Source organism: Prunus mume, linkage group LG1 (assembly GCF_029339155.1).
Source record: "Prunus mume cultivar Tortuosa linkage group LG1, ASM2933915v1, whole genome shotgun sequence".
In the NCBI taxonomy this organism is placed as follows: Eukaryota; Viridiplantae; Streptophyta; class Magnoliopsida; order Rosales; family Rosaceae; genus Prunus; species Prunus mume.
In genome coordinates this window covers 28345051-28414703 of record NC_142698.1, presented here as the reverse complement: position 1 = coordinate 28414703, position 69653 = coordinate 28345051, and the positions used below count along the sequence as shown (strand labels likewise).

The window sequence follows — 69653 nt, the reverse complement described above, 5'->3', positions numbered from 1 at the left end:
TTGTTCCAGTTTCACTTTCGTGCCATTTACGATCTTACTTGTATTAATTGACAGATTTGTATAGCAATCTTACAGGTTATTTCAGCATATGAAATAGTATGCAGTTTTATATGTTCTTTTACTCTCTAATATTCTACCAGAAGTTCGTATCTTTTGTGTTTCTAGCAGATTACTTGGAACCACAGCCGAATGGCTATTAGTAGCCAAAGAGCCTCTACTTCTGCTCCTTCAGCTTCTCCATGGAAATACCATGTGTTCTTGAGTTTTAGGGGCATAGACACTCGCAGGCGTTTTACGGCTCATCTATGTCACAGATTGTGGTTTCGCTCAATTACAACTTTCAGGGACGACAATGAACTTGTAAGAGGTACAGCTATTTCACCAAATCTACTGAGAGCAATCGAAGAATCACGGATTGCGATCGTTATCCTCTCACCAAACTATGCTTCTTCATCCTGGTGCCTAGATGAGGTTTCAAAGATTGTTGAGTGCAAGGACGTGGACACCATTCTACCAATTTTTTATGATGTAGATCCTACTGATGTCCGAAAACAAATGGGAGCTTTTGCGGAAGCCTTCAACAAGCACAAAAAGAACTTTAAAAAAGACAAAGCAAAGGTACAACGCTGGAGAGCTGCTCTTACAAAAGTTAGTAATATCTCTGGCTGGATTTCAAAAGATAGGTAAGCATGAACAAATGCACAGGTACTAGTTTTTTCAAATTATGCTTCATACATGTAATCTCACCAGATGGTTTTTTCTTGGTTGTAGAGATGAGAGCGAACTTATCAATGAAATTGTGGAAGAAGTGTGTAACAAAGTGCATCCTACAATATTCACATTGACAGGTTTCACAACAAAGTTGGTTCACATTGATTTTAGAGTGAAGAAAATAGAATTGCTATTAGATCGTGAGGCAAAAGATGTTCGCTTTATAGGGATATGGGGGGATGGTGGCACAGGTAAGACAACTATCGCAAGACTTGTTTATGATAGAATTTTCCATCACTTCGATGTTAGCTACTTTCTTCCTAATGTCAGAGAAGTTTATGCTACACATGGTCTTATTCATTTACAAAAACGACTTCTTTCCCCAATCTTGAAGGAAAGAGTTAATGAAGTTTGGGATGTTCATAGCGGAGCCACTATGACCAAGTACTGTTTATCTAATAAAAAAGTGCTTCTCGTTATTGATGATGCGGATCAGTTAAACCAACTGGAAGTATTGGCTGGAAACAAAGACTGGTTTGGTTTGGGGAGCAGAATCATTATTACAACCAGAAAGGAACATCTGTTGATCGAACATCACATAGAGGTAAGATATGAGCTCTTGGAATTACAAGACAGTGAAGATTTTCATCCCCACAGAAGAGATGAGCCTGAAGGAGATCTTAACTTGCAACTGCCTAAGAAGCTGCCTAATTCAATCGAAGATCGAAAAGATGAGTCTCAACGAAAATATGATGAACCCACCAAAGTTCAGTCGAAGAACGATGAACAAGTTGGCAAAGTTCCCAATGCTGTTGAAGACGTTGTGAACATGGATTCTCCTCCTAAAGTCAAGGTCTGTGTTGGGTGCAAGCAGAATATTAAGGATAGGAAATATTATAGAAATGGGAAGGGTACTCATCAGTGGCATCCACATTGTTTTCGCTGTCATGCTTGCAATCTTCCAATTACTGAATTTTTGATGCATGAGAATCATCCTTACCACAGACTCTGCCACAGGGAGCGGCATTTACGATGTGGTGTTTGTGAAAATTTAATCCCATTAAATTCAGATTGTACTGTGGTATATAGCCTACATCCTATCTCGCTACAAAGATCCTGTCCCAAACATGAGGACGACGGAACTCCTAGGTGTTGTGGCTGTGCAAGAATAAAGCCTAGGAACACCATATATCATTTACTTAATGATGGTCGGCATCAATGTCTGGAATGCCGGGACACGGCCATTACGGAAGCTGACCAATGCGAAGCCCTTTTCCTTGAAATACAAAAAGTGTTTGATTTGAAATTTCAAGAGAAAAAATTTCTAATACACTTCGTCGAGAAAACAGAATTCTTAAAAGTGAGTGAACATATTTTATTGAGCGGGAAGCCCCCTGAAGTAACAGCAATTAAGATACTGAGTGGTCTTCCTAGGCTGAGAACAGGGCTCACTATGGTTCGGACTATGATGGGAGCATGGCTAGAGGTTAAATGTTATCGAATTCGAAATATGAGCCCACAGGTTAAAATTGATATGAGCCAAGTGTTGGCCCATATGTGGCTGGAATTTGTGATGAATTCTGGGTCAGACTTTGAGAAGAAGCTTGGTAACTTTTATCAACGCCGAATTGAGTCAGATAGTGGGGAAGGGTTCAGCTTGGGTAGAAAAGCAGTACTCAAGCATGGTCTAAGACAGACACTTGACCATATTGCGATGACAGGAAGCCTTCCACTTGTGGATTGATATTCATTAAGTTAAAAAATCCTATTCATGTCAATCAACATTTATGCAGAACTAAAGTTGTTTGTGTCTTGAAATGCATGTTATTGATATGAGACATTTCCAAGGTTCGAACTAACATATATTTCTTTTATTTTTTATTTTATTTTTGTATATAGGCAATATTAGAGGCTTAAAACACATACATGACCTTAGGTACATAGGTGACTGCTCTTAACCACTTGAGCTACAAGCACCTTGCAACTAACATGTATTTCTAACATACATAAATTTGCTCCTAATTTGAAACACATGGCAAAAAAAATACACATGCTTAAACAATCAAACATGGTTTCCAAAATTACATACATGAAGCTTTTATTCACATGAAACACGCTTTTATTCACATGAAACACCAATACTAAGTGCACTATGTGAACTGTAAGCACATCAATACATTTAGTCCTCCTTATTTATTTATTTATAAGGCAACTAATCCTTATAAATAAATAAATAATCAATGCGAAAATTTCACTCAAAAATCGTAAAGTAAGCCAGGTTCGTATGAACAAGATACATACAAAATCGACATGTGGGCACACAACATGTGACATGTGTCATGTTGTATTGTACGGGCCAAAATATATAGTTCACCAACTATGGTAGAACAAACGTGAAACGGTTTAAGCAAGAAAACAATATGAAGTCAACAAAGATTGTAAAAAAATGGCTCGATACTATTTTTAAAAAGGCTTAAAAGACACTGAGTGCTATCAATCTATTTTGCCTTCTTTAGGAATTGAAAACAGTAGCTATTGTAGTATTAGGGACTATTATATATCAGTGTTTTTTAAAGGGGACCTCTATTGATAATGTTATTGAACATAAAAATCTGTGCCTAATTTTTGCAATGAGTCTCACATGTCGCAACATTTAGATATACGTACGTGTGTCGTGTTAAAATCGAGTAATTTATATTTGTCACTAGTTCATTTTTTTTAATCAGTTGAGAAGGATTGAAAATCTAGACCTCTAACAACATTAAAATGATCATGGTACTTGTGAACTTAATTCTTAGACTGTCAGATACTAGGACTAGTTGAATTTGTATGTGTAAAGAAAGAGGATGATCATGGGTTACTAGGTATGTTGTTATGCCCGTTTTGTTATCAGAAAGAGGATTATCATGTTGTATTTTGAGTTGTATGCCCGTTTTGTGTGGTAACTTCTGGTTTTAGTTTTGGAGCAGAATCAGAATTGCATAGACTGATGATGTACTATACAAACTGATAAAAACAAAATTTCAGATTATACATACGCATAATACTTTACTTTCTACAACTATGTATGCTTGAATTATGTATAGGGATCGGTGCAGTTTTTGCCTTATGGATTACTCTAGTTGTTTGGCCTTGTCGAATATTCCAGGACCTTAATTAAATAAAGCCTTTTGTTCTGTCCTCTGTGATTTAGAAAGAAAAAAAAATGGAATGACATTCCTTTCACATCCAATGCAGATATCAATTTTTATTATATTTTTGGTTTTAGTGATTCATAATTTTTGCATATGTGTCGAATAGTAATTTGTTGGAAGGAGGAATGCAAGTTATTTCAGGTCTTTATTCAATAATACACCTTAGTCAGACATGATTTCAGTAGGTAAGATAGAAATCTTCTTCTCTGTGCAGTCCTTAAGATCTTTCTCTAATGGGGTGAGATTTCTGAATGAGTAGGTAATTGACTGCTAGAAAAGGGACCTCCACTTATATGCATTTACTTAAGTTTCCTGCCCATTAAGAAACAATTAAGCAATCTTGATTTGCATTAGGATAGGGTGTTTCAATCCATATGGAATTAGGAATTCAGCCTCCACACGGAGAGACTGGAAATCATACACAAAAAATGGAAAAGAATCTACAGCCTTTTCCACTCCTTAACCAATGACGGGGAAAGAAAGGAAAAACTTGAGAGCTGAAATCTCAAAGAGCAGATAGAAAGGGTGGACACATTTTCCACTCCCTCACGAAAGTCAAAACATCATCTCTTCCTATGTCTCTTCTTTGGTTTCACCGACACAACCCTGCCGCCCTCTCATAATTTTTCTCTATGTTCTTCGATTGTTTCACCTTTCACACACGTGATGTACCTTCTCTCTCTCTCTCTCTCTCTCTCTCTCTCTCTCTCTCTCTCTCTCTCTCTGTGTCTGCGATTTCCATTCCTTGTTCCAGTTTCATTTTCGTGCCATTTACTATCTTGCTTGTATTAATTGACAGATTTGTATAGCAATCTTACAGTTTATTTCAGCATCTGAAATAGTATGCAATTTTATGTTTTTTTTTTATCTCTAATATTCTACCAAAAGTTCTTGTATCTTTTGTGTTTCTAGCAGATTTACTTGCAACCACTGCCAAATGGCTTTCAGCAGCCAAAGAGCCTCCACTTCTGCTCCTTCAGCTTCTCAATGCAAATATCAAGTGTTCTTGAGTTTTAGGGGCATAGACACTCGCAGGGGTTTTACGGCTCATCTATATGACAGGTTGTGGTTTCGCTCAATTACAACTTTTAGGGACGACAATGAACTTGAAAGAGGTACAACTATTTCACCAACTCTACTGAGAGCAGTCGAAGAATCATGGTTTGCGATCTTTATCCTCTCACCGAACTATGCTTCTTCCACCTGGTGCTTAGATGAGGTTTCAAAGATTGTTGAGTGCATGAAAATCGACACCATTCTACCAGTTTTTTATGATGTAGATCCCTCTGATGTTCGAAAGCAAATGGGAACTTTTGCGGAAGCCTTCAACAAGCATAAAAAGAAATTTAAAAAAGGAAAAAGAAAAGGTTCAACGGTGGAGAGATGCTCTTACAAAAGTTGGTAATATCGCTGGGTGGACTTCAAAAGATAGGTATGCATGCACAAATGCACAGGTATTTTTATTTTTATTTTTTTCCAAATTATGCTTCATATATGTAATCTAACCAGATGGTTTTTTCTTGGTTGTAGAGATGAGAGCGGCCTTATCAAAGAAATTGTTGAAGAAGTGTGTAATAAAGTTTATCCTACAATATTCACATTGCCACGTTCCATAACAAAGTGGGAATTGATTTTAGAGTAAAGAAAATAGAATTGCTATTAGATCGTGAGGCAAAAGATGTTCGCTTTATAGGGATATGGGGGGCTGGTGGCACAGGGAAGACAACTGCCGCAAGACTTGTTTATGATAGAATTTCCCATCACTTCGATGTTAGCTACTTTCTTCCAAATGTCAGAGAAGTTTATGCAACACATGGTCTTATTCATTTACAAAAACGACTTCTTCCCCCCATTCTTGAAGGAAAAAGTTAATGAAGTTTGGGATGTTGATAGGGGAACCAATCTGACCGAGCACTGTTTATGTAATAAAAAAGTGCTTCTGGTTATTGATGATGTGGATCAATTAAACCAGCTGCAAATATTGGCTGGGAAGAAAGACTGGTTTGGTTTGGGGAGCAGAATTATTGTTACAACCAGAAAGGAACCTCTGTTGATCGAACACAACATAGAGGAACGACATCAGCTCTTGGGATTACAAGACAATGAAGATTTTCATCCCTATGATGGGAATGAAAATCATCCACTTATGTGTTGGAGCAGAAATTCTTACAATAAGAATGTCTTCCACAAGTTCTTGGCTTTACTCCGCACACGAGATGAACAAATCTCCAAGCGACACTTCTCCCAAATCAGATGAGAGAGGGATGGGTACCTGCAAAAGATACTCCGACGCTCAAGTTAATTTTGGTGTGTATTTGAGTGCACCAATTAATCTTAATTCACCTCCCTTTCTCTGGTTGTGGAACTCCACATTTATACATGGTGACAGACTTGGGATGCAAGCCTCACTTTGCACGTCTTATGTCTACTTCCGCCACTTCCGGTTAGCGTGAGTTGCACGTTGTCGACTCTGAACTGTGTTCACGTTGTCCCTTGATTCATGCGGATAGGGGAGTGCGGGCGTTTGAATATACCCACGAACCCATGTCGGGCCACTTGTACACACGAGTCAACATGGGGTAATGCGCTTGTGAACCCACGTTGAGTGGTGCATATCCGAACCCGTGTTGGGCGGTGCGCATCCGGAATCACATTAGGTTTACGCGCATGCGAACCCGTATCGGGCCAATGTCAATACGAACTCACGTTGGGCTTATGCGTATGCGAACCCATATTGGATCGACCCCAATTTGAGCTCGTGTTGGGCTTTCGCACAAGAGAACCTGCATTGGGCCAATGCCCATATAAACCTATGTTGGGTTGTGCCTAAATCTGATCCTGTGGTGTGGCGGATCGGTAGCGAATTATTTTGCTCCCACATTATGAAATTTACGAAGCTTGAGAATCATCCTTCCCACATTTCCTGCTACATGAAGCTTCGTCATTCACTATGTGTTGTTCGTGAAAAAGTAATCCGATCAAATTCAGATGGTGGTTTTAATAATAAGTTTCTGGTACATCATTTCTGGCCACAAAGATCCTGTCCTTCTCATGAGGAGGACGGAACTCCTAAATGTTGCAGCTGTGAAAGATTACAGCCAAGGAACACCAGATATTATTTTCTTAATGATGGCCGGTCACTATGTCTGGAGTGCCGTGATTCGGCCATTAAAGAAGCTAATGACTGCGAAGCCCTTTTCCTTCAAGTACAAGATATTTTTTATTTGAAAATTCCAAAGAAAAATATTCGAATATACTTGGTGGACAAAGAAGAACTCTTCAAAGCCATGAATAAGGGAGAAAAGAAGGGCCGCGTGACTCGTCAATTCCTAGCAGGTGGGGCTACCCAGGGCTGTGTCGTATGGAAGAAAAAATGGAAGTTGAATCCTTTCCATGAAGTAACATCAATTCTGATACTAACTGGTCTTCCTAGGCTATTGGCATGGTCGATTATGGCTTGCAGTATAATGGACGCATGGCTACAGCTCAACTTTTTTGGAACAGTACATATGAGCTCACTGGTTAGAAAGGCTAGCCAAGTGTTAGCCCATATGTGGCTGGAGTTTGAGATGAACTCTGGGTGTGACATTGAGAAGAAGCTTGGTGAATTTTTCCAACACCAAATTGAGGAACCGGTGTTCTATGAGGACGTAATTCAGAATCTAAATTATATAAAAGGGTTCAGCTTATGTAGAAAAGCAGTGCTCAGGCATGGTCTAGGACAGACCCTTGACCATATTCGAAGGACAGGAAGCTTTCCACCTGTAGACTGATACAAACAAGTACTTACTAGATAAATCCACTTGCTGAATGATCTTAACTAGTAATGGCCATGGCCTTACTTGTTAAGAGATTTTTGTTTGAATCTGTAGATGGCGTGGAAGTAATTCTCTGAGGTCGAGTTTGTGTTTGTGTTTTTTTGTTTTTATTACTTAAATCATCTTACACACTTTTGAAAAATATAGTACAAACCGAGGTTGACAGAAGCGGCTTGAGTGAAACTGCAGAGCTATGTAGCTTGAGTGATCTCGTGCTTAAAAACTCAAATTTGCAGGGCATGATATTGTTTGTACCAAAAATCGTATTTTTGCCTAAAATGGAAGATAATGATCCATGAACATCAAATGGCCAAAATATGGCTAGACATGCATTGCTGCAGTCAGATGGAGAGTGAGCCCAAAATTCAACTTCCATTGCTCAAATCAAGTTTCGTTCTTCATGAAAGTTGTTCATCTCTATGTCTACTGCAACATATCCAAATTTGAGATCATTTGGACAAATGTGGAATCCTAAGAGCTGAAAATACCGGATGCACAGCGTCAGTAAAAGGCTTATAGCAGCAATTCGGGCCTAATTCCAATGCTCTAATGAATTGTCTTTCTTCATGAAAGTTTTTCATTAGAATGTCTACTGTAACATATTCAAATTTGAGATCATTTGGATAAATGTGGAATCCTTGCGATATCAAACATCAGAAGCATACCAGCAACAGCGAAAGCTGATAAAAGTGGCAATTCGTTCCTAATTATGGCCCAATTCGGACCAGCTTCCAGTTCTCAGATGAACATTCGTTCTTCATGAAAGTTGTTCATTTGGATATCTACTACGACATATCTGAATTTGGCGTCATTTTAACAAGTATTGAATCTTCAGGGCATTAAGCATGATTTCTGTTTGTGACAGCAGTCCGTGACGACCAGTCAGTTGCAACCATGCTAAATCAGATTTTCCATTGCTCAAATGGAATTAAGTTCTTCATGAATGTTGTTCCTACTTATGTGGAGAACAACATATCCAAAATTTGCAGCAATTGGATCAATATAGCATTCCCAGTTTATTATGCATCAAGGCATGTTCGGAGGAGAAACTCAGGGGCTGCAAATCAAGTTTCACTTTATCAATGGAGGGACTTCATCACAAGTGAGTTGATTCAAAGAAGAATAAAATGAAGATGTGGTTGATGGAAACAATTTAATATTCTTTGTGATGAAGAATATTAAAACAAAGCCAAAGCTCAACATACACGTTAAAATTCTACATCAATGTTGAAAGAAAAATAAAATAATATGCAAGTGGACTTAAAGAATAAATATGAAAAAAGAAGTAGAGATGGTGGTCATTATCTCTCCATTTCTTTTTGTTTTTTAGTCAGCTACTTTTGGCTGTCACTCCCCAATCAATGGCAAGTGGACTAATACTTTGGATTTCTTTAAGTCTAATAGTGACAACTTCTGTCAAATCACATCAAAGCCTCTTAGCAACTTTTTTGAATTTACTTATATTTTCAACAACACACTCACCAAAACCAATGGCAAGTGGGTACTTCAAATTGGCTGCTGGTCCACTCAACCGACCTCATCATTTTCTATAAATTGAAGGAGAAATCATCAACAAAGACACAAACAACTCAACCAACAAAAAATAAGACTCAACGTCTATAAACCCAACTCAAAAGCTTGAAACAGCCTTCCTTTTTCAATCTCTGAATTTCCTAGTTGACAACTCCTAAGGAATTTTCTTTATTTTGCTCTGCCAACTCTTGGTATGATTTTTTCTTGTACAAGATTGAAAGAGAAATCTTCAATCTCCATTTTAATTTTATGTGCCAGGTCTGAATAGAGAAATCTTTGGGCTATATTGTTTATGTACTTCCTTTTTATTTCAAGTTGTCTGAATAGAGAAATATTCCGATAAACTTCTGTCATTTCTATCACTGTTCAATTTCAGCTTCTGTCAGTTACCATTTTCGCACTAGATGAATATTGAAGTCCTCTTAATTGAGGCATAGAAAAGAACCTTATATTGGGTCAATTCCCCGCCCAATCCACAATTGATTGATTAAAGTCAATATCGGTGTGCATTTTCCAGCGCCTTCACAATCGCAACAAGCAAACTCCACGGCTAAACCCCTCGCGAATGGCCGGCGGGTCCTTTTTGGGGTAAACAGATATGAAGAAAGGAGAGCGAGACTCCGAGATGAGAGAGAGACTGCCAGTGCAAACAAGAAACACACGCTCTCATCTTCCTTTCATTAAAGAAACATACATGGGGTGACATTTCTTTCACATCCAATGCAGAGATCAATTTTTGTAGGGGATTCTTTAACTCCGGTGCAATATTAATATCTAGCATAATCTCAACACTCAATAAATACTTAGATTATACTCTTCCCTGAATAAAAAAATGTTGGCAGAATCACATTAAGTTCGTGCAAATTATGTAAAATTTGGAAGTTTACTCACAGCATCACATTAAGTTTACCATTTTTTTATTTTTATTTTTTGCAAAATTGGGTACTATATCGATCGTTTGGGCATAGAACCATAGAAAATAGAAGAAAAACTCCTCTTCGATTTTATTAAAATGCCATATAGAAAGTCAAACAACATCTCGACGTCTCTTCTTTGGTTTCACCAACACAAGGTATATGCCCGTTTTGTGTTGTAACTTCTGGTTATAAACAGATAAAAAAAAAATTAAGATTATACATACATATAATACGTTCTACAATTATATATATGTAGAGGGATCGGTGCCTTTTTGCCTTATGGATTACACTAGTTGTTTGGCCTTGCTGAATATTCCAGGACATTTAATTAAAGCCTTTGCTTTGTCTTCTGTAATTCAGAACCACCAAAAGAAAATGATCTTGCATTTAACTCATCATTAACAGAAACATATTTTCTATCAAGTTCATAACATATAAAAGAATATGGAATGATTCCTTTCACATCCAATGCAGATATCAATTTTGGTAGGGGATTTTTAGCTCATCTATCAGTAATCTCACCTAGAAAAGTACTTATGGCAACAGCATTATGAAAAAAAAATAAAAAAAAATAAAAAATCTAAGCAAAGCTAGGCTCTAACTATTGTCGGAGCTAAGATTTCATGTGTGGGGCCTCTTTCTCACAAAGTATAAACAATAAAAAATTCGAACTCACAGCATCATATATATCACATACATACAAAAAATCATATTGTCTATTCATTACAGTCATAATTGTTCTTGATGAGTTTTCATACTTTGAAATCGTTGCATAATAGCTTTGTCATCTATACTATTTCTCAATAAATGCAGCAAAACAATCATTCATCTACTAATTCAAGCTTTGATTTTGTTTTGAAGAATCTTTGCATAATTGAAAAAACATATATTGACTAAATTTAAATTGAAAAAAGTACGAACATCTTCTCAAACTTATAACCAATAGAGAATCATATATAACCAAAAGTGGGTATTAGAGTTTATGGCGCTCGTATCTAGCATGCCATTACTAACAGAAAAACATAGTGTGCCCTAAAACATAGTGCAACATATGCACGTCGTATATGGCGCGCTGTAAATACTTAGTTTTCTTGTAGTGTAATAAAATTAAATAAAAAATTCACCAATACAAGTTCACAATTGCAACAAAAAGATAGACAAATACATATTAAGCAAGAAAAATTGCAAGAATAGTGACACAATGTGACAAAATAATGAGGCAATCAAACGATTATCTAAGATATCAAACTTGGAATCCACTGGAGATGAGAATACCTAAATCTTATTAACTCCATAATGATAACATAATGCCTTTACCACAAGCTAAAATTGATTTAAATACTCCTATAGAAACCTTAGGAAACAATAGGGAATTAAAAAGGGAAATTAACAAAAGTTTCTAAAAACTTGCAAAGTATTAAAAGGCCCATTTCAGCTGCTAAATGATCTCGAACACCTGAAAGAGCTCATGCCTCATAGCAAAGCTATGAGTTTTATACGTGGCGCCGTTCCCTTCGAAACGGTGGGTCATGCTCATGGGCACAAAATCGGAGGTTGGGGCCCAAACTTGTAACTTGCCAGTCTTGACTTTGCACACTCGACGCTCTCCAACTCCTCTTCTATCGCATGAGCCATCTGTTCTACATCAGATAGACAAATAAATACTATGTTGTCATAGAATATATTAAAATGCCTAACGTTGTCATAGTACTTTTTTTATATAAATACTGAGTGGATAGACAAATACATACTATGTTCCACTCCCTCACGAAAGTCAAACAACATCTATCACTTCCTATGTCTCTTCTTTGGTTTCACCAACACACCCCTAGGCCTGCCCTCTCATAATTACTCTATGTTCATCGACTGTTTCACCTTTCACACTGGGGCGTACTCTCTCTCTCTCTCTCTCTCTCTGATGTCCGTTCCTTTTGAAACAATCCCTCTCTGGTATGATTTCAAGTTTCATTTGAGTCAACTTTGTAATATTTTGTACCAAAGTTAATGTATCCTTTTCTAGCAGATTACCTGGAACCACTGTCGAATGGCTTTCAGCAGCCGAAGAGAATCCAAGCCTGCTCCTTCAGCTTCTCCATGGAAATACCACGTGTTCTTGAGCTTTAGGGGCATAGACACTCGCAAGGGTTTTACGGATCATCTATATGACAGATTGTGGTGGCGGTCAATTACAACTTTTAGGGACAACAATGAACTTGAAAGAGGTACAACCATTTCTCCGAATCTACTGAGAGCAATCGAAGAATCAAGGTTTGCCATCATTATCCTCTCACAAAACTATGCTTCTTCCACCTGGTGCTTAGATGAGGTTTCAAAGATTGTTGAGTGCAAAGACGTAGACAAAATTCTACCAATTTTTTATGACGTAGATCCTTCTGATGTCCGAAAACAAATGGGAACGTTTGCAAAAGCCTTCAACAAGCACAAAAAGAACTTTAAACAAGACAAAGCAAAGGTACAACGCTGGAGAGCTGCTCTTACAAAAGTTGGTAATATCTCTGGCTGGATTTCGAAAGATAGGTATGCATGTACAAATGAAACAAGTATTATTATTTAATTTACTCTTCATATATAATATCACCGGAGGGTTATTTATTTTTCTTTCCTTGGTCTGTAGATATGAGGCAGAGCTTATCAAAGAAATTGTTGAAGAAGTGTGTAACAAAGTGTATCCTACAATAGTCACATTGCTAGGTTCCACAACAAAGTTAGTAGGAATTGATTTTAGACTGAAGAAAATAGAATTGCTATTAGATCGTGAGGCAAAAGATGTTCGCTTCATAGGGATATGGGGGGCTGGTGGCACAGGCAAGACAACTATTGCTAGACTTGTTTATGAGAGAATGTTCCATCACTTCGATGTTAGCTACTTTCTTGCTAATGTCAGAGAGGTTTGTGCAACCCACGGGATTGTTCATTTACAAAAACAGCTTCTTTCCCCAATCTTGAGGCAAAAAGTGAATGAAGTTTGGGATGTTCATAGCGGAGCCACTATGACCAAGTATTGTTTATGTAATAAAAAAGTGCTTCTCGTTATTGATGATGCGAATCAGTTAAACCAACTGAAAGTATTGGCCGGAAACAAAGACTGGTTTGGCTTGGGGAGCAGAATCATTATTACAACCAGAAAGGAACATCTGTTGATCGAACATCATATAGAGGAACGATATGAGCTCTTGGGATTACAAGACATGCCTGAAGATTTTCATCCCCACAGAAGAGACGAGCCTCAAGGAGATCTTAACTTGGAACTGCATAATGACGAGTCTCAACAAAAAGATGATGGACCCGCTAAAGTTCAGTCGAAGAGCCACAATAAACAACTTGGAAAAGTTCCCAAGGCTGTTGAAGAAGGTGGTGTGGACATGGATTCTCCTCCTCAATTCAAGGTGTGTGTTGGCTGCAAACGGAATATTGATGGGGAATATAAAAATTGGAAGGGTGCTCTTCAGTGGCATCCACTTTGTTTTTGCTGTCATGCTTGTGATCTTCCAATTACTGATTCGAAATTTAAGAAGCATGAGAATCATCCTTACCACCCGTCCTGCTACATGGAGCTTCGTCATTCAAAATGTGTTGTTTGTGAAAATTTAATCCCACCAAATTCAGATGGTCGTGTTGAGTCTAGCGTAAATCATTTCTGGCGACAACAATCTTGTCCCTCTCATCAGGACGATGGAACTCCTAGATGTTGTAGCTGTGGGAGATTACAGCCAGGAGGGGACACCAGATATCATTTACTTAATGATGGCCGGTCACTATGTCTGAACTGCCGGGATTCAGCTATTACAGAAGCTGACGAATGTGAAGCCCTTTTCCTTGAAGTACAAGAAATGTTTGATTTGAAAATTCAAGAGAAAAATATTCGAATATACTTGATCGATAAAGGAGAACTCTTAAAAGCCAGGAAGGCCATTGTGGAAAAGAAGGGTCGCGTGAGTGACCAATTGCTAGCAGCTGAAACTACCGATGGCTTTATTATATGGACGTCGGGGCCTTTCCCTCAAGTAACAGCAATGGGGATACTGAGTGATCTTCCTCGGCTGGTGACAGGGTCAACTATGGCTTTCAATTTAATGCAAGCATGGCTAAAGGTTAAATGTTATAAAATTCGAAATATGAGCCCACAGGTTAAAAAGGGTTTCAGCCAAGTGTTAGCCCATATGTGGCTGGACTTTGAGATGAATTCTGGGTCTGACTTTGAGAAGAAGCTTGGTGAATATTTACAATACCGAATTGAGAAATCGTCAGAATGTGGAGAAGGGTTCAGCTTAGGTAAAAAGGCAGTGCTCAAACATGGTCTAAGAAAGACCCTTCACCATATTCGAAAGACAGGAAGCTTTCCATCTGTAGAGTGATACAAACAAATACACTTGCAGAATGATATTCATTAAGCTGTTAATTTTGTTCTTCCTCTCTTAACCAGTAATGGCCTTACTTTGTAAGAGATTTTTGTATCCGTGGATTGCATGGAAGTAATGCTCTCTTTCTGAGTTGGAGTTTTTTTTTTTTTCGGGTGCTTTTTTTCACTTGAATCGTCTTACACGCTTTTGAAAATATAGAAATACAAACCAATTAAGGTTGACAGCAGCAGGCTTGAGTTGCACAGCTGTGTAGCTTGAGTGATACTTGTGCTCAAAAACGGAAATTCGTAGGTGATGATATGAAGAAAGGAGCGAGACTGCGAGAGACACATGGTTGGTCACATTTGTTTTAGGGATTGTTTGGTACACAGGCTTGGTTTGGTCTGGCTTGGACTAAATTTAGTACCATATTTGTTTAATTTAATTCTAGTCTTAGATGAGATTGCTAATACCGGACCCACCAAAAACGCCTCCTTTTGAGCGGACTACTAAGTCCATGTAGAAAGGGATGATTAACTAGTCATATGTTCTTTTTTTTATATCAGAAATTAACTAATCATATGTTCACCAATGTATAAGATCCATATATTATATTGTAATACTAATAACATATATTACTATTATTATTATTATTATTATTATTATTATTATTATTATTATTATTGCATACACATATACTATAATGTACATATATATATATGTATATACACATATACATGTATATATATAAACACATATATACATATATAATATATAAAAATACATATAGATATATACACATATATTATTATAATATATCCATATACACATATACATACTAATATTATAATAATAGCATATATGTATATATGTAATATATATTATTATACATATATATACGTATGTATACATATATGTGTATATATATTATACCCATGTATGTATTATAATGTACATATATACACGCATATACACATATACATGTATATATATATAAACACATATAATATATATATATAAATACATATAGATATATACACGTATATTATTATAATATATCCGTATACGCATATACATATTAACATTATAATAATAGCATACATGTATATATGTAATATATATTATAATATGTATATATATACGTATATATACATATATGTGTATATATATTTGACCCGTGTATGTATTATAATATATATATACACACACGCATATACACATATACATTATATATTTATACACACATATATACATGTATATTATTATTATTATAACATACCCATATATATTATATATTATAATATACATACATATATATAAATATATGTATATGTATTATACCCATGTATATTATAATATACATATATACACCTAGATATACACACACACACACACACACATATATATATATACGTTTATATTATTTATAATATATAATATTATTATAATATACATATATACATGTATATACATATACAGAGAGCTTCCATTGAGGGATCCCTCAAATAAGCTTATTTGAGGGACACCCCTTGTAGGGCCATTATGGATTGTATTTCACTAATTCAAACCGTCTATTTTATAGATACTCATTCAAAGATCATCTCTACAAAAAATCACTTGAATCCAAAATATCATTTGACCACTCAATTGAGTTATTGAAATTTTAATACTTTCTTGAAGCACCGTGTTCATTGATTTTGTAAGACACAATTGGATGTCGAAACGATTTCCGATTTGTCTAATTTTTGTAAGGATGATCTATGAATGAAGACCTAAAAAATAGATTGTTTGAATCACTGGAAAAAAAATTATAGGGTACCCTAAAGGGCATCCCTCAAATAAAATTATTTGAGGGATCCCTCAATAGAAGGGGACTGTATACATATATATATTTTATATATTATAATATACATATATATTATAAATATTATAAAATACATATATGCATTTTTTTTTTTAAAGAAAAAAAATATAGTCCTAATCCAAGCATACACCAAACGCAGGATATGTGTTATCCAACTTAGACTAAGCCAAGCCAAGCTAAGACAGTCCCGTGTAACAAACGAGCCCATAGAGTATTAGACTCGACTAGGGGTCATTAACTTCGTATTAGCTAGTCCAATCTAATCCTCCATAACAAATGTGTGGTTATAGGAAGGGATAGAATGAAATAATAAAAGTTTTAGGTTCGAACCTCATAGTACCTTTGTAGTGTGTGTGTGAGAAATTCACCCTCTTCCTTCCTAACTTTGGCCAAAAAAATAAAAGTATACCAACATCGTTGAGTTACAACTGAAAACAACTCTAGCCGCACTCTCTTTTAGCCCCAAAGAAAGAGATGGGCGAGGATAAGATCACTGCTCCTCCTTTACTCTCCATTATCAAGTTATTAATTTTGCCACCAACTCAATTCTTTTTATCAATATAGAAGGAGATTTGAAATCAAGGCCTTTTTGAATTTTGGGAAGAGAAGTATCATCGAACTAAGAGATAGTTGGTCAACCCAACCCCAGCTTGTTTTTTATTCATCAAACTTGTCTCATATGGTCGTTTGGTACGGCGGACTATCATGAACTAGACTAAATCCTGGGACTATTTTGGATTAGCTTGGATTGGCCTAAGCTGGATGAAGTACTGACGTATGGTGTTGCATTGGACTAAGAAGCTGGACTGTAAAAATAGTGAAGACCTATGTTTGGTGCAGTGTCGGACTAAAAAATAATTCTTGTAATAATTAGATTTAAAACAATAATATATAAAATAAAGAACAACTAAAATTTTGATATTTTTAAAGGCTAAAATTATGTTAAACAAAAAAAAAAAAAAAATCATCAGATTCAGACCCAACCCAACCTCCTCATTCTTTTTATCTTCTTTTTTTTTCTCTCTATTTCTTTTTCTTTAATCAGCATCTCCCCATTCTTTTTATCTTTTTTTTTCTTGGCGAATATGCTGGTTTAATCACATTTCAGAAATGGTGTGCTGAAATGATCAGGCTACAAATTGTGTTATGATATAATCACTTGGAGACGTGAAATGACCAAAGTGCCCTCCATATAAAAGCATATCTATTGTGGAGCTATTGGCCATTGATTGCGGACCGAAAACTTCTGACCTAGCTCTCTGTGTTCTCTCTTCCTCTCTCAGCATTTTATGTAACACCCCGACTCCAAATTTATTGCATATTTTAATTTATTTAAGTGAAATTGTGAATTTATCCTTGGGATAGGGGTAATTTGGTCATTTCTTATCCGAAAGGAATTTGGGAATTCCAGCTGTACCGTTGCGTAGAGCACGACAAGATGAGTCCGTAGACACGTAGTGAGCTCGAATCGGAGTTGTAACGAGAGAGTTACGATCGAATGAAACTTAGTGGCACGATTGTAAATATTTCAAAAAGGGATTTTTGATAAAAAGACAGAATTGCTCTCTCTCTCTCTCTCTCTCTCTCTCTCTCTCTCTCTCTCTCTCTCTCTCTCTCTCTCTCTCTCGCTTTCTCGGGTTCACGATTGCCACCACACCACCACGTTTTGGTCGGCCGTTCATTCATCCGCCACCACTCGGGTCGGACCGGTCCCAAAATGACCGGCCTGACTCCATCGTCTGCCCTACCCGTTCTCCGACATCGACGGCAGCGATACCGCCAAAATTGCGAGAAAAACGGCCGATTTTTACCAGATTTTCCGGAGCTCGTTCTGGCGATTCCGGCCACCAAATCTTGCGATCAAGGTATGCTTTCTCATCTATTTTCCAAGCTCTAGCTGCCTGTTGGGTAGGAATTGATCAATTTGTAGCGTAGGCAGTTTGATTTATGAATTGGATTTCGGCGGATTTCGGGATGAGATTCCAGCCACTTTCGGTCAGTTTTTGGGGTACAGCCAAGAACAAAAGTGACTCCAAATTAGGTGTATTACCTAGGATAGGAGTCTTGGCTCTTGATTTGGAAGTTTTCCGGACGATGCGATATCGCTTTGGACACCCACGAGCTGCCGGCGCTTGTGGCTGCGCGTGGGCACTGTTGCTGAGGGCATTTTTGTCCCAATGCGATCCTCTCGTTGTCACGAGCGCGTAGGTATGCTCGGATTTCATTTTGGATACCGTTAGAGTCTCGAACGGATATCGCATATCGCGTATTTTTTGGGTTCACTAGGTTTGGACCGTTGGATGGTCCTGAGGTTATAATATGTTGATCTAGGTATTACCAGGATCATATAGGATTGTCGGATCGTAAAACGGAGTCCTAGATACTCCAGAAATGCCAACCCTATGGTTAAAATTTTAGTAACCGTCCGATCATGCGATCAGGAGCTATCCGACCGTCAGATCTGGGTTGGGTAGTTTGACCTTGGGTTGACCGCAAGACTTCCTAGGTATCATTACCTTCCTAGGAAGATTGAAATGACCGTAGAGATAGGTCTTGATCGTTAGTTTAGTATGTGAATAAGGTGGTTCAAGTTATTAATTGATGAGTTTAAATGGTAGAGCCTATGGGATGCTATATTGGTTGAGGTTTATATAAGATGAGAAAATATATTTTATATATTTAATTGTGTGGATGTATAAAGGTATATAAAGGGATCGAATGTTAGTTTACAGTGCTATACGCACTACCCCACGTACCCCCCTATATTGTTATTGTGTTGAGGTTGCACGTGCCGTAGGAGTAGCCGGCGTGTTGATAGACCCCATACGAGGCGGGTGCGTCTCGTCGTATGGGGAGTTATATGTGATTGTGTTGAGGTCACACGTGTCGTACGAGCAGCCGACTGTTGATGACCCCATACGAGGCCGGGTGCGTCCCGTCGTATGAGGGTGATATTGATATTGTGTTGAGGTCACACGTGTCGTAGGAGTAGCCGGCGTGTTGACAGACCTCATATGAGACCGGATGCGTCTCGTCGTATGAGGGGTGATATTGAAATTGTGTTGAGGTTGCACGTGTCGTAGGAGTAGCCGGCGTGTTGATGCACCTCATACGAGTCGGGTGCGTCCCGTCGTATGAGGGGTGATATTGTGATTGTTGTGAGGTCGCACCTTTGTCGTAGAAGTAGCCGGCGTGTTGCGGACCTCATATAAGGCCGAGTCGTCCGTCGTATGAGGGGTGATATTGATATTGTGTTGAGGTCGCACGTGTCGTAGGAATAGCGGCGTGTTGCGGACCGATCGAGGTTGGGTGCGTCCCGTCGTATGAGCGGTGATGTGATATTATGTTGAGGTCGCACGTCTTTGTAGGAGTAGCCGGGTGTTGGACCCATATGTGGCCGGGTGCGTCCCGACGATGGGGTGAGATATGTGATATTGTGTTGAGGTCGCATGTGTCGTAAGAGTACCGGCGTCTTGATGCACCCCATACGTGGGTGCGTCTCGACGTATAAGGGGAGATATGAGATTTGTGTTTGGTGAGTTGTGATGGATAAGTCCTAGAATGTATGAATTTGTATGGTTGTAATTGTTTGTTTGTTATTGGAGCCAGGATTGATGCGAAAGAACTACGTGTGGCTTGATCCCTTAGTGGGGTATGTAGGCAGCCTGAAGTTACTAGGTGCAGCCGCGGGTTAAACCTCACTTAGGTTGAGGCTTGTCCGGTGGACAAAGTGAACGGATTAGATTCAATTAGGTACTTTGTTGAGTTTAGGCAGCCTGAAGTTACTAGGTGCAGCCGCGGGTTAAACCTCACTTAGGTTGTGTTAGTGAGGTTGGTTCGGACCTTGTTGTTGGTCCTGGAACTTGGTTGAATTGAGGCTTGTCCGGTGGACTAAGTGAACGGATTAGATTCAGTTAGGTACTTTGTTGAGTTTGGTTCGGACCCTGACGTTGGTCCCGAAATTTGGGAAAGTTAGTGGTGAGATTTGTTTTCGGCATTTTTAAGTGTTTGAACTTATTTTTGGCCTGTTTAAGGTAATTTTCGTTTAAGGACTTTGTCGGCAGCTCTATTTCGAAATATTTGAAGGCCGGAGGCCAATTAGATGAATTGCATGTTGTTATCTTGTGCGTGCTGCCGGTTGGGATATATAAATTGTGATTTTATGCAGGTTGAATATTTGGGGAATGTTCAATTTATAGGGGAGACTCACGAATTTTGTGAAAGTCCGTGCCCTACTCCTTTTGAAAAAGGAGGTTACAGTCTAGTGAGTAGGCCCGACATTGGGCTGATGTCTGGGTTTCCACAGGATTCATCTCGGGTTCGGGGAAATTCGGGGTGGGTCTTGTCATTTTATCTCTCCACCGTCGCTCCATGACCACCACCACTCTGTTTCTCCCACTCTCGCGAAACCCATCCCTGTGTCAATTTCTCAACAAAAAAACTCAATCTTTATCCCCTATGTAGGGTTATCTGGTCTTACAAGTTCAACCCAGAAAAATAAAAGCTTAGCCAAAGCCTTGAATACATGTCCTTTAAGTTTTAATCCTTTATATTTTCTTTCCTGAGAAGAAATAATGGACACAATGGACAAATCAGAGTCGATTTGCTGCCTTCTGATAGCATTTACTTCATTGTGGGAATCATTAACAAGAAGCTCGATGTGAATCAGTTCCAAAATGTCCATTCTTGCCGCAGTGGGCTATCGGATTCTTCTCTCGAATCGTTGAAACGGGGCATCCAGGTATTTATTTATAACCTTTCTATTCTGATTACATTTGGACCTTTACGTTTCTATTTTTATTGAAATCGTTTTGTGAGCTTTTCAATATGTGTGTTTCTTTTGGGATTCTTTCAATTGTCTGTTTCTGGGTTGTTGTTCTATTGGTCCTGCTCTCACGTAGATGAGCAATTGCATATGGATTTATAGTGCTGGAGCTAAATAAGATATATTAAAGTATATTTTAAATCTTGGAGTGGTCTTCTTTACTAAAAAAGGATCAGTTTTCTTTGTAATGATTCCCCCTTTGTTTATGTGTATGTATATGCATACATACAGCTCTTGATATTTATCAGAGGTTTATTTCATAGGTGATTTACTTAGACAGACTCTGCTTTTGAATACTTATCTAATATAATAGTATAGTGCTCATTTGTGCGGTGATTGCAGGACTAGTTCCCTGTGCAGTGACCATTTGTGTGGTGATTATAGGACTAGTTCCTTATGCAGCACAAGAGATTGAAAGGTTTTTTGAATATACGAGAAACAAGGTTTGTATGCCAAAAAATTGGGGCACAAAGTTCGGATCTTGGCCGAGTTTCAGCTAGATTTTTGGTAGCTATTTCTCCTATTTGGTCAAAGACACTACTTGTGCAAAGACTTTTGCATTTATACGGAAGAGCTTATTTTATTAGGGCTTGATATATTATGCTTGAGGATTAAAAGAAGGAAATTTTTGGATATGCTTCAAAAGCCCGCATTTAAAACATTAATGAATCATCAGAAAGGCTTCAGCTTTAGATATTAATAAGGGATTGAATATGTATTAAGCAGAGTCTAGTGTATGGATCCCTGGTGGTGCTTTCCTCTTAGTCATTTACCTGTCAAATTCTGTGACTCATCTTTGATGTTCCCTAGAAAAAATCTTTCTTCTTTCATTGTTCTTTTGAGTTATTCCCATCTGTAACTTATCCTTGATGGATGCTTCTTCTTGCAGTTAACTTCATAGCTGTAATAACATACCACATTTTCCCTAACAGTAGGATTTTCGGGTTGCTTATTGCCTAAGTTTTGTGCAAAAGAGCTTTTTTCTTTTTCTTTTTTTTAATTCAAAAAGGGCTTTAATCTCTTTTCTTGGTTACTCAAAAAAAGTGTTTGTTTCTTCGTCTTTCTCATTCATCTTACTCCTTTTAAATTTTGGAATGCAGTGATCTCAACACCCTGATAGTGAAAATGGCAAAATCACAAGGCATCACAGTTTCTCCTCCTGCGCAACAGCAAGGAAGCAAAAATGTTCAGACTGGATGTCCCCAGAATATTCCAATAAGTGGTGGGAAAGCAATAGCCCTGATGGTTACGAGAGCATCCATGGAGAAGGAGCTGAGACTGATGAAGACAAGAAACATCAGTCGAAAAAATTGGTAGTTGATGGTGAAAGTTCAACTGTAGTGGACAAAGAGAAATGTGAAAGTGGGAAAGAAGAGAACATTAGTTCCCAAGGAACAGATTTACTGATGGCTGTGAGAAAAAGAACTCTGGAAGAAGGGCAAAAAGCACTTAAGCTTGGTGTTTTCTGGGGTTATGGTGGAAAGAAACTAGGCAGAAGGGAGAGGGCATTGCTTCTCCGAATATTCTCTCTTGAATCGTAGTTGGACTACTCTAGACATTATAGATCATATATAATTCATGTTAGGTTACATAGTTTTTTCTTTAGACATGATTGACCATCATATTGAACTCTCAATCTGAATGGCATTTTCTTTTTTTATTTGGCCTCAGTCGGAATGGTATTGTTTTGTTTTTCTTTTATGATGACCATGAGTTTCATAGACCCCATTGGTTGATGGAATCTTGAGAGAGGTTTCCAAACCACAAAAATATTGTACTGCTACTGTTTATCCCACAAAATCATTGTCCCTACTTCCTTTTCATTTGTTGCAATGACTGTTTGGTATTGATTGGTTTATTTATTTTGCTTTTGTTTTTGCCTCTAGTACTGTATTCATGTCCTTGCTTGCTGGTTCCCTTTTTGGAGTTTTCAAAGGTGTAGCTTTGGTGGTTTTCAATGCCACTGCTAGTGCATCTTCTTCTTATTTCTTGTCAAAGTTGATAGGGAGGCACATCACATTGTCTTCTCTATTAGGCCTGACAAGCTGCAGTTTTTCCAAAACCAGGTAAATTCAAATGTCTCAATATCTCTCATTGATAGGGCTCTCTCTCTCTCTCACAAACAAGCTACTTAAGTAGCTATCAAACGGTCAACAACGAACGTTAAATACTGCACCATCATCACCCTCTTCACCAACCCACTTTGCTCGCTGCATTTTTTGTACAAGAGCTCCACGGTTTGTGTAAGTTCTCATTGCTTCTTTGATCAATTTGCTTCGAGTTAGCTCAAAAAACTTAAACTACAATACTTCAAATTCTACTTTGAAAGATTGGAATGAAATGAGCAAGTTTCTTGGCAATTGGCACCCAATTTTGGAACTAATTATCTGGGATTAGTTCACTGCTCAAAAACAATATGGTAGCAATAAACGAGCAATAAAGTGACAATAGACGAGCAATAAACATGCAAAACAAAAACAATACGGTAGCAATAAACGAGCAATATAGTGACAATAGACGAGCAATAAAGTGACAATAGACGGGCAATAAACATACAATACAAAAACAATACAGTAGCAATAAACGAGCAATAAAGTGACAATAGACGAGCAATAAAAAAGCAATAAAAATACAATAAACAAATTGTGGGCTTTTCTTTTTCTTGTGCAATTTGAAAAGAAAAGGGAAAAGAAACAGAAATTGTCAAGATAAAACCGCAGAAAGAAACATAAAGTGATTATATCAGACATTTCCCCTTACAAAATTTGATACTGATAATGATAGCCACCCCAAGCTAAGGACGGCTCGGCATAAATTAATACAACTTTAGTCAGACTATGGTATTATACATATCCCTTGAAATACAATTTACAAATTGCTGGCTCAAAGAAGAGTAACAAAATTTTGATTCCAAATCCAGCATTTTAGTACAAATTGATGACTATAATGTCTGCGTCCATCTTGAAGATGAAATTCTTTTCACCATCTTGGAGGCCTGACATAATGCTCTTTGATAGTCACCCACCCTTCTTTAAAAAAGTTTGTCTTTCCTCTGCAGGAAAAAAAGAAAACAGAAAAACCAAGATCAAGATCAATTGTCCTCCAAAAATATAGCTTAATTCTGCAGAAGATACTAGAGATGATTTGAGGCCATTAATACTCGAGGGTTGTCCTTCAAGCTTAAGTAATTCATCATGCATCTTATCCATAATGAAGCTAAGGGAACTCCTGAGCATCTTCTTGTCTGAAAAAACAAAAATAGTTTCAATAGGCAAAAATAGTATCAAATTTTGGACAAGCTAGGTAAATACATCTCAGATATTAAAGATTGTAAGAATAAAAGAATCCTGTACACATACACCCATACCTTGAATTAACAATGCTGGACTTCCATCCCTTGGATTTGAGGTTTTATCTACAATGACAAAAGTGGCCCCATTTTGGATCTATCCAAATTAACAATGAAGAAAAGTGAAATGCAAAACATGATATGATTCGTCAAACTCTCAAAACTAGGTTAAAACATAATCAGGGTAAACGCCATAAGAAAGGCCATGACTGAAAAGGCACTGACCCAATATCCTTTTTCTTTTTCTTGATGTACCAATAGTACTTTTATAAGGAAATAAATAAAACATATTCTTCCACTAACATATATATACATGCCCACTAGTTTTTATTTGGCCAAGGAATCCAGGTTCTTACACCCTACAAATAGCTTAGGTAAAGATCAACCTATTTATTAAATGTCCATAGCCTCAAATTCACTGAGCTTCACATGGATATACAATGCCTCTTCTATAGATTACTATTTTCCAATGACTTGACAACTTTTGCTCATCTTGGATCTTCTTTAATTACGAGGAAACTAAACCAAAAAAAGGTGAGAAAATATCATGAAAAGAAAGTTATTAGATACTCAGAAACCATTAAAGATTCTACTCAAATATAAAATCTCTATAACACGTTTATCCAAAAATCTCTATGACTCTTGTTTAATTCAATTGCAAGACCAAGCAGATTGTTATTACTCTTCACCACCACAGGAAAAAAAAAAGGAAAGGTAAAATATAAACATTCACAAATTACCTCATCAACTGCATTGTCAAGTAGATCTGCTTTGGCTGAAAACAAGAATAAAAAAAGGAATGTACTGTCCTTGTCAAAAAGGAAAAAAGCACAACATACATAAAGTTGAATTCATTAATATATACATAAAGAAGAATGAAGTAAGATTGAATTTACCACAAAAGGCCCATTTATGTGAAGTGGCATTTGAATGAAGGAACATTGGGTGGACATGTAGATAGTTTTTGCCATCTGTGATCCAGAAAGAGGAATGTCATAGAACATACCATGCATAAACAATATTAGATGCAGAAGATTGCAAATATTGCATTGTATATGAAAAACCATATCATCGAAACAAAAGTCATCACCAGAAAAATCATGAAAACTCGTGAAAGAGCCTCAACAGAATTAGTTGGCCTACTAATCAGACAATATATGCTTTAACCACCAATATTAGTAAAATTCCAGATGCACTACACTCAAGTACAAAATATAACAGTAGATAGTAGAATACTTTGAATTGTGACTTTAGAACCAATGCCATCATTGTAGTTCCCAGCTTTCCAAAATTCCCGACAAAGTGGTGCTAGAGATAAAGGCGATGTATAACCTGGCTCCAACTTAACAGGTTTCACATCAACCTCTCCAAGTTCATTATCGCTAGATAAATCTACAATGTCTGTTAAGGTCATCCTGCACACTAAAACAGAAATTAAACATGCATGCAACTAGGTAAGCATTTTAAATAAACAATGGGCACAACTCCTACAACACCATTACATCAAAAAGCAAGCAGGACATGAAAATTCAAATTCAAAAACCCAAGACATTGATAGATCAACAAAGACTAAATGAAGTCTTTTTCATAAGGTGTTTTACTCAATGGAGAAGCAACAAGTCAAAATTACACTAAACTCAATCATGTAACCTGATCTTTTTTGGTAAGAAAATGAAAATTTATTAAAGAAAGAAAAAAAACGATTACAAAAAAAAATGGACAATAGATCCTTCGGAAACAAATTTAATCTAATAACATCCCAAGAGAAACAAGAAAACAGGCACAAGAAGCCTACAAGGCCAAACATAACCACACCCTTAAATACCACTTTATACAATGTGAATTTGCTATTAAGCAATTCAAGCGAATAAAAGGTTAGGGAATTTTTGTTGAAAAGCAAAAGACTGTTTCATGAAATCAGCTACACAAAGGTCCTACGAAAATAATCAGACAAATTCATAGGTCTCACCAGATTAGGTTTTCGCGACAGAGGGAGAAAGAGAGTGGTGGTGGTCGATGGAGAGAAAGCGCTAAGAGAGGAAGAGAGAACCGTGAGAGAGAGAGAGAGAGAGAGAGAGAGAGAGAAGTCAGAAGTGTTAGGGTTGATACATCTGCTTTTATATGGAGGGCACTTTGGTCATTTCACATCCCCAAGTGATTATATCAGAACACAATTTGTAGCCTGATCATTTCAGCACACCATTTCTGAAATGTGATTACACCAGCATATTTCCCTTTTTTCTTTAACAAGAAACTCTCTCTCTCTCTCTCTCTCTCTCTCTCTCTCTCTCATCGCAACCCAACCTCCCCATTCTTTTTATCATTTTTTTTTTCTCTCTATTTGTTATCTTTATTCAACAGACTCCCTCACTCTCTCTCTCCCCCATCGCAACTCACTTCAACATCCCTTTTTTCTCTCTGGTTTTTTTCTTTAATCATAAACCTCCCTGATTCTCTCTCTCATTCCCATCGGAACCCACCCACATCCCCTTTTTCCCCAATTCTTCTTCTCCCCCTTTGACTCCTTTTTATTCAATTGAGAAAGCCTTAGGCAAAGGCTTCAGCAAATGCGTTTTCCACACACATCCTCTTCGATCTTGTCCAGACAGGATTTGAGTTTGTTTGGTTGCAGAAATTAGGTAAACTCATGGTGGTGGTCTGACAAGTTAATTGTGGTAGGGGGGTTTTGATTCAAGCCAAAGATCTGACTTCAGTGAATATGGTTGACTTCAGTGAAGATTTGACCTCGCTAAATTAGAGGAGCGAACGAGGGGTTTTGTTTATTGTTGGACAATAGTCTCATTTAAGTTAGTCATTTATCTTACCAAACATGGTTTTCAAATGCTATTTAAGCTAGTTCAGTCCAGTCCAATCTAGTGAAGAAATATAATTTAGTCGAGTAAGACAAAAGAATTGCTCACAAATAGGTTGAGGGACCAAAATACAACTCGGGTATAAGTTTTAAGGGCCATTTGAATAATAACCCTTTAATTACAAACAAAACCTTGAGTATAAAACTTGATTCTTTCTTTGGGTTTTCGGAACTTCCCTTTTGGGCCGTAATGTTTTTAATTATTTTCTGCAAATTGGGCTTGGAAGCTAAACCCAAACCAAATTTTCTTTTCTTTCTTTTTTGGTTTTTTGGAATAATTTTAAATTTGTCATCGTCCTCCCTGGTAAAAAAGCGCAGGCAAGCAACGAAGATTTGGTTCCTCATCAAAGACCCCAACTTTTCAAAAAATAAAAATAAAACAAAAATAAAATAAAAAGATGGAGAAGATGATGAATATGATAAAGCCAAAGCCAAATCCACAGCAGCAATTGAGAGATTGGCAGCGTAAACTTCGCCAAGAGTGCCGCAACATCGAACGCCAAATTCGAGGTAATATTTTCTTTATAATCTTCTTCCTCTTATTTAAGTTACCCAACTCAAATTTTCGTCATAATTTTCATTTTTGTTTTAAAATTTGTATTCTGGAGTAATTTTTGTGATGGTTTAGATTCATGGATCATGCAATTGGATTGGTGGGTTTGTTTAATTTTGGGTTTTCTGTAATGAGTTTGCTTCAGATATACAGAGGGAAGAGAAGAGTGTGCAAAAAGCAATTAAAGATGCTGCCAAGAGAAACGACATGGGTTCTGCAAAGGTACTCTTTTTGTTCAATTAAAATTTGGTTCTGAGCCAAAGTTTCTACTTCCAGTTTTCCCAATTTATGCAATTTTTTTAGCTCTATTGGTTTCAGTGACTTTGTTGTTTATAAACTTTCACTTGCTTCACACCAAATTCTATTGATTGCAATAAATACATGTTGTGGTTATATTGAACAGAAACGAAATAGAATATTAAAATGTTCACTCATCATGTTATTGCTATTTTTTTTTCCAGGAGAAAGAAACTAACCCAGCATTTACGTGAATTATTATTAGCGTTTTTTCTTTTTTAAAGTTACGAAGGTCTGATACCTTTTCTGCCTAGAAGGAACTTTAATCAGGAAATGTGTCATCAATAAACGATGTGGTTTGGAAACTGAGATTTTATAGGAAACTGAGGGGAGGGGCCACCTGTGTGATTTTGATCACTTCCATTTGGTTCTGTTTTGTATCATAATCTATATGTTTGACAGAACATAATTCTGATTAGTATATCTATTTAATTTCTGACTGTTGTCTTATTTGCTGCAGTCGTGCTTCTTCCCTTGTTTTTATTCAATTTCTCTTTTGTGTTAATTATTTCAGTCACTTGCTAAAGAAATTGTGAGATCTAGAAGGACTGTGAACCGTCTTCATGAAAATAAGGCACAACTGAATTCGATATCGATGCACCTTGGGGAGAGTGTTGGTATGATGTTTCTAATACCTAAGCTTGTGGCTCACTTTGACTGTATTCCATCACCAGTGGAAGCTCTCATTAACTAATTGACATTTGTCTCAGATTCCTGTTATTGCTTGTTTATGCATTTAAGTAGAATAGTTCTTGTATATTTCGAATCTAGAATCTAATTTTAAAAATTTAACTTAAGTAGCTATTTGTTTTGTTAAAGACTAATGTCATTGTCTGTCTTAAAATGAGAAATTTTTGTAGGCTGTTACTTGTAAATTTACAGTAACATTGATGATGAAGGAAACTTTCTATTAGGTTGAATGACAACATAGGCCTCCTTTTAGAAGATGATTCTTAGATTAGCCACATTGCAACACAATGGGAAGTTAACTTAGAACAACTGCCCAGTTTTTTATAGTGCAACAAATAGAAAATTTCATATGTTCTAATAGGATGTTGGAGTTCGTGTAAATAGTTAGTTAAGAACAAGGTTTAGATTCAGGGAATGGCAAGGGAGAACTTTGTTTGTTGGGTTATGTTATTATGATTCTTCTTTTCTTGTTATGGCTGCCCATTCTTTATAGCCCAATAAGACAGAGAACTTATATCTTCTAGGATGTTGATTTGGACAAATTGGTAAGTTAAAAATAAGGTTTAGGTTGAGTCGGTGGCAAGGAAAAACTAAGTTTGATGTGGGAACTTTGGTTTGTTTAACATCAGTATCGTGTGTTGGTTTAATATCTTTCATGCTCGTGTTTAATTTTTCCAGCTATTGCCCGTACCGTGGGGCATTTATCCAAGAGTTCTGAGGTTATGAAGCTTGTCAATAACCTTATGAAGGCTCCAGAAGTGGCTGTTACAATGCAAGAATTTAGCAAGGAGATGACCAAGGTACTCTTGTCATCGCTCTTTCACTTACAAAGAAGCTAAACGTCTCGTCTTTCATTTCCGTCGTTTCTGAGATATCATATTCATGGATTATGATTTTTGCAGCAATAATTATCTTTACCAATGTGTAGATAAAAATTGCATTGGAAGAGTCATTATTTACCCAAAATTCTTCCTCTTCCCTTTTTTCTTTCAGATGAAGTATTTTTGGAAAACAGGGAATTATTTATCCTACATTATGGCCTTTTAATCAATTAGTTTGCCATCTGTAAATAGATGTTTCCTCCCAGAATAATCAGATGTTATTTTCACTTATGTTTGTTGCTTTAACTAGCTTTTCATTTAGATCTTATCAAACTTAATCAGGTCCTCTGGTGAATAAACAATGGTTATATTCGTGATTTGTAGGCAGGGGTAATTGAAGAGATGGTGAATGATAGTCTTGACACAGCACTAGACTCGGAGGATATAGAAGACGAGATAGAAGAAGAGGTTGATAAGGTTTTGACTTCTATAGCTGGTGAGACTGCTGCAGAGCTTCCAGAAGCAGTCAGGAAGGAGAGGTTGAAGCAACCTGCTACTGCAGAAGCTGCACAGGAGGTACGTGTGACATGGTCATGAAATAAAGTCCCATTTCAGCGATAATTTTCTGCCTTTCAAAAAGCATGAGAATTGATACATTAGTTTACTTCTGCAGGAAGAAGCAATAGCTGAGGGTGCTGATGACGAGGAAGAGTTGGAAGAAATAAGGGCCCGACTTGCAAAAGTTAGGTCATAAGATGAGTTTAAGCCTTTCAGCCTCTCTCCTTTGTCTTCCCTCAGCATTATAGCATGAGGTGGTGAGCGTGTGCGACTTGGATGTAGCATCTGACTGGATTGAGATTGCAGCAGTGAGGCCCCCATTTACCGCTGACAGAGAACACCAGAGATGTGTTATCTTCTGTATATTATTTAAAAGCAGCTTCTTAAAGAGTTTACAAGTAAGCTGTTGTTGTGCAATATTCAAGTGCCAATATATGCTGGTGTGTAAATCTCAAACTTATAATTCCTGTATGGAGATCCGTGTTGCATTTAATGGTCTTGTAGCTGGCATTTGCTCCATATTATATCCAGAATATTTTTGCTCACCACCCTTAAATGGTGGTGAGCATTACCACCACTAATTTCGGTTGGATGAGTCTGATTTAATCTACCTGCTACACAGTCGCAAAAATTCAACGCATCCAACGGCATAAAAGTGAAACAACTCATTTCATGAAACTGCCATAAAATTAGTATCACGATATCTTGCGTTTGCTTTTCTGTTGTGTCACTCATGCATAATGGCATGATCTCTCTGGTATGCAATTGTTTTAAGAGATAGATGACCCTGTAATTCCAAAGTTATACAAGTATGGCGTGCATCAGATTTAACCTTCTCATAGTCACATTCTCTCTTTTCTGAGACTGCTTTATAGCCAGTTTAGGCTTGCGGCAGATGGTCTTAAAAGCAATTAAGTTACAAATTTTGGTCGGAAAAGTGTTTGATAAATAGATTAAAACTGCTTAAAAGTTGTGGGCCAACGAGGTCTAGACTAGACTAGTGGAAAAGGGAATTGACTTGCCGACCAGAAGTCTTAGGTTCGAATCCCGACAACATCTTGGTTGTGTGTGAGAAACTTCACCCTTGTAATTTAGAATATCGCTTGTACTAAAAAAAATTAAAGTTGTGGGGTTCTTAACTGCTTCTTCTCAAAAAGTCTGCTCTACAAGAAGCATCCGGTTCAGTCAAACCAAGTAAAACAAAACTGAAAACCTCTATCTTCGTCACAGACGTTTGACTTTTTACTGACATAGCTGGAAATGAACCTTCATAATCAAAGCATCATGTTAGGCAATCATGCATCAAAACAAAGTCATTGCCTTTTTGTACCAACTCAAACCTATAATAAAATTCTTGTTTAAATTTTGGTTGGTGGGTGATCTGATTCTGATCTCCATTATTTTATATTCGCCTTGCTTTAAGCTAGGAGATGGCTAGGAGATAAGAAGCAAACCAAGGGTTAGGAAAAAAAAAAATGTTGTCTTAAAACTTTCTCCTTCTATTTTGGGCTCTGAGAGAATTTCCTTATCTTCATTTTTTATCACAAGATTTGCGTGTGCGCTTTATCGAAGGCAATGATGCCTTACACGCAACAATTTTCCATGCTTCTGCTTATTCACTTCAAAAAAAAAAAAAATCTCCAACAGAAAAAAGCTAATAACTTGTTCCTTAAATCCGTACTCAAAAGCTATTTGGTAAAGAGCAAAGATTATGTAGCCCAAAATAAATAATTATTTGAAAAATTAAATAAACCGCGTATAATGTATTTTAATTATCCAAAGAACATTATTTCATTACTTTTTTCCCCTCATATCCCTGTTTTTTATTTCTTTTGGGTGGGGTGTTGAAGATTGCTCAAATCTCATATATTAAAATCCTATTTAAGGAGAGACGGGGTGAATATTTTTCAAAGGAAAATGTTAGAGAGACCACATTTACGTATCTCTCTAATAAATAATTGTGATTTCCCTAACATTACTCTTTTTTCAAATCACATTTAAATCATAATAAAAGGGATTTTTTTAAAAGAGTCCAAACCATGATTATAATGTTGTTCTTTGTTTTAATTGAGAGGATTACTTTTCTTTTTCTTTTTTACTAATGAGAGGATTAGAATTTCTTTCCTTTTAAGCAATACTAGCCTCTTCGCGGGTGGAGGGCCTATCTTCTATAGAGATTTTTGTTGAACATAATTTTTATTTATTTTTTATTTATTAATTATTTTCACTTTAAGGGTCTTTTGATTTAATAGGTTTTTCTTTTTAATTAATTTTTATTTATCTTATCTTTATCTATAGAGAAATGTTTGTTGTGTCTCGACATTTTGTTTTTCTTAAACGAGGGCAATTTTGGATTATTGGAAAATTTAACCCTCTGTTACTTTATCTATATGGTTTTATTCTTCATATTATTGTAAAATAAAATAAAAATAAATCCTGGATTATATTTGACAAAAACTGCTGGATTCTCTCTGAATGAAATTAAATGGCTAAGATTGTGTTAGGAGAAAATATGGATTTTAAAAAATAAAAAAAAAGAGGAATTCGAGGAAGAAAAAAAAAGAAGGAAAGTTTGCCGCAAAAATAAAAATGAAAAGAAAATAAATTTGAAAAATAACAAAAACAACGACCGTTACTTCAACTCTCTCTCACCTCATGCGGTTAGACATTTCATACTCCAATTCTTTTAGCCTTATTAGCCAAGACTAGTTTGTTCACATTGGAACACTATATATTCCCTCCAAACCCACCACTGTTTTTTCCACACAAAAACAACAAAACAACAATGGCATCTACTTTTTCTCACATTTCCCTTTCTCTTCTTTCCCTCCTCCTCCTGCCATTTTTCTCTGCAGCATTTCCCAACAATGGCCCCCTTCAATTATCTTCAACCCCGAAACTACAAGCCGAAAAATTCATAAGAGACCTTAACTTGTTCCCCATTGATGAGATCAACACTGTCCCCCACAAGACTTCATTGGATGAGGCTTTTGCTGGTCCTATGCTGGTTGAAAAGCAGTTTAAAATGCCTTTTCTTGGTGCTACTTCCGGACCTTCTGTTCAAGAGCTTGGCCACCATGCCGGCTACTATCGCCTTCCCAATTCTAAAGCTGCAAGGTAAGGGTAAAGGGTTGATGTTCAATTGCCTTCGGAATCTGAGTAGTGCTTCAATGGCTTCAAAATTTGATTTGGGAAAGTGAAAAGTTTTGTACTAGTGTATGTCATGTAGTACAAAACCCTCATACCATTTCCAAATTTTGATTCTTCATCACATTAAGACAAAATTGCAGACAACTATCAATCTTTGCATCTTCAATTTTTCAATGAACATGTGTTCCTCTGTTTTAACTTTCAAGTTTCAATATCAGATATAAACCTGTGAAAAAAAAAAAACAAACAAAACAAAAACCAAAAACCAAATGCTAACATAAGCATCTGGAATTTAGTTGCATTGTTACATTGAATACAGACACAAAACGACACTCTGAACAGGGATGATGGTTACATGCCTCGTGTCCGCATCTTTTGCTTGTATCTTTGTCTGAACTTGTCCTCACATGATCAATAGAAAGATGATGTGGCTTATTTTAATCTATTTTCTAGAAAATTATTGTGCTGATTTTGATTTCAATCCATTTTGTTTTCGCAGGATGTTCTACTTGTTCTTTGAATCCAGGACTGACAAGAATAACCCTGTTGTGATGTGGTTGACTGGAGGGCCAGGGTGTGGCAGCGAAATAGCTGTGTTTTATGAAAATGGTCCTTTTCAAATTGCAAACAACTTGTCTCTTGCCTGGAATGACTACGGCTGGGACAAGGTATTTCTTATTTTGCAGTTCTTTACCGACCAGTCCACATTAAAGTTTCCCTTTGGATTGTGACCAAGGTTTTGTTTGTTTTGTTTGGCAGGCATCCAACCTTCTTTTCGTGGATCAACCCATTGGAACCGGTTTCAGCTATACTTCAGATGAGGGTGACATCCGCCACGACGAAGAAGGCATCAGCAATGACTTGTACGACTTTCTGCAGGTCCTAGCAATTCCTTTATGTTATATCGAGATTTGCTTTCAACAAATTATAACCCCTCACACACACATGGACAACTATCCTTAACGTTTCTCTTCCTGATCACAGGCATTTTTTGCTCAGCATCCTCAATTTGCTAAAAATGACTTTTACATTACTGGAGAATCATATGCTGGGCACTACATTCCTGCATTTGGTTCTCGGATTCACAAAGGAAACAAAGCAAAGGAAGGAATGTACATAAACTTCAAGGTATCTTAATACTTACACTGGATTGACTGCATTGGCTGCTTCATCATGATCATACTGATCCAATAGTTGTATCTGCTATCGTTGAACAGGGATTCGCCATAGGTAATGGACTAACCAATCCTGAAATTCAGTACAAGGCCTACCCTGATTTTGCACTGCAGACGGGGTTGATTAAAAAAGCTGACTACGATAGGATTTCTAAGACGATTCCAGACTGTGAGCAGGCAATTAAGACTTGCGGTATTTCCTCTTCATTTCCTTTGTTCTTCACATACCTGTTAGTTACAATCTCATACGAGATTTGATGGTTGTCTTACAACATTATCTAACTCATGACTTTTCTGATATCTGAAACTGTCAGGCTCTGAGGGTGGAGAAGCTTGTGCATCGTCATATGAAGTTTGCAATAGCATATTCGAAAAGATCATTAATATAATTGGTGGTACAAACGTAAGCAAGCGCAAAAATCTTTTTATCATCGTCAGAGAAATAAGTTCTAAACAAACCCACATACAAATTCAAGTATGCTGAGAGTTTACTCTATTATGGTATATGCAGTACTATGATATTAGAAAGCAATGTGAAGGGGACATGTGCTATGACTTCTCAAACATGGAGACATTCTTGAAGAAGAAACAGGTTAGGGATGCCCTAGGAGTTGGGGACATAGACTTTGTTTCATGCAGCTCTACGGTATATGACGCTATGCTTATGGACTGGATGAGAAATCTGGAAGTGGGTATTCCTGCCCTTCTTGAAGATGGAATTAAGGTGCTTTTGTATGCTGGGGAGTATGATCTCATCTGCAATTGGCTTGGTGAGCCTCTTTGTTCTAGCAAAAAAGCTCATGTTTCATGTATTAGAGAGGATATAGTACTTTTGGAACTCTTATATTATTATGCCTATTTATTTTGCAGGAAATTCAAAGTGGGTTCATGCCATGGAATGGTCCGGTCAGAAAGCATTCGGAGCATCATCAACTGTTCCATTCAAGGTTGGTGCTACAGAAGCAGGACTGCTAAAAAGCCATGGACCTCTAACTTTCCTCAAGGTCTCTCTCTCTCTCTCTCTCTCTCTCTCTCTCTCTCTCTCTGTGATTACACATTGTAACTTCGGCAAATTTGATTGCATGTAACCAAAAACAGGTCCATAATGCCGGTCACATGGTTCCAATGGATCAACCAGAAGCCGCATTACAGATGCTGACAAGTTGGATGCAAGGAAAACTGGCCATAGCTGAGTCAGTCGAAAGAATTGCTCCCAAATGATAGCCTCGGATCCTAGCCTGCCAACATGTGGTTTTCAAAGTGGTGTCTGTTCAGCAGGAATAATTACGATCTGCTTGTCCATAACGGTAGTTACCAAGCTTGCTTTGACAGACCTAAAAGTTTCTAATCTAGAATCCAGGTTTCTGCCAAAATGGCTGGCTATACAATTTCACATTTTTCAATGGCATTTCTTGTCTTTCGTAAGTTCCACTGATTTGGTATTTAAAAACTTGCATATTCTTTTAAAAATTAGCAACCATATACAGCACAATTGGATGGATTATTCTTTGAAGAACTATGAAAAAGGCCATGAGTTTCAGCATCATTTTAGACAAAAACAGCTAAACTGTTACTAACGGCTTAAATTTTCCTAGTATAAATGCAGGCAACCAAAATACCATCACGGAAATGTGGGCATTAACGCGCAGTATACTTGAAGTGTTAAAAAAGCCAAGTGCTTTGAGAAACCAGTGCAATTCAGTAGTGAAGAAATTAAAAAAAAGCAGATCAATAGCATTTGCAAGTCCATAGCATGCAGTAGATGAAAACAACAGTAGTCAAGAGCTTCTTACTCCATACAATTCCCTCAACGTCACAATTGCTGGCTGAAAACCAGACCTCAATGGAATAACTTGAACCGCTCGCAGATGTTGTGCATTCCCATTCTTTGGTTTGGATAGTGTCATTTTAAACATCTCTCCCTCCAGAATTCTACTCACATTAACAGCTGCATAAAACACCCCAAAACAAGGCATCACATATTGCATTCATCAGGAAAGCACCAGAAAATAAGTCAGAAATGAGAACATTAAGATTGGGTAGTTACAGTAACACAAACAAAAATCACATTTTTAATGCAATTGGGTTGGAGGTTTACCAGCAAACGGGTGAAACTTGGCAAAGTCAAAAAACTCATCAGCAGAACAACCAAACAGAACCTTGGCAGCCCTATCAAAGCATATCACAGTAAACACCTTTGTATCTGAGGCTATTGACATCTGCAAAACAACCCAAAAAAACAACCAAAAAGAATTACTAAAAAGTACCTCAAAAGGGAAGTCTTGAAAAACCCAATTGGAAAGCAAGCAACTTTTTTTGGTAAAGCAAGCAGCTTTTCAAAAATAGGGTAAAGGGAAATGAGAAAGATTGAAGAAGAAGAAGAAGAAAGAGAAGTTACAAGAAGGCGGAAGAGGCGTTTTGAGCGAGGAAAACGGGGGTTGAAGGCATTGACGCTGCAGAATTTGCAAAGAGAAGTTGGATTGTCAGGGAGGGTCCTCTCGCAGACGGAGCACACTCTGTAAGAGAAGTCGGTGTGGTCTACTGCTAGTAATGTGCACAGCATGGTTGTTGGCTTATCGGCTTCCATGACCCCTCTATCACGGCAACGAATTTTTGGAAAACTCAGCAAAATTTATACCCTTTTCAATGAGTCAATAAGCTTTTTTTAGTATTTGTTTTCCATAAAAAATTCATTTAACTTTCTTTTTAGCAGAATTATTTTTCTTTAATCTTACAAAAAATTACAACCATTATTCCCAAAAAAAAATTACCATTGTTAAGTATAAAGTTACACGCAGAATAAACTAAATGAAAAAAATCAAGCACACAGGAAAAAATTTCAAGCGCCAAACAATTGTGCATTATCAAATCTATCATATATTTAAGACTATTTTTAAAAAAAAAAAAAAAACCAATCTTCAATGGAAAAATCACAACCCTTTTACCTAAGAAAATAAAGGATTTGAAACTGAAGTAGTTAAGAGCAATGATGAATGGAGCTAAGGCCCATGGTGGACATGTGCCCCCTCTCAAATGTTTTTTGAGGCAATGGTCTTACTAATTTTTTTTTTCCCCAGCAAATGGTCTTACTAATACAATCGTATGTTTTTAATCAAATTTTAAGGTGGCCCTTCCTTTCTTTATATTTTTCTTCTTTTCCTTTCTCACTATCATTACTATCCCTTTCACATCTCTCATTGTCATACTTTGACTCTAGCTTTTGTAGTGATAAATTACTGTTTGAATGTGGATCTTTAATAAAGCACATTGCATTAGATTTTATGCTATTATCGACGATGAGTAGATAGTTAATGTAACATGTGAAATAATGGAGTATATAAATTAAAATTATGGATTTTGTATCAAGTAAAAAGTTAATTGATTGTTACCCTAATGAAAAATATATTGCAATATACAAGGTGCTCCCTATTTGAAAATTTTCTGGCTCTGCCACTAGAGAATTTATAGAATAGTGATATCACCGCATCATTAGTGATATTCCCATTCAAAATCTGCCATTTGTCTATTTTTATTTTTTTAATTTAAAATTAATTACAGCTGGATATGAAATTATACTTTTACCCTTTCAAATAAAATCTTTAAAATGGGGAAAAAAAAAAGAAAAAAAAAAGAACGAGTTACCCAATCTATCTCCCTCCGCCGCCGCACCCTACTCTTTCACTCTCTCTCTCTTCTTCCCTACATCTCTCTGTCCTCTCTCGATAACATATGAGAAAACTTTAGACTTTTTAATTGAATATGCAGACCTCATTCAATTGAATATGACTTGCCCAAAATCTAAAATTTGGAATATGCAGATCTCATTCTTCAAAATGAGAGAGAGAAACTGAGAGAGCAGGGCCGATGGGCAGGGCAAAGCTGAGTGCTGTGGTTGGTGTATAATATTCTAGTTTTTTCAATTTTTTATTCTTTTTATTTTGAGGGAGATGAATAAATGGGCAGAATTTCAATGTGGAAATAAACAATAAATGTAATATAAAGTAGTTGCTGGTACAGTAGAGAGAAATGGAAGGAGGATTAGAAACTCATAGAGAGGGGGCGGCGAACGGGAACTGGTAATTTCAGTCGGGTGGGAGTCTGGTGCAATTTTCTTCTTTGTGGTTTTTCTTTTATTAATTTTATTGTAAAGGTTAAAATTGGATGTGAAAGTGCTGAAAGTCTGTAACAGTATCACTATCTGATATGATTAATTTTAAAAGCAATTTATATTTGCACTCAAAATTTTAGATTCGATTCCCCTCATTATGGCTTATTGAAAAACAAACAACAACCAAAAACCGCTCCAACCCCATCATGGGCCTGAAAAATGTCACCCCAAATTTGTCAAACTTGGGCCTTTTGCCCAGTCAGTACACCTCTCTAGTAAGCTAGTCGTCTCGTCACTTCCGTAACATTGTCTTGGTAATATCAATTCGGTGCATTTCCTTTCGGCCTTTCTTTTCTACAGAGTTTCGAAGACAACAGTGCACACTGCAAACGGTAAAGCTCGCCCATTTCATTTTCAGGTAAGCTACCTTCTCCGTCAATCTTTCTTTTTCTTCACTTCGACTTTGAGTTTGATCTTCTCTTTGTGACTCTTGAGGTGCAAAATAAAAAGATTTTATAGAATATTCAAGTATGGCATTAATGAATTTTTGCTTATGTATATGCATTTTGATTAATATACCACACTTCCTAATTCTGACTAAAAGTGATTAACTTTTTTGTTTCTAATTTGAGCTAAAGTTTCTTGCTGCTTGGGCTCACTTAATTATAGTTGAAGCTGAACTTTTTTTTGTTTTTCTTAAATATTTTGGTAAGGTGGCACTTCAGTTGGCTTATTGAGTTGGGTTTTCAGCAGTGGATTGTCAATTTCTTGTGGAATATTATAGCAATCAAAATGGAGCCTGACAGGTATTATGGGCAATCTTTTCTTTCTGATTCTTTTACTTGTAACATTTTTTTATAGAATTTTGAAAATGTAGGGTTTATTATTAGAAAAAAGATATGCTTATGCAATTTGAAGAATGAATTACTTGGGAAGTCTCATATCAGTTCTTTATCCTTTTTCCAATATTATGTATATTATGTATTTATGTATGTTAAAATAAAACTGTTCAAATTTGCTGTTGCAGGTTAAACTCCCCCACTACATTTACCATGAACTTAGAAGTTTTGGGCCATGACTTACAGTTCGCTCAGGTTTTTTATTTTCTCCTCTTTTTGTTTTTGGGATTAATATTATCGTGTTAAGAAAGATCTTCAGAATCAGAAAATATTAAGTTTAGTGCTTTTTGAAGAAGACATTCTCCTAATACTTAGAAATCAACGAGAGCTAACCAATTTAGAGTATGGTAATAGGAAGGGGCCTAATATACTTTCCTGCATATGAACTGTTTTTGCTCTATACTTTTTCTGTATGACTATTTTCACCAATCCTATGTCTGTTGCATGAGTTACCCATTATCAACTTTAATAATGGCTTTGTGATCATATATATGTCCTAATAACTTCTTGCCTGACCATGGAATGGCTTTATCTTTTCCATAGGATCCAAATTCAAAGCATTTAGGAACTACGGTTTGGGATGCATCACTGGTGTTTGTGAAGTTTCTGGTAATGATTGCTGTCCCCCCTAGAACTTTTGTAAAGTTCCAATCATTTTAGTTTCCACATGTTTCTAACTCTAAACTTCGAAATGATGCATGTAAGTGACCTTTTATCGTTGAGCTTAACTTTGTTAAAGTTTGGGCCCAGTTGAATGCAATATTTGGATATGGAAGGAACAGCAAGGCTATATTCATCCTTAAAATAGATGTAATGCATTGATGATTTTGAAGTTCATCCAAGGAACCAAAAAAAAAGAATGCTTAGAAATTGATCTTCGTATGTTTAGAAATTGATCTTCGTATTAAACAATCTGCTATTATTTTTAAATAAAATTCCGTAAACCTGAAATGATGCAGTGGTAAAAAAGAACTGCAACAGATATATTATCGGTCAGTTGCCATTTAACTTGATTTGGTTCATAGGAATAACAAAGGACATTCGATTCATTCATTCGGGGCCAAAGGGACTAACAATTACATATTACATTTTTGAATTGGAAGGGGCTTAGATGCCGAACCTATTGCTTCATTTACTAAGAAGGGGGTCTGACCAAAAAAAATTACTAAGAAAGGGGTGGGTGCAGCAGCTATATGGACCCCTTCCTTTATGTTGTCTGCGGTTTCCTCTGCCGAGCCAAAAAGTTCTTATCTTTTAAAGAGCAGGCAAAGCCCAAACTCTGCAACCTTTCCCACCGAGGGCAGTGACTCAGCCTGCAGCAAATTTTGTTAATCTTGAGAAAATAATTTTTCTGCTCTAGGTATATATTTGCATACTGTAGCTGGAGTTGGGCTTTCCTTTCAGTTCAGTATTGGTTATGTTTTGGTTCCAGAGCTGATCATATGTCAATATGTACTTTAACTTCATGGCATAGTTTTTTGTTTATAAATCTACATCTGGCTTTATTGGCTTTTCCAGGAAAAGAATTGCAGAAAGGGAAGGTTCTCCCCAGCTAAACTTAAAGGAAAACGTGTCATTGAACTTGGAGCAGGCTGCGGAGTAGCTGGGTTTGGTGAGTTTTCTTTTTCCTCTTAAATTCATGTTGAAGTTAATCTATACAGCTTTTTATTCTTTTCCTGCTAGTATACTTTGCTTTCTCAGGTGTTTTGCTCCTAGTCTTATCTCATTTTGCTCTTTCAGGCATGGCATTACTGGGTTGCGATGTCGTTACAACAGATCAAGTGGAGGTTTTGCCATTGCTAATGAGAAATGTTGAACGGAATACTTCAAGGATCGCACAAATGAATTCTGGTCTGGTTTGGTTTGAATGTTTTGAACAATATTCAATACCATGTGCATGTAGTAGTTCCCATATCCTCAATGGCAGAACCAATAATGTTTGTCACTTGCAACTGTATATTTTATATATGGCCATTCGGTTTGTGTAGCCGTATTTAAACCCGCTAACTGCAACAATTGTTTCTGTTCATTGAATGTTTTGAACAATATTCAATACCATGTGCGTGTATTAGTTCCCATATCCTCAATGGCAAAACCAATAATGTCTTGTCACTTGCAACTGTATATTTTATATATGGCTACTCAGTTCGTGTAGCCCGTATTTAAACCCGCCAACTGCAACAATTGTTTCTGTTCTTTGAGTTTAAGAAACTGAACTCAACAAGAACAAATTTCAATTACAAAACAAAACTGGTCTTTTTTATTGGTTTGGTCAATTTAATTGCCATTTCTAGATTTTTGCTCACAACTCATGAAAGTTATGTTCTTTGTAGACTCGTTTGGTTCAATCGAGGCAGCGGAGTTGAGCTGGGGAGATAAGGATCATATAAGAGCTGTTGGTCCACCATTTGACTACATTATTGGCACTGATGTTGTAAGTTCACTGAGTTTCAGCTGAAAATTGAAAACTTTAGTTTTTGCAGTTTTCTTGACCTACATTGACAAATGATTACAACTATGGTATGGGCCGTATGGCACAAACAAATATGTAAACTTAGGATTCCTTTCAATCAAATTTCTAAAGGTTTCTTACTTGCGTTGTGTTTATAATTTATTTCGCCCTGATGTCCTAGCCTTTTTATGTCGTTATAACTGATCAATTTTCAACTTACTTGGCTTTAAGGTGTATAAAGAAAATCTCTTGGAACCACTGTTGCAGACAATATTTGCATTATCAGGGCCTAAAACTACAATTTTGGTATGCTACTTCCTAGGTTTTAGCTTTAATTATTTTTTCCTAAAAATTGTTATTGATGCACTGGTTGTTTCAATTGGGAAGATTGGGTATGAGATTCGGTCTACAAGTGTCCATGAGCAAATGCTTCAAATGTGGAGAAGAAACTTCGATGTGAAAACTGTTCCAAATTCTAAGGTACAGTTTAGTTTTTGTAATGCAAATCCAAATACTTGTCCATGTGGTTTGCAAGTGAAATTCCTGGTTCCTGTGACGTGTAGATTGCATGGATTGAATTGTTGATATTCTTGGGGGCTAACTTATTGCAGGGTCTTGCGTCATTCATAATGCACCACATATAAGATGAATGCTTTTCTGGCATCCACACTTTGCCTTGAGCTTCGGAGAATATTCACTCTTACCCTTGTTTAATTTTCTTCAATACAAGATTTATTTATTTATTTATTTATTTTCCGAACTCCTGCAGATGGACAGTACCTACCAGCATCCAGATATTCAACTTTACATTATGACATTAAAGCCTCCGGAGGGGTATGCAGACAGCGCAGTTGAGGTGATTGATGAGAAAGACAATGAAGTGGAGACTGGAGAGGAAGAAGCAGCTAAGGTGATTGATCAGAAAGTTGATGAAGTTGGGACAAGTGCAGAAAACACAGTTAAGGTGATCGGTGAGAAAGATGATCAAGTCGAAAGCAGCAAGGAAAAAGGTGAAAACGGTTCTCTTGATGAAGAGGTTGAAGAAGATTGTGAGCCAGTGACAAGACCTCAGAGTGGTAAACTTACTGATTGGGAAGCTAGAAGATATGGCTCAATGGCTGCAAGACTTCTGCACGATATCAAAATTACTTAGGTTATAGGTTTATATTTAATGTATCTTGTGCTGTCGTGTTGCTTGCGTTGTTGGGTTTCAAATACTATGCTAGTTTCTTGCTTTAATGTTCGTTATTAAGATATCAAGACATAATGCTTGTTAGAAACACAATGGCTTTCCTTCAATTTTTTTTTGGAGTGCCATTCTCTGAAAAGAATCTTTGATGTATAAATCTTGTTTTATATATAAGGCGATCACTATAATCTTGATGGTTTCCTTGCAAACATCTCAAAGGAGATGTAGATTAAAGTTTGAAAAACCAAAGTGACGAATTCATAATAGAAGTAATTCTTTAATTAATTTTATGGTCATCAAAATAATGTCTCTAGAATATTTCCATATTTCCACGCAATGGAAATATACAAAAAAACACTATATGGCAGCAATTTGAGAATGGTTGGATTCAATATACACGCACAAAAAGAAAAGGTTAAGACACAAGCCAATTAGAAAGGAGAAAAAAATGAAGATGGTAGTACATTTACATTCAATGGAAATATACAAACACTATATGGCAGAAATTTGAGAATGATTGGATTCAATATGGCCATGAAGAACTTGACTGCCATTGATGCCTGCTTGTGAGGTTGTATTAGATAAGTTGCTCAAAATGGAAAATTCATCTATATATATACCCAAGTAGGAAATAAGTGGGTCTGCCCGGGCCTTGTCGATAACAAACCTCAAGTACTGCGATTTTACCGTCGGAAATTGCAGAAGCCTTTGATATCCAATTGTGGTGCCATTAATTACTTCATTCCACTCCCCATCTTCATTCAGGACCTCAAGATGGAACTCAATAACCCGCTGTCCCATTTGAATTGGCTCTTGAACTTGCAGAATGTTGAATGATACTATTTCTTGAAGGTTTAAGTATAGAATCCAATTAGACTGATTTACCTCAGGGGCCCAATAGGACTGAATACCTTCTTTGACGACATTGTAGGGGTTGAACCAAGAATGGCTACTACCTCCTCGCGTACAGCTTGCGTTGATAAGGGCATTTATGGCCAGATTATGTGAGAATATTGACCTCCGGAGCTCACTGAATTCTTGAAGCACTTGGATATCTTCTGCTGATATGAGACCTGAAGAGTTTGGGGGTACATTGAGTAACAAGAGACAATTTCTGCCAGCTGATTTGTAGTATAGGTCAAGAAGAGTCCTTGCAGATTTTGGAAGTTCCGACAAATGCCAAAACCAACCAGGCCTGATTGAGACATCACACTCAGCTGGTACCCAATCATGACCATATGGGTCTCCTCCACTTGAATATCTGTTAGATATGCCCATCATATTAACTCATAGCTCTTGGAGAAGAAAAGATGGTGCATAAAAAGATAGGTGCTGATTACAGCCTCACAGGTTCTCTCAATAGGATCTTTTAAGCATATAGAAACAGTGCAGATAAATAGATGTCTGTGTATCTGAATGCACGCATATGTATACATACATACATATATCTCCAACTACTAGAGAAACACAGAAAAGCTAATGGAAGTTAGAAGAGTGAACTCACTGGTAATCAGTGTCGCCGATCTTTGCATCACTCCGATTGAAAAGAGACCAACAAGTAGACCCGGCAACACCAGCTTCATCCCCAACCCACCTGGTGTCAGGACCAGCATCGGAAAAAATGACAGCCCCTGGCTGGAGTTGATGAATGAGACTAAACCAAGAATCAAAAAAATATTCCATGTCTTTCTCCCCCTTCCCCTTTGCACCATCCAACCACACCTCCTTGATCTCTCCATACCTGTTTATAATTAAAAAAACCACCACAAGTCATTGAACATCTATCCAAGAAATTCATCAAAAATCAAAGAAGCAAAAGTTCAAACAAATTCTCCAATCAGCCAACTTGAAGCAACACAGATGAATTAAAACATAAACCTTGATAATCCGTTAAAACAAACATCACAAATATTGTGACAAAATACATATCAACTCAATTCAAGAGAGCACATAAAAGACTGAATTGTACAGAACATGAAATGCTAAAACAAAACCATCAAGCAGAGGTCTAGGAATTTAATTTACATAAGCATAGAACACTTTGAAATCCATAACATCGATTCCAAAAATGCAAAACACAATTCCAGTTCCACACAATAAGAAAAGAGCTAACGTTCCTTGATAATAAAAAAAAACTCAACCAAATTAACAAAATTGCAGAGAATGCAAATTGATCATACTTAAAGAAAACCGCTTAGAGAACTCATCAATAAAATCAAACAACCCCAATTCACAAAAACACTAAAACATCCAAAATTCAACAGAAAAATGTACCTTGTCAGCAATTCTGTCATTTGCCCCATGTAGAACTCGTTATACTCCAAAGTCTTCCCATAGAACGGTTCATGCCGATCCCACGGAGAAAGGTAAAGCCCCAATCCAATACCTGCGTCCCTAGCAGCCATAGCAAGCTCACCAACAACATCACCACCACCATTCCTCCAGGGGCTGGAGCTCACCGAGTAGTTGGTGTACTCAGTGGGCCACAAGCAGAACCCATCGTGGTGCTTTGCAGTGAGAATTACGCGGGAAAAGCCCGAGTCTTTGGCCACTTTGACCCACTGAGTGGCATTGAGCTTGGTGGGGTTGAAGGCTGAAGGGTCAACGTGGCCTGTGCCCCATTCTGAGTCTGTGAAGGTGTTGGGTCCAAAATGGAGAAACATGGCCATGTGCCCAAGTTGCCATTGGAGCTGGGGAGCTGAGGGGAGGGGCAGAATGGGAAGAGGAGGTGGCTTTTTGGGTAGTGAGGATGAAGAAGGAGAAGAGAGAGATAAGGGTATGAGTGAGAGTGAGAGAAAGATGAAAAGGGTGAGTTGTGAAATTGAATTTGTGAAAATTGGTGTTTGGGTTATTGGGTTGTGCAGGTGAGAGGTGGCCTTGTGGATGCTCTGCCTCTTCTTCTTCATGATGCTTGGGAGGCAGGCAGATATTATGCACAGTATTTGACTTCCAGTCTTAAAGAGTTGTCTTTCTTTTTCTTTTTCTTTTTCTTTTTCTATTTCTATTTCTTTATTTGGATGAATTAAATAGAACTACTAGTGGGTCTTGTGGTCTGATATAGGTTGATCGCAAAGCAAAGCAAGGAGGTATGGTTGTTAACTTGTTACGTCGTTTGTTTATTTTGTAACGACATTTGATGAGGAGCATCTTCAAGGGGCTGCTGAGGTTTTTGTTGTTTGTTGGGGGGGTGTGCTCCCAGTTTACCGAAACAGCAAGCACATTCAAGGGTGAGTAGGCGGAGGAAGTAGGTAAAATTGTACTCTTAACAATTTAAAGTGGCATGTTTTCTACTCATTTGCCGAATTTAAAAAGTTATCGCTGCTGATGGAAGGGTCCAATATACTTAAAGTGTTTATGATTAAATGTCATACTTTCAAATATGCGATCATGTAACTTGCCTACTCCTTTATAAGGTCTCGTTTGTTACGGAGGATTAGACTATATCATCAAATGAGGCCCTAGCCATTTCAAATCAACCCCACTTGAGGGCATCAATCCGGACTTCGCTTTCCAGTTTGTTCTTTTGTTTTATGTTTTTGGGTTGAATAGAAAGGCCTAAACTTTCAGGTTATATATGCTCTCGTGTGGGTTTTAGGAGGCCCAGTTTTAAATCCATCAGATTCTGAATTAGACTGTTGAGAGAGTCATGTATTTAAAAAAGGTTGAAGGATGAATTATATTACTTGCAGGTGGGCCTAAAGCAAGCATGTTTTACATAAATAAAGCAAGTCATTCAAGACTGATCAAAGATCTTGGATACTGCCATGGACATTGACCTTTCGCCGGATGGAGACAAATACCTCTGCTAAAGTGTCATTGCCATTCTTAAACCAAAACGCATGTGTGTTTGTCACAAGGGTTTGCATAACGCTCCTTTTTAAATAGGGCCAATTTCATTTTATCCTAAAGGTTAAGAATGGACCATAAGGTTTGAATTTTTCAACATTAAGGTTTTGAAGTCGCATCACTTTCGTTAAATTAGTGACGTGACAAGTGCATTATCAATATTTTATTATAAAGAAAAATAAAAAATGAGAAAACAAACAAACCTTTGTATCATTTGAACAAGTTATTTCCTCTCAATCACGATTAACAAATTTAATCTCACTCACGAGAAGTTTTTAGAAAAAAAAATACACTGATTGAAGACATGCTATGTTTTTTTTTTCCCTTAAAATAACATGTTATTGTTGATCAAATTAATAGGGAGACTGGGAACACATGCATTATACATAATTAGAAGAAAAAAAAATCAATAAACTGTGAATAATCTATAACGATAGTAGAGGATGATAAAATTATCAATCTAACGGCTACAATCCCGTTCACTTTAAGTCAAACAACTCCATAACTATATATATACCAACCTCAACCACCCAACTAAAAGGGGTATAGAAAAATGGTTAAACTAGTTTCAAAACTCATTAGCTCCCAAAATACATGAGAGATTGACTGATTGATTGCTTTCCTTCCTCCCAAAACTGTCCGAAAATCTGAATCAGAAGCCAACAAACCCCAAATACTTCCCATATAATTCAACTACCAAATCCCACTACGATGGCATGTCAAAGAGCCCGAAATATAGACCACAGTGCAATGCCAGAAAATTCCAAGGGAACCCGAAACCCGAGAAGCTACAGGGACACATTTCGTGCGGTGAGCCTAAGTGCGAATCTTGAAAACGATACTTCCCGCCATGCGTATGCAATTTGTGACGTCGTCTCCCAACAAGACAGCGAGGCTATCTTTAGCGTTATCTTGGGATCCCAGTTAGGAGAGAATTGCTTTGACTTTTTTTATTATTTATATTTTATTAGAATAACATATCACATCTTGCCTTAACTGGAAAATTACCTACTACCCATTTTGTATTGGATTTAGATATATGTCTAAATTAAGGACATGAGAATTATAGAGTTTGTAAGAAAAGAGAGTGGAAGATTTGTTATGTTTGCGTTAAGGAAAGTGATCTTGTTCTTAATATCTGTATGTGTTTATCTTGCACAATTTACATACATGAGTGGCATATTTAGAGCTCTAGATATATGTTTTTCACCTATAATACATCGTTTTGAAGAACTTGGCATGCTGAAGAAAACTCACGGATATGCTGTGATACGAGTGATTTTAGCCAAATAAGGCTGGGAATAAACAGTTTGATAAGTTTTTAGTCAATTTGGTCAATTTCGTATTTTTTGCCATTTATTTTATATTTTCAGACAACATTTCGAATTTACCTCTTCCATATGTATAAAAGTTATCTTATGGCTTGGTCTAGACAGTCTTTGGATGTTGAACAAAATCAAGGAGATTTTCCTATAGTTTCTATCATCAATTTGGTATTTTGTAGGAATTAACAAGGTATAGATCCTTTTTGTTTATGGCTATTCTTACGCTTGGGAATCAAGAAGGATTAAAGGATTAAATCAAGCTAAATTAAAAATTATAAGGAACTTGGAGCTCAGATGATTAAGAACATTTATTCCCACACTCGATGTTTTGTGTTCGATGTATGTACATGTGGCAATCCCATGTCAGCAAAGCTAACTCAGCAGAATTAGTTGAGGAGACAAAAATTGTTAAGAGTAAGTTATGCTAAGTTGAGACAATTAAGCTAGTATAAAAGCTGAAATGTATTGTGCAATCATTTGACAATTCTAAAATACAAAGCTCATTTCTCTAAATGAGGGCCAGCATGTTGCATTATCAAAGGCATACTTTACAAGTTTGAAGGCGAGGATTTAGATTATTGTTCATTGGGGGAATCACGTACGTCTGCAATGACACAATATCAGACTCATTCAAGAATCTTATAATCCATGCATGCATCGGACACCCAATGATGTTTAGATGATGCAGAAGGCAATTAATTGATTAATTATATGTGGACAATGATAAAGATTTAGATTGTTGAAACGTATTAACATATATTATCTTATCATTTAGAAGATGCAAGCTTACGTTTTATAGGCCCTGCTGCCTTCAGTGTGACAACTCCTGAAGTTGTTTAATGTAATTAAGCAAAAGGATCATCAGTTGCCATGCATCCTTCTTGTGAGTACAAGTCATGGATTGAGTTTCTTTCTTTCTTTCTTTTTCTTCTTGTAAATCATACAAGTCATAGATGTATGTGTGTGTATATATATATATATATATCTCTCTCTCTCTCTCTCTCTTTCTCAATTTTCGCAAAAATAAAAAATAAAAAATTATATATACACACATAAAGCTTCATTAGTTGATGAATCCTCAAATTTGAGGGACACTCGTGTAGACCCACTCCACATTGTACTTCAAATCTGAACCATCTATGTTTAGGATATTTATTCAAAGATCATTTCTACAAAAAATTAATTGAATTTGAAATTATTTGACCACTCAGTTAATAGTTGTAATGTTAGTGCTTTTAATTTATTTAATTTATTGCAAGGATGACCCATGAATAAAGACTTGAAAAATAGACGATTTGGATAGTTAAAAAATAAAAATTTCCCAGTAACCCTAAAAAGTGTCCCTCAAATAAAATTATTGGAAGAATCTCTTAATAGAAAAGGTATACGCCAAGGCTTTTAGCACTGCATCCTTGAACTTAAACCTTCAGGAGAGACACATACTTATACTATACAAATTTCAAAGGGAGTATGATCAAACCATATTTAATTAGTAATTTATATTAATTGTATAAACACACACCAAAGAGGATATATAGCACAAGATGAATTTTTTTTTTTTTAAGTTTATTTATACTTTTTGATTTGGTACATACTAGAACGATGAAGCCATGTGCAATGAGGTATAACATTAGAGTAGGAATAAAGAATGTTGAGCACATGCCAATGAGGTTTAGCCCAATTGAAAAGGTTCTTGACTTGCAGATCAATGATCTTAAGTTTGAACCTTCACGGTACATTGGTAGTGTATGTGTGTGTGAGAAACTCTCATCCTTCATGTAATTAAAATATCGCTTGTATTCCAAAAACAAAAAATTTGTTGAACATCTCGAGATGAGAGTGACTAATTGATTCGAAGGAGAATACAATTTACCAATTAGAGTATTTTAATAAGACATTTATAATCTTTTGAATAAAAATCCAATGGTTAATACTTGTTCGATTAACCATTTAGATTTTCAACCATGATAACTAACTTAATAGAACATAACTTATAAAATTATACATGAATTCTCTACATATGTATAAGTATTCATATGGTTGCAGGAAGTCCTAAGTTCTTGTTAAATAGAAAATATGTACAAATAATTTCTGATTTGGTTTACTTAATATTCCTTATAGTGGTGGATCCAGGATTGGAAAGCCAATTGGGCGGAACTTACATACTAAACTCAACGATACGAGTGAATTTTATTAATAATAAAAAAAGATATACTTAGTCAGGATGACGTAATAAGCCTTACCCTCTAATATATCTGTACATAAATAAAAGCTTAACAACAAAAACAAAAATCACAAGTAAATGTAATAAAAAATATCACTAATTAAATCTAAAATTTTACCCTGCGAGACTTAGAAGTCTTAAATTCCTCAATTATCGATGCATTAGTGATACTATTAGCAAACTCTTTTTCAATGTGGAGGGTCATCCAATTAGCAAGAAACTCATCAGCTATAGTGCTTCGAAGATCATTCTTAATAATTCTCATATATGAAAAAGTTCGTTCCGTTATTGTTGTAGAAACGAGAAGAGTCAACACCAACCGAATCAACCTGTTGATCCTCTACCAAACTTGTTTCCGCTAATTGTTGACATAAATGAGGAAGAGTGTTGGTTTCCTTAAAGCAAGGAATGCGGTGTACATCATTTTGAAAATACCTCATTCTATTTCCAAATCTTTCAACTCATTTGGAAGGAAATTAGCAGGATAGAATTTCTCAGCAAGTTTACATATATGCTCAATATTGAATGACTTGAATGAATTACGAGGATCCAATGTTGAGCTAAGAATAAGAAGTTCAACTGTTTGCTCTGAAAATCTGTCATTTAACTCCCTTAACATGCAATCTATAACATCATTGAATACACCAACGCGATAATGCTCAAATGTAATAAAATCTTTTTGTTGACAAGAATGATGTGTGCCCATCAAATAACGAGCACCCATAATAGGAACATCAATGCCATGTAGTTCACAAAATGATACCACACTACATAATAAATCATCCCAGCCATGTACCCTCATATCTTGAAGCAATATTTTTGTGTTTTCAACAAAATTTAAAGCACTTACAATGTCTTGAGTTTTGGTATGAAATACTTGACAAAGAAAATTGGTCAATCCCATAATTTTATCCATCAAAACCAATGAAAACACAAACTCAATAGCAATATAGTTACTCTCAGCATCGCCACGAAATTGTTGATTAAGTCCATGATCACTGATTTCTTGAAGAAGTAATTTAGTCTCTTTAAATAAACACATTAAACTTGTAATAGAGGCATAATGAGAGCCCCAACGAGTGGCTCCAGCTCGGTTCAAACTACGAGCTTGATTAAGTCATCTACTTGTCTCAAGTTCTCTAGAATCCAACAACCCATTGAGTTCAACTTTTCGAATTAAGTTTAACTCACTATGGCGCTTAGCAGAAGCACTAACAAAATTCACAATGTTAGTCAACATTAAAAAAAATCTCCATAAAACTTTCACATCTTTAGCTGCACCATTTAATGCCAATTGCAAGCGATGAGCAAAGCAATGCACTATAATATGCATATGGACAATCTTGAAGAAACAATGCTTGTAAGCCATTCTATGAACCACACATATTACTAGCACCATCATACCCTTAACCACATGTTTTCCACTAGAATGGTGTTATTACCAAGCACTTTGCATATCTCTTTTTTAAGAGTCAAGGCATTAGTGTCTACAACACTCACAATATCGAAAAAGCGCTCATGAATAAATCCATCACAATCAACAAATCTTAGAATAATGGCCATTTGTTACTTATTGGATTCATCAAGTGATTCATCAACTAGAATACAAAATTTGTTATTCCTAAGTTCCTTACAAATTGCTTCCTCACCTTGTTAGCAAAAATATGTAAGATTTGCTTTTGTATGTCATGCGCAATGTATTGAGTATTTTGAGAAGCCTTATCAACGACAACTTTCTCAACTTCTATATTCATTATTGCAAAAGACTTTATGATTTCAATGAAATTACCTCAATTAGATGGGTCAACGGATTCATCTTGGCCTCGAAAAGCCAATGCTTGATTTGCTAGATACCTAATGCCCTTTATTATGGTCGTAAGTCGCAATCGATTTTCCATCACTTGTTGCTATAATTGCTTCTCTACCACTTTTTCAATTTGAAGAGATGGAGTTTTTAAGCTAATCCACTTTTGCATAGCAAAATGATGTGGTGAATTTAACTAGCCTACATGATGTTGAAATGCACATTGATTCCCACCAATTCTTTTCCATTTTTGATACCCATCAACAATAAAGGTTGGGTGTGACTAATTCATGTCAAAAATGAAACAAGGAAAACAAAATATCTTATTCTTAACAACTGAATACTCAAGCCAAGTGAATTGGCCAAACCACTTTTTATTAAATCTCGACGAAAGTCCTGCCCTTCTAAGTGGCTTGAATAATTTTCTAATTCAGGTTGACATGATCCTAAAAGAATATATGCTCTTCGCACATTATCTTGTTCATTCACCGGATATTTGCATATTAAACGACGTAATCTTGGATCACGCTCAAGATAATTGATATTAAAATCATGATAAGCATCGACTCTTTGAGATTCAATTCTTTCAACTCGAGGCTTGATAATGGGAGACTCGGGAAGATTTTGCTCATCACATATTGGAATAGATAAAGAAGAGGTAGAAGGCAATGTACTAGATGATGACCCATCAGTCTTTTTCTTAAAAGAAGAGAATACAAGGTTTTTGTTCCGATTGTGATCCGACATAATCAAAGATAACCTATGAATAACATGTAAAATAAATAATTTAAATCAAACATACCAACAAAAAATCAAACAAATTCTCATAATAATAGCATCTCAACAAACAACAAATCAAACATTGAAATATCTCAACAAAATTCCTAAAATCAAAGCCCTAATTAATTTCAACAAAATCACAAAATTATAATTCAATCTCTAAATAAACCCTAAAATATTGAATTTTAAATTAAAACTATAATTCAAGATATATAGAAAATGAGAGAATTAGAAAATACTTCTTGTTGATGAAAGGAGAGGAGAAGATTTTGCCACATTGCCCACTGCCCAACCAATATAATAGGAAGATGCAGCAAATAGAGAGGGAAAAAGGATGCTGTCGGCGGGTCTGTAGAATAAAAGAGAGAAGCTGGTGTGCTAAAAGAGGAAGGGACCACTTCCTCTTGGAAGTTGGATGGGCAACATGTGTATATTGGGTTAGCTTTTAAGTTTTTAAATTTGGGCTTTCCTTATAACATATATGGGTTTTTTTTTGGAAAAAAAAAAAAACTTTGGATGGGCGGGCACCCACTCTCTTCTTTACACATATCCGCCACATGAGTATTTAAAACTTGATGGTTTTATCAACAATTCCTAGCTTAGTGATAAAGGGTCTTAATTTGTAACCAGTGATCTTTGACTTCCCATGGCACTTTGACAGTGTGTGTGAGAAAAAACTCCCTCCCACAATATCACTTGTATAAAATATTTATAAAAAGAAATTGACGGTTTTAATATATGTTTTAAGATGAGTCACAATAATGAGATTATTATTTTTCTTAAAATGAGGACATCCTTCATGCTACTCGTCCGAAGCCTCCACTAAGTCATGCCATCAAAATTGACTGAAATGTAGTAAACATTGTTTTACTGTGAATTATGATGGTTAAGCTAAAATTCTGAATGTCCCAATCAAAACATTTTTGGCACCTTGCATGTAGTAACATCTTTTGACGCAGGGGATTTTAACCCCCATAGCCTGCACTGCACGGTTGCACCACAAAGTTTCTTGCCTTTTTACTGTGCCATGCATGTTTTTACTGTGGAAACAATATTGATGATATCATCCATGTGAATGAAGAAGGTTCGTGAAAATGCCCCTTTGACGGTCTTTGGGTTTTATACATCTATACGTGGAAAAGGTCAGTTTAACCGTGTGGTACACAGTTTTTACTCTATTGGAGCAGATCTTGAATTGGGAACGAGGATTATTGAATGAAAAAATAAATAAAAACTGAACATTTTTTTACCTATACTAAGAATAAGAAGAAAGCAGTCAGACACAAGGCCATTTCACAGGGGGAAGTGCTCTCTTGTTTAGGGCACAAGCCCAAGTGCTTGTAAATGAGATATTAAGTCTACACTAGAAAAACATATATTATCACTCATACCTACGTATAATTTGTCTGAACGACATGCTTGTCATATTGTGCAATGTACCACCTCTTTAATATATGGAATCCACCAATATAATGATTCTCTCTCACCGCTATCGAAAATGTGGTACACAATATGGTCTATAAATGTGGCATCTGTAACATTTCCCTTTTGAATAATATGTTTGTACTTCAAGCAATCAAGTTATGATCACGAGTAAATTGTTTAATAATACATTTATTTTCCATCATGAAAGAAGTTCCAAATTTGAATGTCCTCTTCCTTAGAAATAAATAACTTGTGGCCCTAGCAGATATGTAGAGAGTGGACATGAATCCTGTAGCTAGCAGCATTGATTTCATGGCCTGCAAAATCATTTAGATATATAGGGCCCCTCCAAGTGCTCCTAAATATATAGGCCTCTATTTCCTATTGGTTACTCAGAAGCCTAAATAGTGAATTTAAATTTACCAAAAGTATGTGATGTCTCCCAGTGAGGAAATGCTATGATGTACCTCAACCATCTCTGAAGATATTGTTTGCCTATTTTAACAAGTTGTGACAATAGCTTATGATGCATCATCATCCAGGAAGTGTGGCATCGATTAGTCTACGGTCCCAGTAGCACCTGATCAGATGAATTTAAGGGCAAAGAATCTGATTGATGGGTCCAAACTACATGATCACTCTCATCACTCACTCACTCTGTGCATCTCATGGACGGTCAGGATTACTGTGTGATGATTATTGATTAGGATACAATTAATAATGATGTGATCTGGCCATTAACCAATGAACTAATTCAATAAGAATTGCCAAAAACATTAAAGAGGCATAGATGTGTGTGTGGAGAGTGATATTAAGGGTGGCAATTTCCGACTCAATGAATGGTTCCAAATCATGAAGGGAGAAGCTAAAGGTGCATTAAGTTAGGACAAACATATCATCTCTGTTTGTTTTTGTTTTTGTTTTTTTGGTCCGAAGTTATGAGATAGATATGGGCGATGATGCATCTTATCCACTCTTACCTAGTCACTTCAAAAAATTTATAGCAATATAATTAAGCTACTCCATATAGATGTATCTCATAATTCTGTATTGATCATGATTTTTTTTAATAAATATTGGTGAATATTTTTTATTGAAAAATTTGACTAGTTAATGCAAAGAGAAATATCTTTAAATTTTTTAGGATAAAGGGCACGTAATGAGTTAGAATTATAATAAATTTAGAGAGTTCAAACCCCTTCATGTTACGATAACCAGAGATAGAAAATTGGAAAAACATCCCTTATTGTTTTTCAAATACTAAAAAGGACTTGTTCATCATGCCTTTTGGAAAAGATAATAATATTGAAAAGATAATAATATAAATATATATATATTTTTTGATCAATTTTCAATTCAAACCAAGTTATATTTAGGGAGTTTCACTAAAACACCCAAAATGGAGGTTGAAATTATAAAAAAACCCAACACCCAAAACACTTTATAAACATACCCAAAATCCATCATTACACACACTCAAAACCCATTTATAAACACACCCAAAAAAGTTGACTTTGAGGTTGATTTTGAGTGTGTTTCTATGTTTAAATAGTGCTTGGATTTTTTTATAAATACATGTCTAGGATTGGGTTTATTTATAAATTTGTATTATATTTATGTAGCTATTACTTGGGGAAGGGGCTCTGGCCATCACTTCAATTGCCTCCTGTTTTGTATCTACTCACTAGCAAAAAGACTTTGGATGCTTTTAAGAGAGAAGAGACGTATGAGTGAGGTTAATGATGAAATAGGGATGCCAACCTATATGAGATAGAAAGTTAGAAAGTTCGATTTTTTTCTAAGCAGCTAGCTAATTGACATTTATAGGAGTTAGAAAGACTGATGATTGAACGTTGTCTCTCATTTTGACTAAAAATCATCACTCAATAATAAAATAATTTTTTTTTCTAGTGTACTGTCCAAACCCTCAACACCATTATTAAGGCATAAGCACCTCCCCAACCAAAGTCCATTTTAAAAGGTGAGACCTTTGGTTCTCAAAAGAGCTTTAGGGATATCCAAGAGATAAAAAGCTAGACGTCTCTCTCTGTGTGTTTGAGTGAGAGAGAGAGAGAGATATGGGTAGGGCTCCTTGTTGTGACAAGGCAAATGTGAAGAAGGGGCCATGGTCACCAGAAGAAGACTCAAAGCTGAAGGAGTACATAGAGAAGCAAGGGACTGGTGGGAATTGGATTGCTCTCCCACAGAAAGCTGGTAAGGTTACTTAATTCAAGCTCAAAATTATCTAATAATGGAAACATGTGTTTCCATTTCTCTCTCTCTCTCTCTCTCTCTCTCTCTCTCTCTCTCTCTCTCTCTCTCTCCTGTTTATATGTATCTGCTTGTTTGTTTATGTTTGGGTTGATTTGAGTGTGGATCAGGTCTGAAGAGATGTGGGAAAAGCTGCAGATTGAGGTGGCTTAACTACCTGAGGCCAAACATCAAACATGGAGAATTCTCTGATGAGGAAGACAGAATAATATGCAGCCTCTTTGCTAGCATTGGAAGCAGGTACTACTCTAGCTCTATGCAATTATATTTCCTTTTCTTCTTTATTACCTAATTTCCATAGGTATAATAGAGTCTACCTCTTTTTCCTTATTTATCATCTCCTATCATGAAAATTGCTGATGAAATCTATCCAAAAATGAGTAACAAAGAACAGAAAAGAGGAAAGAGAAAAGACAATCATGAACTCATGTTTTTTTGTTTTCCTTATTTTATGTTGTGAAAAAAAAAACCTTCATTTATCAAGAATCTGCTATATTTGGATAATTTCCCTGCATGCATGCCAAGTTTTGGATCTAACATCCACACCCACTTACAGCTGTTAAGGGAAAGCCAGAACAGGTTTCTGCTTCTTCTGGAACTTAATCATAATTTATGTGTAATTAACAATTAATTATATGCAGGTGGTCAATTATAGCTGCTCAGCTGCCAGGCAGGACTGACAATGATATCAAGAACTATTGGAACACCAAGCTCAAGAAGAAGCTCATGGGGATGCATATGGCTCCTCCATCTCATCATCATCACCATCATCAGAGAAATTCATTAAAACCTCCCCCATTTCCGTCTTCCTCTCATCACAATTATCAAAACCAACCACTAATCCCATCTCAACCTCTCTCATCACTGTTCAAAGACCTTAGCAGTACTTATAATAGATCTTTCTCATCAGGCTTTGAAATTCCACATCTTTCCATGACATCTAATAATTTTTCAAACTCTACCACCAACTCCTCTCTTTTCCCAACCCAAGAGTGCCTGGTGGGTTCCATGCAGTATAATAATTACCCTGTGAAGAAAAATAGTAATCAAAATAACCTCCTCATGTTTGGAAGTGAAGGAAGTTGCAGCACTTCATCTGATGGGAGCTGTAATCAGATCAGCTATGACAGAGAGAGCAACATCAAACAAGAAGAAATGGTTTTCCAGAGTTTTGATCAAGATCAGAATAATCAGCGGTTCATGATGCTCAACTATGGTAATAACAATAGTGGTTGTAGTACTGGATCAGCAGGTCATGATCATCACCATGTGATCAACCAATGGTGTGAGAGGCCAGATGGGTTTGATCATCTTGGAGCAGAAAACACATTAGGGTACTGTGATCTTGAAGATGTTAAACAGTTGATTAGTGGTGGGAATAATCTTAATATTAGTGTTAATGGGTCTAAGTCTAACAGCCTCTTTTCCAATGTTGATGAAAACAAGACAGAAGAGAAGGTCATGTATTTCTACTGAGAACTGAAATGCTAGTAATTGAGTACTGACTGACTGCTGTTAAGTAAAATGATCAGAAAGATTTGATGGGGTATGGGGTGGTAGGGGAGATTCAGAAAAAAAAAAAAAAAAAAAAAAAGAAAGAAAGATTGACTCAGTTTCTTTCCTAGGGGTCTGGTCTATATGTGTTCTGAACTTTGAAAACGTACTACTTCTGATGATATCTGAAATGAAACATTTCTTTTTTTGACAGTACATGGTAAAAGCCTCTTTTAATTTTGTGCATTTCTTTTTGGGAGGTGATTGATGATGATGATGATGATGGTGGTGGTGATGATGTTATGTTGTTGTTGTACGGTCCTTCACTGCAACTTCATTTCTGAAAGTTTATTTTTTAATTTTTTAAGTGTAATGAAAACTAGAGGGAACTTGTTCTCATCAAGATAAGAACAAGAATCTTTATGTAAAAATAAACCAAGCATGCAACGTTTGCTTTGTTAATATTTTAATAGTTTCCATTTTTATAATTGGTTAGCGGTACCCTAAAGCCAATAGGTCTAGTACGCCTACTTTAAATGACAAAACTACCCTACTTGCCACTAGTTTTTCACATGCTTACCATCCTTGAAACTACTAGTCAAATCATTCGTCTTCGAAAGTCAAGATGACCCACTTTACTCTATTGAGTAATATTTTGCGTCTCACTTATCCTCTTTAATCTTTCATCACGTCGACATTGGATACTTGTTCTTGACGTGGCCTCTAATTTTATGCCATGTAGGAGTGGTTTACCAAAGTTTTTAAGAGATTCGACAGTGGGAGAAAATTAAGTCGCCAAACATCGGTCAAGATGAGTTATATATTATAGGTTCGAGAGCGCAATGTGAGATTCAAATGCAATAAGGGGTAATTTTGGTATTTGGAGTATGTGCATTACTGTTGCTTGGTAGTAAGGTTAATCAGTCGGAATCTTTTATATATAAATGAAGCAGGTCAGACTCAAGATGGGAACTTGCTTACCAGAAAATGAAAGACAAAAACATAATGCTGGAAATTTTGGAGTCTTGCAAAGGCTTCAACTTTAAAATATAGGTTTTCATTTTTAATACATGATCTCAGTACACTCTCGATAAACGACATGTCTCATATTAAATTTAGCAAGATAGTTAGAAACCCAAAGGCCATGGAAGTATTTATATATAAAAATTATTATGTGTTGATCAGTGCACAACCGATTGTCTGTATACAAAACGTTGAAAAGAAAAATGCAAATTTAATTAAATCGGTGAGGCGGGCAATGGCATGCCATGATGATAACAAGGGGGGTGCCTGCAGGAACAGTATAATTATTTGATTAGACTACTCATTTGGGGAGGCAATATTTGTTCATGAGGTTCATTGAAATAAAATTGTTTTTTTTCCTTTCTTTCCATTGAAATAATTAAATAATTAAATCTTTAATCCTCAAATCTTACTCTAAATTCGAAAATAATCAATCACGTTATTTTTCTTTTAGAAATTCATATTATTATTATTATTATTATTTTATATATAAGTGATATTGAGAGAGGTGAAAATTGAACTTAGGACTTCTGTTGCATAAGTCATAAATGTTTTAAACCTATTTAAGCTACAAATCTCTTGCATTATTGTTAATTCTCTTTCATAATCCATATTATGCTTATGTTCAAGGGCAACACATTTCAAGGACGTCCACACTTCCATCAACTCACTACAGACCATATAAGTTGAGGTTAATTTCTTGTAAGATAATGGAATTGAAATTAGAGGTGACAAATCATGTTGATGAGTCGCATTTGAATTATGTCGTCAAACTGGACGCGAATATGCATATGAATATGATATGAATCTACGAGCAAGTATGCATTTATGGCATGTTTATCCAACGGTAGCAAACAAAACATAAGCAAGTCACCTTACTCAGCCAATGTAATGAAGTAGTTGCCTTGATAATGTGACACCACCTATAGTTGCCTTGAATTGCCTTGATGAAAGTTGCCTTAATTAACCCTTAGAAACATCCGTTAGAAACATCATACGTTATAAAGAGTGTCTAACTCAAACAATTAAAAATATTTATCTGTACATTCGAAATTCTGTATTCAAAATGCAGAAACTCACGGTTGAAAATCAAAATATTTTTTATGATAATGAAAATTGTAGTGATTGTATGGTGGAGAAACAAAATCGTAGCCAGCAGCACAGTTATGTAGACAATGTATTTTATTGAAGTGACAGGGAATCCCTATCGGGAAGCAGTCCAAAGCACCTCCAAATTACATGATATGCTGCACAATATCTCTGTCAGTGCATATGCCCAGATTTTTATTAGAGTGGGGGCAGTTGACGTGTGGCCAATTTGTCTCTGCATCCTTGAAATTTTGTTTCATTTTAATTATATATTCAACCATTTTGTCAATTTTTTTTCCAGTAAAATATTAACAATCCAACAAAATCTCACCACTTAGAAACTACATTATTTGGAAATCTGCATCTACTTCAGTTTTAAATTAAATAATTGTGGTTGAATTTGCTAGTTACAGTGTGTTTGTATGAGAAAATTTAAAAGTACAAAGGATTTCATAAATGACGGAAATTAATGTTTTTGAATTTGTAAAGTTCCTTTTTTGGGTGATGGATTTAAAACACGGAATTTAACCTTTATTTGTAAAGTTATCTTTTTAAAAACTCTCAATCTCTTTTAAGATTTTAGAAATGATGACTTTTAGATAGAATTTAAATTTGAGATTTATGATTTCCAAATTCCATGTTTTATTCCAGCGGAATTTCTAAGTTTCTATATTTTTTATATTATCAAAACATGGGAATTATTTCATGTCAATTTAGAAATTCTAACTTTTGTCAAAATCCCAAGTTTATTTCCTCATCCAAACATATCGTTAGGGTGTTTTTTTATAATTTTTTTTAATAATAATTTTCCAACTTGATTTTATTTTAAAAATAATCAGGGAAAAGGTTTTCTAGGAATGTCTTTTCTATTGAAGTGTAAAGGTCAAAATGTGTGGAACCTACTGACAGTCTGACATCCAAATATTTTAAGTTCAAACCTTTTTTTTTTAAAATTAAAAAACTTGTGTTTAATTATTTAGAGGATGATCTGTTGTCAACAAACTGAGGTTTCAACAGATAGGGCTTTGAAGTTTGTACACAATAGGTTGCAGCAAGTATAATATAATTAGAAAGAGCCCAACACAATACAGATATTTTCTTGTTATTTATAATGTAATTGTCCAATGAGTGGAATTTGCTTGACCATTGTCCGTGACCTTGTTGATTTTAGGTGGTCTTCGACTTTAGCTATTTGTGTCACATTTTTCCAAAGAAGCTGTAAAAGTTGATCTTTGAGTACAAACATACCTACTCTAAGGATAAACCCTTAAATATCATCATAGCCGTTGGGATAAAGATTAATTCATACTTATTCGGAAACAATTTGCTTTAATCACAAAGGATAAACCCTTAAATATCATCATAACAGTTGTGCCCCAACAGACTTTTCAGCTCAATTAATACTGTGTTTATTACTTTAGCATTGTTAATGTAGGTTTCTCTGAAAACAGGTGAAGAAAGTCTGTATTTGTTATCTGAATGGGGGAAAAAAGAGAGCATGTTTTTAGCATTTTCAATGCAGGTTTTGTTCTTCTAAAATAAAATAAATGGTTACAAGAGCCACGATCAACTTGTTAATTCTAAAGAGAGAGAAATAAGTTGCAACTTTGGTAACTGAGTTTGACAAGTCTGTTAGAGAGAACTTTGCTTTTGAAACTCACCTATTTTAACATTCCAAAACTATTGAAGAGATTGTTAGAGATGCTTTTATCACTTTCATCCTATTGTTTCTATATAACATATCCGTCTGTTTTTACTTGTTTTGCATCAAGCAAATCCAATATATTTACTATGTAAGAAAACGGTACCTTGACTTTTGATAGAGTTGCAATGATTCAGGGCACCGAGAGCGCTTCATGAAGTTTTCCTTTAATGTCACATTTAGTGTTTTGGATTGAATTGGATAACTTGCTAAAGTTCAACAATTGTAGGATAATTTCCTTCTTGAAAGTTAAGGAACTAGGCTATATAATTCACATTTCCAACCGGCAGTACGATAATTTCCTTCTTGAAAGTAATTTGACTTTTTTTTTTTAATTATATCCGCAATGCCTTTCTATATATAACATTTTAGAAATACACAAACAAAGATATTTCACAATAAACTACCTCAAAATCAAGAGTGACAACTGAGTCGTTTGGGGATCAGCCTCTGATCATTCAGGACCATTGTTTATACAATATCCGCAATCCCTCTCTACTTGAATGCTTCACTTTTCGTTGAGATAAAAATCAGAAACCTAAACACTTCACTTTATATAGAAAAAAATAGCCTGCCCAACCATCACCCGTTTCTGTCACACTTCACTTCACTTTATGTTTTAAAACTTAATATATGTCCTTTTCTACGGCTTCTGGGAAGATAATTGGTCATCAAATAAAATAAGAAAATAATAACATGGGCAAAAAGAGTACAAGTTATAACATGGACGAAAAGAGTACAAGTTAAGTAGCTCAATTGATTTCTAACCAAAAAAAAAAAGTAGTTCAATTGGTTAAAAACATTTATCTTTGTACTCGATGTACTAAAACATATAGTGGAGCTTTTGTCCATTATGATTATGGTTCCATAAGCTATTTGGCTAGTGGCACAACCAAACTTGCAATTCCCACTGTCTACTACTATATGGCTAATTTCTTTGTTGCATTGCATACCAGCGAATTCTCATAAAATTAAAATAAAGGCCCAATACAGCGTGTGCCCCTACGGTGGCTGCATCTAAATAACTACTGGGTCACTTTTCAACTAAAGCTACTGAAATTCCAGCTGCTAGTTTCACCAAAAGCAAGCAATTTTATAATTACTGGGAAATGTTATTATGATGAGAGTACATTTCATTTATACTGCGAGTTCATTCCCTATGTTTAGTTAGAATTTGCACCCATAAAAACAAATGTATCGGTCAAAAAATTACATATTTGATTGCTTTAGTAATGATTAGTATGCATGGCTTTGGAGATCCAAGACTTGCAAAAATGAGAAAGTTTGAACACCACATTGTGATCAGAAAGTCCAATTTTGTACTTACAGACAGAAGTAACTCGTACTAAGTACCAACTTACAGAATACAAAACTACACGAACACACACCAGAGGCAAGTGAAAAATAAAATACGTAAGAAAATCGCCAAACAGGTCCATTTACGAGACTCGTATCTGAACCATGGACAAATAGGAAAACCAGAAATGATGTCCGACTGTAAGTTGTCACCATGGTTCACCTGCACGACATCTAATCCATTCAAATTCTGATTACAACTACGGAAGTCTATAACCTTCAGCATCAATACAAGAAATGCAAGGGGCTAATACGAATGAAAAAAGACCAAAATCAGAATAAACAAAAAGCAGCACCAAGAGAGTAGTTACAAATGTAACTGATTGATGACTGGAAAACACAAGGTAGAGCAACTAATTAATAACTGATTAAGCTTGCGATACACATCATGTGGAAGGCAATCAAACCAAGTGTTAGATAACAGTATTGTCACAATCAATTGACAACAAGCATAAGAAAACTGAGAACTAACCTGAAGAAAGGGTGCCATGACCTCACGAAGCACCACCTGTAATGCTTCCTATCGTTTTAAGGTCAAAGATTTCAACCCAATAACCATCAGGATCCTTAATGAATGCTATCCCTTTCATCTTTCCTGCAATCAACATCACAAAATTAAGGAACCGAGAATCGGTAAATACTGAAACCAAACTAAAACTAACTTTTCACAATTATTTATTCTTTAAATAAAAGGAGGTAAAATTGCGAATTAGAGGAAAACGAACTGCCACAGTGAGAATAAAAAATACTGGTCTTGGTCATCCATGATCCTCCCCAAGAAATAAAACACACATGAATTTGCTCATTCCTTATCTTCACCACAGTTTGGGAGAGCAAGATTGAACTAAAAGATAATGCTGGTGCATAATGAGCACAACTAAATATACACATACATGTATACAACCATAGTGTTCCATATGAGCATATATAAGCACACACCTAAAGAAACACATACATGCATACAACCAAAGTGTTCCATATGAGCATATATGAGCACACGCCTAAATATACACATACAAGCATAAAACCATATTGTTTACTAGTGTCCATGGAAACCTCAACAACAGCAAAAATCCAGCTTATTCTTTGGAAGCCAGAACAGAGAGCGAAAGATTATAATTATAGAGACCAAGGTGCTGTTACTAAGCTTGCTAAATGGGCACAAGGAGCTGGAATAAAAATCCATCAAACTACAAAAACCAAGAACAAGGCTATCAATTGCGCATGACAGTGACTTCAGTATCAGGAAAAAATATTAATTTGTTGAAGGATGTTTTTGCAATGTCCTAGTTGGCATTAGAGACAGAGAATAATGTCAAAAACAGTTCAAAATGTCAATCATCAATAGTAATTTTTCACAATCTGAGTATAGGCCATCAGACCACATTCACACACCAGCAGACCTCATTAACTGCTTAGATATCCCGATTGGACAGGGTACTTTTGGTTAACTAATGAAGATAGCATATTGTTTAAAAGTAATGGCGCTGCTAATTCAGGGAAATTCACTGTCTATTGTTTAATTGAAACCATCTTCCATCACTTATAAATAGCCTATTTATACAACAGCATCAATCCTACAGACTGATATTGAGATTTATCACTCTACTTATACAAAAACGAATCAAATATGTCCCAATCAATCCCCATTATATATGCCAACGTTCAATGACGAGACATCTCGTAAATCACAATAGGTTCAACAATATGGATGTTCTTACCGTCATCTGGCTTTTTCACAAACTCCACCCCGAGACGTTCAAATCTCTCACATGCCTTGTAAGTATCATCAACTGTGACACCAATGTGTCCTGAGTAACAAAATTAGAGGTTAGGCGAATCGCTAGGTATAAACTAAGACATGTACATGCTTAATCGTTACAGATGCATTAGCCATCAAGCAAAGCTACAGGGACATTGACATTTGCAGAAACACATGATTTTTTTTAAGTATTTAAATCATTTCCACCCCAATGCACATGAATACCATCCCGTACGATTTGCATTGGTTGGTTATGCTGTCTTGTTACTTTAAAATGGTATTGAAAGTACAGATTCCTGTAAGTGAATCAACCATACCTAAAAGTTCGGTCAGTTAAGGAGTGGAAGCCCCCATATCTTTTGTATAATAATATCATAGAAATCTTTTACCTAAATAGGCTATAGTGTACCAACACTATACGTATAATGATACACACTAAATGCAATACAATGAATACACTCTTCCCTAAAATTTTGTTTATGCTTGAAAGAAATGTAGCCTTTTTTTTCTTATCGAAGTAAGCATTTGGAGTGTTTCAAAATTTATCGTTCAGGACAAGTCAAAACAAATTATTCAATCAAAGTCAATCAATAATACTGACTTTCTTGGAACCATCCATACTTGCCACATAAGAAGACAAGACATCATATGTGGCATTTGGCATCAAATGGTCTAGTAAATCAAACTCTTAAGTAAAGGAAGAAACAAATGCATCAAAAAACGCCGTATGTTTTGACATATTCATAGGACAACTTACATACCAAAGCCTCGAGGTTCCGAATTCCCATTGTGATATCCTTTGAATTCTGGATCACTTTCAGTACCCCAATTACTGTAAAGGTAAGCGATTGTCAGATATCACATTGGACAGAACATGTACCAAAAAAAGAAAAAGAGAAGAGCATGTAGGTGAATTAAAAGAAACTCACTGTGTTAACTCAATTGTAGCCTTCTGGCCAAAGGTCCAAACTGTTCTATCAGCCGGGTTAGTTGGAGCTGATGTAGGATCCTATTCAGTAAAAGATAAATAGAAATAAATGTCTCTGTTAACAGGGAAATTTTTAGAAACATAATCCCAACCATGACTGTAAAATCAAACAATGAACTTGGTAAAAATTTTGTTATTGTAGAAAGGATATTACGAATTTTACCTCATAGCCCAAAAAGTACAAACTAAACTTCATTTCTGGAAAGTCCAGCCTCTTAAGCAGCCTGAAAAAATAGAAGAAATCACCATCAACTTCACTCAAACAGTCATTTTTGGACAAGATCTCTACTCACAGAATCTCTTAGCCATTGTAAAGTGCATGCATGCATGTGCACATGCACACTAATATGCAAAACAATCTAACTGCATGCTATATTTACTGCAGAAGCATATATCTCATGATAACACAAGACAATCCAACTGAATCATAAATTGATCCAAAATTTGACTTAGTATGCATGCATAGTCCTAATATTGTGTGCCAATAAATTCAAAGAGACCGTGCCACAAGTCAACATCAAGAGTTACATGGTAATCTTTTAAAACATTAATGAAAGATGTTATAAGGCAAAACAGGCATGAAAAACATGTATGGTGTTACAGAGACTCAAAGGTACACACACTTCTTGGCCAAAATTGAAATAAGAACTAACACCCTAAATGTCAAGTGAGGCATCTACAAGACTATTATATGCTCAAACAGATTTACAAATTACTTCTACGCTCATATAGGACCCCCTTCATTGTACAGGGATCGTTTAGCACCTATGTGCTCCGACCTGGTCATAAAATTGTATAACTTAAGAAAAGCACAATCTACTGACTCGTTAAAGTCCATCACTTAAAAAATATAACAAACACAAAACACGTGACTATTTTCTTCTGCCATTGGTAATTGAGCCTATGAACATCCGACATATTACTAACCATAAGTCTACTGGTAAATCCCAAGAAAGCACGTAGGGATTTAACATGCCCACCTGTTCTTCCTTTTATCCATTTTTTCCGAAGTTCTAGTAATAAAAGAGAAAGCCAATGCACCCAAACTATAAACCACCAGATATTAATCAATGTCGCACTCATACAAAAAATGCAAAATCTTAATGAACCAAAACCTTCGACTTTTTTAGGAAAGAAAAACTTGCTCGATTTAAATAAAGGAAATGTTCATATCAATTAATACAAAGCGAGCACCTATACTATTTTCCACCCAAACACCACACGAAAGTATAACAACAAAGAAAATTAGAGAAGAATTTTCGAAACCCATTAAAAGAAACTTACGACATGCCCAACACACGTGAATAAAAGTCAAGACTGGCTTTAGGGTCCTTAATCCGAAACATCTGCAACCAAATTACAGAAAGAAATTATCGCTAAAGTAAAATCAAAATGCAGAGCAAATGTCATAGCAGAAAATAAAATATATATTTGTCACAAAGGTGAATGCTTACAGTTTGTTGCATGAAGTAACTCTTAGTGGCTTCATCTGGGGTGGAGTGGAGGCCCGGATTGTTGGCGAGTGATTCTTTCGGCTCGGAAGCCATTGAAAACAAGCGGAGCCGGTATTTCGGAGCCTGTAAGAGACATACAAGTAAGTATAAGATCAAATGAGAAATTTGGGAGATTATCGAAGAGAAAAATCGCGAAGGTTATATAGTGTATGGTTGAATTGGACCTTTGGTTTAGTGAGAACAAATGGGGTTGTGTGTGGAAACGACGGAGAGAGTTTTAGAGAGAATCGGATTAGGGAAAAGCGAAATAGGGCGGTTGTGATTGAAGCAGAATAAGCCATGGAGGTTTTCTGTGAGGGAGAGAGAGAGTATTTACCTTGTGGGAGAAATGAAAGCAGAGGAGGGCAGGTGCCGTCTGTTTGCCTTCTGATTTGGAGGTTTTCTTCTACACTCCGTGCGGCTATACTACGGTTCTGTACGAAAAAAAACAAAAGGGTCTAGCCGCGCGGCTATAGTTTTTAAATAGAAAAAAATTAGTATAGCCGAGCGGCTCTATTGTCCGAAAGCGATAATTTCTTTCTGTAATTAGTATAGCAGATGTTGCGATAATTTCTTTCTGTAATTTGGCTATGTTGTCCTTAAAAAATTAGTATCGCCGAGTGGCTATATTTTCATCTGCAACCAAACTAGGCGGGCCCTTTTTTTTAAAATCGTATAGCCACTCGGCTGTACTCTTATTTATAAAAATAGTATAGGTGCGCGGCTTTACGAGGATTTTTTTTAAATAAATAGTATAGCCGCGCGGCTATACTATTAATATATATATACTGTGATCCCTTTTTTTAAAAAAAAAATTTTCCCGATTTTGTTTTATCGATAATAGTAGTTTAGAGTATTATCCATTACTATTAGGCCATTACCCAAGTATCTATGGTCCCCTTTTGATTTTTTACTTTTCCAGAGTTATCACCCGTATAAGGAATTTAGTTTTATGACTATATTTGGCTTGTGATCAATGACTAGAGATAGCCTAAAGCCATCTCCAACCATGGGCTATATCTCAAATATAATCAAAAAGTAATGCAAAACTCATCTTCAGCCATGGGCTGAACAAAATTTTGGCCAAATTTGAATGGCGCATTTGGCCCTTTAGCCCTCCAACCGGGCCACATGTAGCCCAGCTTTGGCATAGACCAAATTTTTATGTGGACCCCATGCATGTGCTTTTAAATGTTTTCAATTCATGTTGTTCAAGAAAAAAAAAGTATAAAAAAGTATTGGTATGAACGTTGCAGGTCAGACCATTGAAAACCAATCCTTTTTTTTTTTAATAATTTTTTTAATGTGGTCACCTTTTTAAATGTCAATTCATATAATTAAGAAAAAATTATAAAAAAATTATTGGTCATGACGTTGGAGGTCAGACCATTGAAATCCATCCTTTTTTTAATTTTAATTTTTATAATTTACATGTGGTCACCTTTTTAAATGTTTTCAAGTGTTGTTTTAAAAAAATTATAATTAAATTAAACAATATATACTTACAGAATGTATGAGTATTGTATCATAGTTTTTCTCAAAATAATAAAATATAAAGGACCCTAAAATATAGTCCTGTATGGTTGGAGATGGAAAAATTTAGTCATGCACTATTATTAAAAAAATTAACATTTTGGAGGGCTAAATTTTTAGCCCTGGACTACATTTAGCCCTATGACTGAAGATGGCCTAACAAGTTATAAATTGTCACTTTTTAATTTTAATAACATATTTA

At 36.1% G+C, this 69653-nt stretch overlaps 9 protein-coding genes and 2 pseudogenes across 14 annotated transcripts; 8 read left to right on the top strand and 3 right to left on the bottom strand.

Annotated features, from left to right (window-relative positions):
- Window positions 1-189: 189 nt before the first annotated feature.
- On the top strand, window positions 190-2455 carry LOC148921508 (disease resistance protein Roq1-like). The gene is made up of 3 exons (XM_089049021.1): window positions 190-683; window positions 772-1792; window positions 2102-2455. The coding sequence occupies exons 1-3, from the start codon at window positions 190-192 to the stop codon at window positions 2453-2455; spliced, it is 1869 nt and encodes a 622-aa protein (XP_088905147.1).
- Window positions 2456-4842: 2387 nt separating this feature from the next.
- Window positions 4843-6162, top strand: LOC103327298 (disease resistance protein Roq1-like; annotated as a pseudogene).
- A 6055-nt stretch (window positions 6163-12217) lies between these two features.
- On the top strand, window positions 12218-14568 carry LOC148921507 (uncharacterized). Its single transcript, XM_089049535.1, has 2 exons — window positions 12218-12711; window positions 12809-14568. Exons 1-2 carry the CDS (start codon window positions 12218-12220, stop codon window positions 14547-14549), a joined length of 2235 nt encoding a protein of 744 aa, XP_088905661.1. The 3' UTR covers window positions 14550-14568.
- A 7780-nt stretch (window positions 14569-22348) lies between these two features.
- Window positions 22349-22764, top strand: LOC148921506 (uncharacterized; annotated as a pseudogene).
- Window positions 22765-27744: 4980 nt separating this feature from the next.
- Window positions 27745-30856, top strand: LOC103326018 (vacuolar protein sorting-associated protein 24 homolog 1-like). Its single transcript, XM_008228224.3, has 6 exons — window positions 27745-27954; window positions 28143-28219; window positions 28809-28911; window positions 29663-29784; window positions 30190-30381; window positions 30479-30856. Exons 1-6 carry the CDS (start codon window positions 27843-27845, stop codon window positions 30557-30559), a joined length of 687 nt encoding a protein of 228 aa, XP_008226446.1. The 5' UTR covers window positions 27745-27842; the 3' UTR covers window positions 30560-30856.
- Window positions 30857-33135: 2279 nt separating this feature from the next.
- On the top strand, window positions 33136-36111 carry LOC103325992 (serine carboxypeptidase-like). The gene is given in 9 exon segments (NM_001326502.1): window positions 33136-33480; window positions 34013-34181; window positions 34273-34392; window positions 34498-34641; window positions 34731-34881; window positions 35003-35091; window positions 35200-35458; window positions 35559-35692; window positions 35787-36111. Coding segments are annotated over 9 exon segments (1521 nt in total). The 5' UTR covers window positions 33136-33148; the 3' UTR covers window positions 35910-36111.
- A 282-nt stretch (window positions 36112-36393) lies between these two features.
- On the bottom strand, window positions 36394-37332 carry LOC103326001 (replication factor-A carboxy-terminal domain protein). The gene is made up of 3 exons (XM_089049534.1): window positions 37087-37332; window positions 36787-36907; window positions 36394-36636 (listed from the first exon to the last, which is right to left on the bottom strand). Exons 1-3 carry the CDS (start codon window positions 37273-37275, stop codon window positions 36467-36469), a joined length of 480 nt encoding a protein of 159 aa, XP_088905660.1. The 5' UTR covers window positions 37276-37332; the 3' UTR covers window positions 36394-36466.
- A 1783-nt stretch (window positions 37333-39115) lies between these two features.
- LOC103325981 (S-adenosyl-L-methionine-dependent methyltransferases superfamily protein) lies at window positions 39116-43524 on the top strand. Of its 2 annotated transcripts, none has more exons than XM_089049529.1 (10): window positions 39116-39214; window positions 39522-39602; window positions 39824-39890; window positions 40239-40304; window positions 41214-41307; window positions 41436-41546; window positions 42029-42129; window positions 42379-42453; window positions 42535-42627; window positions 42917-43524. In XM_089049529.1, exons 2-10 carry the CDS (start codon window positions 39589-39591, stop codon window positions 43298-43300), a joined length of 1005 nt encoding a protein of 334 aa, XP_088905655.1. In that variant the 5' UTR covers window positions 39116-39214; window positions 39522-39588; the 3' UTR covers window positions 43301-43524. The 2 variants fall into 2 exon arrangements, with proteins under 2 accessions (XP_088905655.1, XP_008226405.1); XM_008228183.2 differs by having other exon boundaries at window positions 39140-39214; window positions 39510-39602.
- A 243-nt stretch (window positions 43525-43767) lies between these two features.
- Window positions 43768-46340, bottom strand: FUC1 (alpha-L-fucosidase 1). The gene is made up of 3 exons (XM_008228172.2): window positions 45611-46340; window positions 44841-45077; window positions 43768-44597 (listed from the first exon to the last, which is right to left on the bottom strand). Exons 1-3 carry the CDS (start codon window positions 46240-46242, stop codon window positions 43829-43831), a joined length of 1638 nt encoding a protein of 545 aa, XP_008226394.2. The 5' UTR covers window positions 46243-46340; the 3' UTR covers window positions 43768-43828.
- Window positions 46341-56702: 10362 nt separating this feature from the next.
- Window positions 56703-58721, top strand: LOC103325962 (uncharacterized). The gene is made up of 3 exons (XM_008228160.2): window positions 56703-56954; window positions 57122-57251; window positions 57653-58721. Exons 1-3 carry the CDS (start codon window positions 56819-56821, stop codon window positions 58485-58487), a joined length of 1101 nt encoding a protein of 366 aa, XP_008226382.2. The 5' UTR covers window positions 56703-56818; the 3' UTR covers window positions 58488-58721.
- Window positions 58722-63585: 4864 nt separating this feature from the next.
- On the bottom strand, window positions 63586-68385 carry LOC103325935 (lactoylglutathione lyase family protein / glyoxalase I family protein). 5 transcript variants are annotated; one of them, XM_008228150.3, is made up of 9 exons: window positions 68256-68385; window positions 67880-68002; window positions 67710-67771; window positions 66589-66649; window positions 66367-66446; window positions 66199-66269; window positions 65397-65486; window positions 64148-64270; window positions 63586-63838 (listed from the first exon to the last, which is right to left on the bottom strand). In XM_008228150.3, exons 2-8 carry the CDS (start codon window positions 67970-67972, stop codon window positions 64170-64172), a joined length of 558 nt encoding a protein of 185 aa, XP_008226372.2. In that variant the 5' UTR covers window positions 67973-68002; window positions 68256-68385; the 3' UTR covers window positions 63586-63838; window positions 64148-64169. The 5 variants fall into 5 exon arrangements, with proteins under 5 accessions (XP_008226372.2, XP_088900106.1, XP_008226355.2 ...); XM_089043980.1 differs by having other exon boundaries at window positions 63586-63922; window positions 68104-68287; XM_008228133.3 differs by having other exon boundaries at window positions 63586-63849; window positions 68104-68287.
- Between the last annotated feature and the right edge of the window lie 1268 nt (window positions 68386-69653).

Coding starts and splice junctions, on each gene's coding strand:
- LOC103326018 (XM_008228224.3), top strand. CDS start 27,843: ATGGAGAAGATGATGAATATGATAAAGCCAAAGCCAAATCCACAGCAG. Junction 27,955..28,142: donor CATCGAACGCCAAATTCGAG/GTAATATTTTCT, acceptor AGTTTGCTTCAG/ATATACAGAGGGAAGAGAAG. Junction 28,912..29,662: donor GCACCTTGGGGAGAGTGTTG/GTATGATGTTTC, acceptor TAATTTTTCCAG/CTATTGCCCGTACCGTGGGG.
- LOC103325981 (XM_089049529.1), top strand. Junction 39,891..40,238: donor ATGACTTACAGTTCGCTCAG/GTTTTTTATTTT, acceptor TCTTTTCCATAG/GATCCAAATTCAAAGCATTT. Junction 41,547..42,028: donor GATCGCACAAATGAATTCTG/GTCTGGTTTGGT, acceptor TGTTCTTTGTAG/ACTCGTTTGGTTCAATCGAG.
- LOC103326001 (XM_089049534.1), bottom strand. CDS start 37,275: ATGGAAGCCGATAAGCCAACAACCATGCTGTGCACATTACTAGCAGTA. Junction 36,908..37,086: donor AACGCCTCTTCCGCCTTCTT/GTAACTTCTCTT, acceptor GTTGTTTTGCAG/ATGTCAATAGCCTCAGATAC. Junction 36,637..36,786: donor CAAGTTTCACCCGTTTGCTG/GTAAACCTCCAA, acceptor TGTTTTATGCAG/CTGTTAATGTGAGTAGAATT.
- FUC1 (XM_008228172.2), bottom strand. CDS start 46,242: ATGAAGAAGAAGAGGCAGAGCATCCACAAGGCCACCTCTCACCTGCAC. Junction 45,078..45,610: donor ATGACAGAATTGCTGACAAG/GTACATTTTTCT, acceptor AATTATAAACAG/GTATGGAGAGATCAAGGAGG. Junction 44,598..44,840: donor ATCGGCGACACTGATTACCA/GTGAGTTCACTC, acceptor CATATCTAACAG/ATATTCAAGTGGAGGAGACC.
- LOC103325962 (XM_008228160.2), top strand. CDS start 56,819: ATGGGTAGGGCTCCTTGTTGTGACAAGGCAAATGTGAAGAAGGGGCCA. Junction 56,955..57,121: donor TGCTCTCCCACAGAAAGCTG/GTAAGGTTACTT, acceptor AGTGTGGATCAG/GTCTGAAGAGATGTGGGAAA. Junction 57,252..57,652: donor TTTGCTAGCATTGGAAGCAG/GTACTACTCTAG, acceptor AATTATATGCAG/GTGGTCAATTATAGCTGCTC.
- LOC148921508 (XM_089049021.1), top strand. CDS start 190: ATGGCTATTAGTAGCCAAAGAGCCTCTACTTCTGCTCCTTCAGCTTCT. Junction 684..771: donor GGCTGGATTTCAAAAGATAG/GTAAGCATGAAC, acceptor TCTTGGTTGTAG/AGATGAGAGCGAACTTATCA. Junction 1,793..2,101: donor TAAATTCAGATTGTACTGTG/GTATATAGCCTA, acceptor TTGAGCGGGAAG/CCCCCTGAAGTAACAGCAAT.
- LOC148921507 (XM_089049535.1), top strand. CDS start 12,218: ATGGCTTTCAGCAGCCGAAGAGAATCCAAGCCTGCTCCTTCAGCTTCT. Junction 12,712..12,808: donor GGCTGGATTTCGAAAGATAG/GTATGCATGTAC, acceptor CTTGGTCTGTAG/ATATGAGGCAGAGCTTATCA.
- LOC103325935 (XM_089043980.1), bottom strand. CDS start 68,220: ATGGCTTATTCTGCTTCAATCACAACCGCCCTATTTCGCTTTTCCCTA. Junction 66,650..67,709: donor TCACGTGTGTTGGGCATGTC/GTAAGTTTCTTT, acceptor CTATTTTTTCAG/GCTGCTTAAGAGGCTGGACT. Junction 65,487..66,198: donor TTCGGAACCTCGAGGCTTTG/GTATGTAAGTTG, acceptor TTTGTTACTCAG/GACACATTGGTGTCACAGTT.